Raw genomic sequence first — 66,196 nt, forward strand, 5'->3', positions numbered from 1 at the left:
TGGGTTAGTTGAGCACTGTCTAACATTCCTAGTAGACTTCTTGACAAAGCGCCAAAAAGCATGGCAGTGCCAAGAGTCACCGAAAAAATGAAAAGCGGCTAGTTATATCTCAAACTGGTGCATGGGATCACCAGTGAAGTCAAAATATGCGACATATATATATTTATTCATATACATATACATGAAAATATATATACATATGAATTACAAATTGTTAGAGATATTATCTCAATTTGTTGAAAATATGTATAAAAAAAATTTTTTTAAATATTAATTTATTTGTATGTATGTCTCTTCATGAAATTCATTTAATTTTAAAATAATTTATGGATTTCATAGACATGAACGCATACAAACGTGCGGCAAAGGTTTTCCACATAGAACACAATGAATAGGAAACGGAATGGCAAATTACAGCAAATTGGTTTCTGTTTCTGTGTGTGTGTGTGTGTGTGTTTGTGTTTGGAGCAGCAAATAAAATTGTAGCAGGGAAAAAAAAAAAGCGTAGTACGTTGGCGGTTATATTTTCCCTTACCTTTTTACCTAATGCAATCAAGTTAAATGCCATTAAATTTGATGGCTCTGTGCGCAAAGGGGTGCAGAGTACGCAGAATGTATAAAATGTAGCTGAATGGTACAATTGCCCTACGGCTGTTTTTTTTTTCTTTTTTCTCTTTTTTTTTTTTTAATAGCCGGACAATCGTAAAAATGCTGTTAAAATATAAAATTTGCATTAGCATTTTTATGGTTTTATCTGTTGTGCGTAGAAATTAATTTTCGAATATTACGCATGCGGAAATTCAATTGCATGCGAGCAGTGACAACTGCCATACGAACTTCCATGGAATTGTTGCAAAAATAACAATAGCCAATTATATTTGGGAGAAGTTTCTGCCGACATGCCAGTTGAAGGAGTTGAAGCAGCAGTTTTTTGCTGAAGGAACTTTGCAGTTAAGGTAAGCCACATATCGTAAGAGAGGCACAGGAAATTAAAGTAAAAACTGCCAATAGAGTTCCAGGGCAAACATGGCAAACTTTTAATTGCGCAGAACGAAAAAGAGTGGAAGAACAACAGAGACAGAGAGAGAGAGAGAGAGAGAGAGAGAGAGAGAGAGAGAGAGGCGATAAAAGGCTCAGTCAGATTATGTGACAAAGACCGGTCAAAATTTTGGCCAAACAAAACTTAATTGCAATATGCAAAGCACCAGTGCCGCAGTGAATCCCTCCTGGCACCTGGACGGCGGGCTCAGGCTCTGGCTCAGGCTGCGGCTGTGGCCTCCTCGTGCACTTTGGATAAATGACAATGTTTGACAAGGCAAACAATATACGCATTCCCACTCATGACTGCTGGCCATGCGAATGACACTGACACAGTTCGGGCATGAGATGCGGCAAGCCGGATGTGGCGGGCGTGGTGGGGCGTGGCTGATGTCAAGCGACTCATTGCACATGCAACACCCACAATATTGTCCTCTTTACTATTTTGTAGGTTGTAGCAGCTCCTGATCCCTCTCCCCGCCGGTTGCTGTGTGTGTGTGTGTCTGCTTGTTTGCTCCCGCACTGAACCTGATCTCATTTAACGCTGTCGTTGTGTTTGCCCAACTTGCAACAGCAGCCGAGCCAACGTTTTTTGTTATGAAATGCGAAAAGTACGAAAACTCCGAGACGAAGCGTTGCATATTGATTGCCCCAAGCCAGCACCCATCCGCCCCGCTTAACCATGTGGCACACAATTTGCCACCGCTTGAACGTGGCCTAATTTCAGTTGTTCTTGATGTCCTCCTGCACTGATTGTAGTCCTGGCAAGGATCCGCTTATAGCTAGCTGACTTTGACAGGTTGACAAGTTTTTTTTTTCGTTTTGCCATGCAACTTTCAGTCCATATGTATGGCAGAGGGTGAGTATTTGTTAAGTTATGAAGTGATGTCAGAACTTCCTTAGAGCTCATATTTCTCTGCAGTGTACTCAGTGCTCATACAGTAGCTGACAGATCTCCGAGTAAAATATTGCCAGTAAATGTGTTTTAATTATTTATTTTAAAGCAGCTTTTAGTTTACGCTTATCCATATGGATCTAGTTTAGCACAAATGCTACACTGTGCTAGCTGTTTGTTGGTGTTTAATTAGATATACCGAAAGATTTCACGCTGTATTAATTTGATCTTAGTTGGAAAACAGCAACATTATTGCCATAACAACGCAGGCAGCACCAACCCAAGGCGATTCGCGTTCTCCGATCCGCGCCAACTTCCACAATGTAAGCCGTAACCCGGACTTATTCCGATCCAATATCCTGGGACAGAGTGGTCGCACATAAGCGCAGGTGCAGATCAACAATAGGATTACCGAAAGTAAACTTTGAAAGTTGAATAATGCACTCATTCTTGCGAATTAGTATTTATTCTTTTTTGAGAGAACTTGTACTCGGCAGAAGCAGCAAATAGATTAAACTATGGCAAATATGTTCAATGTTAAAAAATATGTTTTTTATGAGAAACAGTTGATAGCCTACTACTCAATTTAATGTCAATTAGCAATACTATGTTATGCCACTCGACAAGCTTTTTAGCTGTGGTAAGGTTCAAACCTTGATTGCATGATGAAATAATAAATATTTATATGTATTTGCTCGCTTCGAAAGAGAAAATTTTGCTTAGCGTACGACGGACAGACACTTGTATTGTATTATTTTGTATTTTTGTTTTTTTAAGGGACTTGAATGCATTTTTTACTTAAATTTAATTCATTCAACATTTCCTGTGAAAGGCAAGAGAAAAAGTAACCAGAATCAGCTCAATAAAAAATCCTCTTTGATGCGTCTCAAAGCGAAAAACTTTTTCAATTAAACATTTTCTTCTTAAAAACACAGACACGCATCGAGCAAATGCCCTTAGCAAAAAAAATAACGTCGAAGTCAGAACCAAATGGTTGAAAAAATCGAACAAAATATTAAAACATAAATTTTTTTCGTTTCTGAATCGAACTTTTGCGGTGAAGTGCACCAGATTTATGCAGCCCCCCAAAAAATGGATTCGTGGATGTCTGCCCAATGGAAAACGCAAAAAAAAATAAATGTGTATTGTTGTTATTTTTTTCATATTCTTGTTTATATTTTTTTGTAATTTTCTTTGCAGCTGAAAAGGCAGCAACTGCAAAATTAAAACGCGAAGCTAAAGAGTCGCCGAGCTGGCTGGCCAATTGTTTATGGCTTATTGTTGCTTGTTCCTGCGGAACTTTCTGTGGTGCTCGGTTGCCAAAGCGGCAAGTGCCAGACGACCCAAGTTGTCGAGTACCAGTCGAATTCGCAAACATTTGAATATTTTATGCAAACTTTATTAGCAATAAAATCAAGTTAGCTGCCAAACACTTGTAATGAGCTGGCAGAAGGGCAATGGACATGCGGAAAGTCTGCATTTCCAATGGGAAATGCCAACGACAACAAACTTTCCCATAAGCAAAATGCAGCAAAATGAACTTTCAAAATCCTCTACAAATAAACATCACATGTTCTCTATCGTGTCTTACGTATATGTATCACAGTATCAATCGCATCCATTCACAGACATTGACTCTGTCAAGTTGGCGCAGTTCTTATTTACGTTAAAGAGTATGGAGATGCCAGTGTCCGTCAGTCAGTCACTTAATCCATCTTTCTTTAACATTAAATAAATAGTAAAATGGGTAGCAATCAAAACTCTTTTGAAAGCAGTAGATATTAGCAAAAGCTAACCAGTCTAATGTTTATCATACTTATATGTAAACTAATCATTGTGCATTGTTGTTGCAATATCATAGATATCAGAAGAAAAAATACAAAATATTTAATATTAATAAAAAATTAATAAAATCTACAATGTAAGGATACTCTTCGGCACTGCCTGCAACAGAAAGTCGGACCTTTGCAAAGTCTTAAGACAATAGGCCTTTACCTGAGAGATTTGTTCGCATACAAATAGACAGATTCCTTCTGTCAATCGACAAACATATATATATATATATATATACTTTATGTGTTCGTAGATATCACTTTAAATGCGCTCTATATTTCATGACAAAATTATAATACCCTCTACAAGGGATTAAAATGGAAAACAAGTTTAAATGTGAATTAGTAAAACTGTCTTAAATGCTTTTAATTATATTTTATAGCAAGCCATACGAACGATATTGTAACATAAAATACTCATAAACTGTTAATAACGATAATAAACTTCAAACTTCAAAAGAGCACGTTGAAAGACAACTACTGATTTAGTATTTAATATTTTGAAGAATATTCCCTGAAGCTATTGTTTGCTCAAATATTATGCTATACTACTGAGGCTAGGTAGTATTATGCGCACACATAAACTTTGAATGTGCCGTGATATGGAAATGAAACATTTTCCGCTTTTCTCACGCACCTCTTCCCTTTGTCGAGCGCATTTCACATCTGACGCCGCTTATTAAAATTTTGCACACAAAGCCAAACGAGCTACCAGCTCAGTAGTAAAGTGAAATTAATAAACAAACAAAATACAAAAAAAAAAAAAACTGAAGGGAAAAAAGATTTTCAAGTATACGCACTGTATGACGCACCCCCCGACGCTGACTCTTATCAGCCATTTGACATTTTCAAATGTTATGCATTTTTTCGCACATTTACTTAACAAACGCGCTGAGCACGAGGACCATAAAATGCAATGAGAAATTGTGCGGCAAGAGAAGAGAGAGGGAAAGCAAGAGAAGGATGAGAACTTTGGGGATGTGCTGTTTCGACTAGGGCTGTCAAGCCGTTGTGTGGCACAAACTATAAAGACGGCAACTTCAGCTACTTGTCACCGCGACGCAACGCCCCAAACGTTGCCACGCCCCAGCCCTATAAAGTTTTCTGCTGCGAATTATTGCCCGTGTTGTGTTCGTGTTTGTGTGTTTATCTTATAACACGTAGCCCCGAAAGCCAGGTCGGTGCCTCATTTGCCTCCAGTTGTTAATTAAGTTGACGTCGCAGGAGGCTACGTGCCAGACGCTGAATTCTATTGGGGCTCAGCGGCCCAATGGCTCCACAACTCCACAGCTGGCTATCGGAAGCTGTCACTTTTATATTAAATTTCTAGGCAACACATTTCGCTTTTATTTTGACATTAATATTAATATTCAATTAGCCAGGCCCACACACAGCCTTGGGCCGTCCAATTAATGTTAATTATGCTAAGTAGAAGAGGCCACTTGGAAGTTTTTCTTATTTTATGCCCAAATTGCTGTCAAATTTTTATTATATTTTTTGTAATATTAAATTTCTTGCCAGTCTCATAAATCGCGACACTTGACCTCACTGTCCCCGAAAGTATAAATTTGATTTGTCTGCTTTTCGTTCGTATTTCTCTTGCTCCATTATATAATTGTTCTACAGTAATACCAATGGCATGTTAATTGCTTTTAAATTGCAAAATTCGTAAGCGTTAAAACTCAAATTAACAAAGCTATTGAACAATTTCTTCGATCTGCTCGCCCGCCAGTTTTGTTTATTATGCTAATTGAGTCTCTATTTCGGGGTGCTTGGTTTTTCGCCAGGCTGGGGCTTTACGGCAATTAACTGTGTATCCGTTGGGGTCGATTTAGCGTGGGAGCTGACTAACTTTTACATATTTCCATAAAAACATCAGATTAGTGATAAGGTAGGGAGAAAATCCTCAAGCATCCCTAAGCTATATCAAAGTACTGTGCATTATTTAAATTATAATGAGTCCAAGATTAATCTGCTTTAATATAAATTCTAGCTTTGAATCATTTTTGAATAAATGGGGTATTATAATGAAGCACGCTCAACACCGAGGTATATATTCTTGATTAGCATCTGTCTTTCAATTGCAATACATATAACGGAACCGGCCTGATCGGTTGAAAAGTAGGTTCTTGTATAAACGACATTTGAAGACAATGAAGACAAAACTTGGCATTTGTTTAGTTCACTCCATTTAAATAAATTTATGTGATGAATGAATGCGCGAGTGAAATTCAGAGCTCTAGTTGTTACCGCACTTCACATATCTGAATGGGTTTCTATTCTGCTTACGCCTCTTAATGGCGTCCTCTTAATGTTGTGAAAAGGTTTTATTAGTTTTATGACAGGGCTGAGTATTCTTGAACAAAGTGAGTGGGTTTTCGACATGGCTTCTCCCTGCCACAAAAGCTGTTGGCCACCGCTCGGCATTCGTTTAACCATCATAAATGATATTGCTTTTAGCCAGCTCAGCGCACATTAGCGCCAGTGCCGCTCGCATGCGCCGCCCATTTATAAGTCATGCCCGAAAACTCTAAACGAGGCAACCTAAGGGGCAACGCCCCGGTGGGGCTGGCGCTGCAGCACCTGCGTCCGGGTGCCACGCATATTTAAACATGCCAAAACTTTTGCGCCTCTCGACCTTTGGACAAACATTCCGGACGAAACATAGCGCAGCTGACCCGTCGGCTGCTGCTGATTTCAAATTGAGTTCCCTTTCGGTTCCGGTCAATGCATAAAACTGGGCCCGGCGGCAATCGCAACGCGCAAAATCACAGGCGGCTAACCATGCAAACTGTTAAATGTTTGCATATCAATCTTTTCTTCCGAGTGCTCTGTCGGGGCTGTTTCTCTTTCTGTTCAGTAGCTGATTCAGATTCTGGTGCTGGCAAACCGGACCAACTGTTTGGGGGCTTTCAGCTTTCAGCCTAAACCAAGTGGGAGCCATACATTTTGCAATGTTCCAGTGGCTGGCGCTGGCGCTGTTGTTGCTTGCTGCTGCTGTTGCTATTGCCAAATAACTTCCATTTCGTTGTGCTCCGCTTTCTGTTCCCCAGAGAAAGCAAACCCCAAACAATGAAAGGCATTGCCAACACATTTTCACCGGGGCTAAGAAACAAAAACCTTTACAAAAAGTTTGCATATGCCAAAAGTCAATTGAAGGTAAGGCCAGCATCAGCACCAGCTCTTGATGCATTTCCCACTGACTGTGTCTTGTATCCTGTATCCAGCATCCTGTGCCCTGAACGCGCTTAGCCTGGTCCTTATGAATAACGTTTGCAATTGAGTTTGACATACATGAGGAATTGTATGGCAAGGTAGATCTCCGGTAAGGTTGGGACGGGGGCCTGCTTGCCAGTTGCCGACTTGATTGATTGATGAAATATTTGGGAAAATGGGGCTGCGAATAGCAGCCAGGTTAAAGGGTAATCCATTACGATAGTTACCACATTACACAACAAGCTCATGTTCAGTTTTCAACTTCGTTTTTTGCTTGTGTGGGCATGTGGATTATTCAAATTTTAAGGATTGGTTAGTTTTTTATGTAGAAACTGACCTAAAGCCAAACGATAAAATATGAAGTTTCGTTAATTTGCTGCTTAAGACGCTTTGCTGAACTCTGTAAAACAGCTCGAAAGGGTTTTTTTGCAGTCTACGATTGCAGTGATAGAAATTATAGGAATTATCTATTGAATAACTAATTGTTTCTTAACCGGGATAATCTATATTCATAATTTAAAAAATAAAGAAATGCCTTTAAAAGTTTTTAGTTCGAACCAGTTCTTCTCCCGTTTCCCAAGTTAGAGGGAAATACTCAGAAATTGTTCGAATATCAATATTTATATAGGAGGATCGGGGTTCGATTCGCAGGCGATAGTTTTGATTGTATATATTTTGGCTTCTATATGTTCAACTCACCTATAATCAGCACTGGCATAGCAGTCGCCGAGGAAACGACACTGTAGTGTATTGCACTGAGTGGTCTTCACCTCGTGCTGCACCTCGTAGGTAATATTGAAGCCATAGACGTCTAGCAGGCGGTCCAGAGCGCGCAGATGTGTACCATCCAGCGTGGCCATGGTGAATCGTATTTCCAGGTACTGGCTGTTGAACTGCATCCATGTGACCTGGGTCACATCCTCCTCGGTTAAGGCGAAGACACGGTGGGCGGGCACCTGAAGTCGTCCGAGTAGTACATATACTCGGTGAATTTGAGGCCGCCCAGCACGTAGAGCTGCGTTAGATAAACCACGATGGACACATTGCCCTGAGCGGTGGCTGGCAACTCGGACGCATCAATTATCCAAACGCATTCGATGGCGTGGTAAAACGATGTGGGAAATTTGGCGTTTGAATGAGGCCATAGCGTGACTTGAGTAGGCCCCCACATCCCGGCGAGGACGAAGAGGAGCTGGAACTATAGCCAAGGCCGGAGCCGGAGCCGGAGCCAGTGCCGCCTGCTGCCTGCTCCCCAATGGCAAATGCATTCAGTGCAAAGTTATGCTTGGCCGCCGGGAAAGGTGGCGGAGGTGGCAGAGGCACCGCGGGCAGCGAAAACTTCTGATCCGGGTTGTTTTGACGTTTGTGGCGCACATGTTGCAGCTGCTGTTGTTGTTGCTGTTGTTGTTGTTGATTTGTTAGCAATGTTGCCGCTGGAAGCAGCATAAACAGCAGCAATGTCGTTGATAACCTGACGGTTGTCAGCAGCGACATTGACTTGGCTTTTATTATCTATTCGCTTATTCTGTTACTCTATTTCAACTGGATCTCCTTCAGCTGGGCGTCTCCTGTTGCTGTCGTCTTATCATTTGCCCAACGATATGCATGAAACACGGTCAGTTGTCGCAGTTGTTGCTCCAACCCAGCCACTCATTGCCTGCTGGCCCACTGCAAGTGAGAAAAAGAGAGAAGTGTGTGAAATTTTTAGCAGAAACCATTTTGACAGCTGTCGTTTGCATTTGAATAACTGCCGCCGTCGCTTTATCCAATCCCACGCGTTCCGACTGACCCCTGCACGCCCACATGTCGGCTTGCACGAGAACTAGAAAATCGTAAAACTGTCAGCGTGAAAAAGCAATTTCGAAATCCACTAAAAACGGAGCGCAACGCCACGCATCAATCATGGCCGCCGTGAAGCGGGCCTGCTCATAAAACAAAGGCCCCAAATACTCGGCACTCGAGCGCTTTTCTTTGTCAACTTTCAAATTGTTTTCCCATATTTTGTTGGCACTTGTTTTCATTTCGGTAGCCGCTCCGATGCTCAAGGCTCACTCGTCGCACATTTGTTGACGCTCCTGCATCTGTCTGCGGGGCATTCCCAGCGCCAAATTGCGAAAGCTCTTCAACTGGTTGACTTTGGTAGTTTTCGTGGGTATTAGTGGCAGATTTGCCTTTGAAAAACGCAAGCTCCCACTGCATGAGCGAAGGCCCAAAAGCCAAAATCATATGCATAGATATGGGAGAATTGCGTTGGAATATGTATTGAGAGAACTCTCAAGTTTTAACACTCAAATTTAATTCAAAACTTAAAGAATATCAGACTCAGAACAAGCTTACCAATAAGCAATTCATTGACAATATTCAAAATGATTAATTAAAGCAATTTTAAAGTTGGCTTCAAATAACCAATTGCTCGGTTGTCAAAAAATAATCTCGTTTATACTATCTAATAGCTTATATTATTTATTTTTATTAGGTAATGACTATAATGAATCAAACTATTAAGGTAAACGAAATGTTAATTGCCAACAACATTGCAAAGATTTCACAGTCATTAAACACACACACACACACACACACACACACACACACATGTATGCTCTACAAAAAGACCATCTAAAAGACATTAAACACATCAAATGTAATTAGCATAATAATTAAAAGCAATGCTAGCTGGCATCAGCAAGCAGGACTAATCACATTCAAAATAGATTTGCTGATGTTATGAATAACTGCATTATAGCCTATTTACAGCAAATAGTAAACAAATACATATACTAGCTACAACAACAAAATGCACACAAATTGGTAAAGCCAAAACAAATTATAAATTACCAAAATGCCAGCCGCAAATACCATGTGGCTCAAATGTCATACAAAAGCAATGTGAGCGTTTGATCCATAAATTATTGACAGTCTCGAGCCATGCCGTTTGCCACGCAAACACTGAGAGTTGGGCGATAAATGGGATTGTGGGCGGCTCTGAACATACATTCGAACATGTTTGCTTACACACACAAACACAATGCGTCGCTCGCTGCAGGACTATTTTTTCGGCTTTGCATCAATTCTTGACACATATCTTTGAATCAATATTAATTTCTGTTCGTCTTTTTTTTTCACTTCAAGTATTTGTTTATTATTTTAAGACCAGAACTTAAGCTGTTTTTGCAAAGCTGTTTAATTTAATTCCAGTTTTTGTAAATTAGTTAATGGAGGAGATAACTACTTCTTAATATATTGTAGTAGCATAAATGCATGCAAAGTCATTTGGTCAGCAGTTCCACTTTATTGCAACATTGCTCAATTATATTCCTAAATTTCTCTTTTACTTAAATTCTTTTAAGAAGAGCCCGACAAATCCGATTACTTCCTGTCTCGCCCACTTATGCACAAACACCTTTCACATTTCCTTTAGTCTGTAAGCATAAAATGAACGCGGACTCAGGTGCGATCGAACATCAGAACAAAAAACCCGCAACAAAACTATTTTGTGTTTAAATTTGCATGTGAGATTTGTCTTCTACAATATAATAAACCCTTAAAAGAGAGTTTCAAAAGAAAAACAACTATGCCGTTAGGTTGATCAACAACAATATTTTCGTAGATGCAATTTTCATTAACGCTGCCTTTTGGATTGAAAAGGAACAACAAAACGGAATTCTGTTAAATTCAACCTCAGTTGGCAAAAACCAACAAAGTGAAGTCATGAACATGCCTGACCAATCATTGCCCGTATCTGAGCGTCTTACTGTCAAGCGAGAGGTCACCGGCTCAACTTTAGTTGGTATTTGTTCGCTTATTTCAACTACATATTTTAGATATACAATTATTTAAAAGTCCTCAATTAGCCACAACTCTAAATGTGCGAAAGGGTTATTCGTGGTGAATATTTAAATGACATTCCATGTAATCGCATACAAATAAAGTTAGTATCTGATTGCCTGTTGCAAACGTAAAATATTTGTTTTGCGGAGAGGTAAAAAAACATAAGCTGTATAATGCGCATGATATGGACATAGTTCTTTATTTTGCTTTTCTGTCTGTCAAACTGTCCGTCGTTCCGTCTGTTTTATAGAAACGTAGAAACGCAATTTCCTTCGGATTGTTATATATATATAATTAAGTTTTACACGTTAGGTTACTATAAAAAAATATATTTCAATTTATTATTTTCACTTAACGGCTACTTTTGTTGAGTACATTCAGATTTGCTTCCCGAATATGAACTGATTTATCTAACTGTTGCGGTCGCTTAGCAAAACTTCGCTTTGAGAGAGTTTGAGTCAAAATTGAGTGAAGTTTGAGCTGCGTCAGCAATTATGCGTGGGATAGTACTCTGATGGGAACATTGACAGTGGCGTGATATTTAGGGTGAATTGTTTATGTCTACCAAAGGGGGACAGTTTGATCTTGACCAATGTCGATGTTATCACCAGGCTCTTTGTTTACAATATTAGAAATGTTTATAATTGTGCTTATGCTTATGCGCCAAGTTATGTTAAAGGGTGGGTGCGACTATGGATATGTCCACTCCCCCAACCATTAGAAAAGTGCCTGTCCTCAGGTGTTTAAGTTTGGATATAGTGTAACATTTTCTTCTTTTACAATTGGTATATCTCCTATTATTGTAGGTGTTTCTTCTACTTTGGGTTTTTTATATTTTATAATTAATTTCTTAGGTATGCTTTTGAACTTATATGTCAAATACAGTGTTAAACTTATTAATATGATTACAAATATGGTTATTGTAATTATCTGGAATACATTGTTAAATTTTGTATGTGCATTTATAATTTGTTTCGTTTTTTGTTGAGATTATTTATTAGTTTTTCTTTATTAGCTTGAGTGTCATACTCTGGTGTACCTGCATATATGAATATGTCCGCTGGTGTTCTGTTAGTCGTTTTGTGCTTTGTTTTATGATTGTACGTGTAGAGTATAGTTTCAAATTTTGTAAGTTTATTTTCGACGTCTGAGTCGCTGTTAATGATTCTTAGTTTTTCGTTAACTGTCTTATGAAATCGTTCTACGTCGGATATACCATTTTTACTAGTGGTTATATTAATATTTACTGCTTCTGATTTTAGCCATAATTGTAAAGCTGTGCACATAAAAGCTGAGTCTTTGTCTGCCTTTATTTCGATGGGTTTACCCATTTGGTTGAACACTTGTAATATAGCTCGTTTGGTTTCTAGCCAGTCTCTACTTTTTATTTCTATTAATGATGCAAATTTTGAATAGATATCAATGCAAGATAAAAATTGTTTATCTCCTACTATGTAAAAATCCATTACATATTTTTCTCGGATATTAGCGATTTCCGGAGTTATTTCGAAAGTTAATTTTGTATCTCTGTGTTCTGTTTTTGCGATGTTGCAAATCTCACATTCATTTATTAGATTTTGAATTAAATTTTGATAATCTGGGAAATAGTGGGTTTCTTTGAACCAATTGATAGTTTTTTCAATTCCTGGATGTAATAATTCTTTGTGCTTTTTTAATATTAATTCTTTGAATTCTGCATATGTTTGAAGGTCTATTAATTTTGTACTAGTTTTCATTGCCTTTGTTGAATTATTCGGACTTATTATTTCTAAGTAGGCTTCTTGAAAAATTGGAAAATCTGCTTCGTTGTGGAAGTATAGCACACTTTTCTTTGTGCATAAGTATTCTTTTATTAATTCTTTGGCATGCGTATTAGTCATGTCTTTGTACGTAATTTTTATGTTGGTTTTGTGAAAGTAATTCGTAACTTTTGTTTCGTTCTCGGTTCCTTTTTCAAATTCTATTTGTCGATTATAATAATTAAGTGGTCTTTCTGTGATTTGTAAATGGTTACTGTTGTCTTCTTGAGCACTATGTATTGTTGCTCTTGTGCTAATTGTATCTTCGCCTAAGAAGTTTTCGTTTAATTGAATTCTGGACAGAGCATCTGCCACATAATTTTCTTTTCCTGGGACGTATTTAATTTGGAAATCAAACTCATTTAGCTTGATCTTCCACCTTTGTAATTTCATGTTAGGTTCTTTCATATTATTTAACCAGACGAGTGGTCTGTGATCACTAAGGATTTGAAATTGTCGACCAAAGAGATAGGACCTAAAGTATTTAGTGGCCCAAACGATTGCTAATAATTCTTTTTCAATCGTTGAATAATTTAACTCATGCTCGTTGAGAGTTCTACTTGCATAGCATATAGGCTTATGCTCTTGCGAAAGGACGGCCCCTATTGCCATATTACTCGCGTCTGTAGTTAATGAAAATGGTTTTTCGAAGTTAGGGTATATTAAAATTGGGTCGGATGTTATGAGTACTTTTAGCTTTTCAAACGCTAGTTCGTAGTCTCTGTCTTTTATATTGATTTTTGCTCCCTTTTTTAATTTAAGTGTTAATGGTTTTACTATATTAGCGAAATTTGGTATAAATTTCCTATAGAAACCACATAATCCTAGAAATGATTTAATTTCTTTTGGGGTTTTTGGAATTGGGAATTTGACAATTGCTTGTATCTTGTTGGGATTTGGTTTTATACCCTCAGTTGTGATGATGTGACCGAGAAATTCAGTTTCTTTTCTCATAAACTCGCATTTATCCAACTGTAGTTTTAAGTTAGCTTCTCTAAGCTTCTTAAATACCTTTTGTAGCGACAAAATGTGTTCCTCCAATGAAGTGGAAAAAATAATAATGTCGTCTAAGTAGACCAGACAATCCTTAAAAATTAAATCTTCTAAGAGATTGTTCATACAACGTTGGAACGTTGCAGGTGCATTCTTAAGACCAAATGGCATGCGAGTGTACTCGTAATGGCCATGTTTAGTCGAAAATGCGGTCTTGGGTATTGAACCAGGATCCATTTGGATTTGGTGGAAGCCTTTGGCTAGATCAATGGTTGTGAAATATTGACATTTTCCAAGTTTGTCTAATATTTCATCCATGATCGGGATAGGGTATTTATCATTAATAGTTAGTTCATTGAGATTGCGGTAATCTATGACTAACCGGAACTTTTGCTTTCCAGATGCATCGTTTTTCTTTGGAACGATTATTACTGGTGAGCAGTAAGGGGATTTGGATTTACGTATGATATTTTGTTTTATCATATCGCTTATTTGTTTATTTACTTCCTCATCGTATATTTGAGGATATTTGTATGGACGCTTGTAAATTGGGTCCTCATGTTTTGTTAGAATTTTGTGTTTAATTGTACTAGTGAAAGTCAAATTGTCACCTTCATGGTACTGGATATCACGAAATTCATGTAAAACTTTTTTTATTTTTTCTTTTTCTTCTGAGTTTAGGTGCTCTAGCCTAAACTCATTGTTTTCTATTAATTCATTATTAATAGCGAAGTTAAATGGTCTGTCCTCTGTTGAGGGTGGATCAAGGCACTCTTGTGCGGTCATGTCCTCTTCGACCTCTTCGTCGTTATATCTAAAACAAAAGTTAAATTCTCCTAAGGTTACGGATCCTTGTGCATAGTCTATTTTTGCTTGACATGCCTCAAGGTATTCTCTCCCAATCAGAACATCATAATGCTCTGAGAAGTCGTGAATATAGAATTTTTGTTTGCTCGGACAAATTTTGCTTGCTCCTAATCGTATACTTTGTTTTAATTCAATAACACCATTTATGGTGTGAACCTTTAATGTTTCGTTGTAAACTGGAAAATTTAAGCGGTTTGTTTTCATTAGATTTATGGTTGAACCTGTGTCGATGACACATTTTAGAACTTCGTCATTCATAATCAATTTTATGAATGGATTTCTTCTGTTTGTTCCGAGGCTTGCTGATGAAAATTTTCGGATGTATCCATTTTCATCTGCCCACTGTTACTATCTCTTTGACGTTTAGTCGGAGGGTTTGGTGCATTCAAGCGTGAATGGGACTGATTTTGGTAGTTTAAGGGATTTTGGTATCTACCTTGACTTAATTTCTGTTGGAACTCGTGGTGAGCTTTCTGATTGTCTTCGGACTTATTATGCTGTTTATTTTGTGCGTGATAACTCTGATTCGTGTTGGAATAGCCACTTGAAATGGTGGTTGGGTTAGCATTTTGCTGATAATTTCCCATGTTCCTACGATTGTTATTTGGATTTCCCTGAACATTATTATTTTTAGGTTTTTCAGTAACGCTATTTTCATATAATCCCTCTCTTTGAGCTACTTGCTTTAGTTTTTGTGTCGACGTAATGTCGTGTCTGGCTAACATCATGAAAAGCCTATCTGGTAATTTTTTTGTAATAACATCTTTGATTGTGTTATTCATAGCATTTGTATAAAGGGTTGTATTGCTAGGTATATTTTCTAGTGCTAACTTATTTAATATAACAAAAGATTTATTCTCGAGCTCCTCGATGAACTTACGGACGTTTCCTTGGTAATTCGTGTTGTATAAGCGTCGAAGGAGTTCTTCAAATGGTGTCTGCACTTTGTATTCTTCAATTAATGCGTTTCTCAGCTCCTGCCAAGTGTTGGCTGCTGTCCTTTGTGATATTCTCTGAGCATCTCCTGTGACTTGCAATTCGATGGCTCCGTATAAGATGCTATGTTGTCTAACATCTCGGGTTGGATACAGGTGTAGGATGTAATCTATCCTTTTAATGAAGGCGTTTAGTTGATCCGTTGATCCGTCAAAGCTTGGCACCTGTCTAAGTTGTGAAAGGGCCTGGTTGAGGTGTTGTTCTGATAATTCCATTGTCATCTTGGTGTAATACACTTTTTTTTTGAATAGTTTTGAGTTTGTAGGTTTGAACTTTATTGTTCTTTGATTTTGCACTTTTATTTTAGGTTAAAGTTTGTGATGGATTATTGGTTAAATGTTTCTTTTTTTTTTTTTTTGTGTGTGTGTCTTAAAAAGACTCAGTAATAACGTATTGCAGGGATCAAACGATATGCAAATCCAGTCGTTATTAACTGTAGTAGCTTTATTGCCCAAAGGGTCAATATTATTAAGCTACTAGTGACCCGAAGGTTCTTGTGCGGATACGTATTCGAGAAAATTTTTATTACACTCCGACAACACTTTCGGTCGCGATTGTGCGTTAGATCTGGGAATTAATTATCCTTTAGCGATCTTAACTTTTTCCCGACGTATCCTACCGGCTGCGCCAATTAAGTTTTACACGTTAGGTTACTATAAAAAAATATATTTCAATTTATTATTTTCACTTAACGGCTACTTTTGTTGAGTACATTCAGATTTGCTTCCCGAATATGAACTGATTTATCTAACTGTTGCGGTCGCTTAGCAAACTTCGCTTTGAGAGAGTTTGAGTCAAAATTGAGTGAAGTTTGAGCTGCGTCAGCAATTATGCGTGGGATAGTACTCTGATGGGAACATTGACAGTGGCGTGATATTTAGGGTGAATTGTTTATGTCTACCAAAGGGGGACAGTTTGATCTTGACCAATGTCGATGTTATCACCAGGCTCTTTGTTTACAATATTAGAAATGTTTATAATTGTGCTTATGCTTATGCGCCAAGTTATGTTAAAGGGTGGGTGCGACTATGGATATGTCACTATATATATGCTTAGCTCTCACTTTCCTTCTAGTCTCACTAGTGAAAACTGGCTCTGAAGTGGGTGAAGCAAATAAAAACACCTGCACGAAATATCTTCTTTTTTTTTTTGGGAACTTGTGTCTAAATCTTACATGTCTCTTTAAGTCAGGCCTGAACTTATTTCGCACGCATCACATTTAACTTAAAGGCTACGGCAAAGGTGTCTAAACTTTGTTGCCGCTGATGGTGCTGCTGATGGTGATGCTGCTGCTGATGCTGCTGCTGCTGATGCTCTGCGTGCGCTAACAAGTTTAATCAAATGACAATGTCGTAACACGTGCATACATTTGGGCGCCCTAAAGGCATAGCTGCCGTTGCTTGACTAAGACAAGTCTTAGCTGACAGCCCTGACACATGTGAGCACGCAAAGTCATAGGCCTTTAAGCGCCAGCCTCTGCCCACGCCTCGTGCTTTTGCATAGCTCCCCTCCAGCTCTGCTCTCTGCGTGCGTGAGAGTGCGCGACTTTTACTTTCAAATTACATTAGTTACGCATTTTAAGCATAATGAATAATTTTTTGGAGCTTGGCATGCGAATATCGTGCCTGTAAAAAGTTCATTTACTTGCCCCGTCATATATTAGATCTCAAGAGGGCTTTATAGAGTTATTGCCCTAGATGATGGCACTCTTATTAGAGCTCTGTATAAACTACACCATTGTGAAATATTTGATGAAGGTATCAAAAAAATGTGTATATATGACTTATGTATGTATCTCGAATTCAGAATTAGTTTTCTGATTTGAATGACTTTCTTTCAGAAAAGCATGCAACTAAAAAAAGCCATCTGATGCTCTGTAGTAAGAACGAACTGCTAAGGACTTGCATACTTTTAGGCCGTCCCATGCAAACCTATCGATAACTAAGATATTTTATACCTTTGCAGAGGGGATTACGTGCTTACGACCTTTTAAGTGCACTACGATATAATAAATCTTTTAAGTTCTGCTCAAGGATATGCCCGACCAAAATTAAGATTTTAGTTATAGTCTTCTTATCCTGCAGTTACGGCTCAAGAAACTATTGCAAGAATCTTGAAAAATAAGCAAAAAGCCTTTTGGATAATCAAGAAAAAGGCATTCATCATCATTAAGCATCTGCCTGCTGGATTTCCCAAGGAAAAGATAAATGCCACATTAGCTAAAAATATGGGCTCCCTAACACTTTCGGTCTACAAAATACGTTGTTCACCATTAAATCAGTTGGGGCCAAACAGTTTAATATAGATCGAGTTATGTATGCATCTATATGCATTCTCTCTGAAGAGCTATTGTATTGGGCGTGCTAATCTCTCTGCAATCTCAATTTTCCAGTAAATAGAATTATTAATATAAGTGAGGAAAAAAAGTAAAAGAAAAATATGAAATTCACGTCAAAACAATGACGCGCTGCCCTGCACCTGTCCGTTGATAACGGGGCGGGCGTTCAGCGTTTTGCTCGACGGGCACTTCAACCTCAACTCAGATACCGATAAAGAGCCCCAGGGCCCAGCCAGTTGTTGCTGGTGCCGCTGCCGTCGACGCGTCGAGCAAATTGCCAATTTAAATTGGCCGCGTTAAATTAGTCGAGTTATCAGCCTCCACGGCGGCAGGTGTACGGGTAGTGAGTGCTGCGGATCGAGCTTTAGTTGTTATTGTATTATTGTTGATATTTATGCAATATATAATAGTTGTGACTTTTTTAAGAAATGAAGCGGAAATTGTAACGTGCCCAATTGAGCTATTTCAATAATATACCTAAATTCTAAAATCTTAACGGAAATGTTTGCACCGGGGGCTGCGGCTTGTGGTTAGAGCATGAGCGGCTGGCGTGTCCGTTTCGAGTGGTTTGTTGAAAAGTGAATGAAACAAATTCGACAAGAAACAAATAAAAAAAACGAGTGTGAATGTGAATGTGAACAACGAGTACCCAAACGCACACTTATCGGTGTCCATGAAATTATAGAGCAAATTCGATAAGAAGTTGTTTCTTATGCCCACGGCGCACACAGTCACTGCTAGAACTCTGATCTGTGCTGTCAAATGTTTTGTTTTATTCCATTTACCTAACAAATAGAACAGCCTACGAATCAATCACATTGTGCCTGATATGGATATCTAATCAAAAGAAATAAGTTTCAGTTGCTTCTATTTTTTTTTTGTTTTTGCTTTCATAATTTCCTCACTTAATCTGTTTAAAACATCGAAATATTTCAATTTAACTAATAAGAGTCTTGTATTATGAGACATTCGGATGTTTTGTAAAAAAAGCGCTGTAAAACTTAAAGAAACCCGACAATAGAGAGCAGCAGAAAAAAAAATAAATACAAAAAAATATTCCGCTGATAACTGCAAAACGAAATATCAATAAAACAATATAAATGACGGACTCGTGACTCTTGTGAATCGCTTGTCGATGTTGTTATTGGTGGCAAGAAAAGTGAAATACAAATGATTGTTAAGAGACAACAAAAAAAAAAAAAAAAAATTATAAGTTATGCTATTCTTTTGCCGTTTTCGATTTGCAATATACAATTGTTGTGTTCTCCCGCTGTTATCTATACAGATGTCGTGTAATACCAAACTGATATCATCTATAAGTAGCAAGATGTATGCAGAACGGTATTGTTGGTTAGATAATTGGAGCTGTCCGCGTCAGCAATTTTGGTCAAGTCGGCCGCCAGTTTCGATTGTGCCTTTGATTTGAAACCTTTTGCTGTGCTGATAAGATACAAGGAATAGCCCAGTTTAATTCACGGCTAAAAACTAAAGGGCCAAGCGGCCTTTTCATCTACCCCAAAGCTATTGGCCAAACAATGAAATCCCCCGCATAAATAGAAAACAATTAGCCGTTTCAAACGATAAGAGATGTACGATGAAAATAAAAAACAAAAATCCAATTCTTCAGTGACTCATAACCGCCTGGAGCGGAATTGGCGAGTCGAAACATGGCAAAGCGTGGCAATGGGCTCCGGGCTCTGACTAATTAGCTCATTCATTTGGCGATGCGTGAAATTTATGAACTTTACAACATTTGCTAAAAGTGGAAATATATCTGATGTAAAGCGAATTTTCGTTTTAGTTTTGTGCAAGCGCTCAAAAAACCTAATCAGCTGCTTTGGCCGATATATTGAAGGGTTTTTTTAGTAAACTATTTGCTATTTAAATATATTTTTTGATAAAACAGTTTAATTACTTATTGAATTTGACAATTATATTAATAATAAATACAAAACGTTCGATTTTTGAGTCTTTTTTAACTGAACTTACGTTCCAACAGCGGCAAGGCATAAAAGCAAAGACTGTCAGTCATGTTTCAATAATCATCAGATTCTATATTGTTGTTGTCTTGTCACTCGTTCAAAGAACTTATGGAGAAACCAGGCATAACCAAGCCTTTTCCACAAATCCTTGAACAGGAAAACAAAGAACCCGTAACCAATGGACTGGATTGCAATGCCATAGAAGGAATGTATTTCTTAACTTAAATCAGCCTTTCCACGCCTTCAGAATGAAATTAAAACCTTGAAAATAAGCACATAAATACAAAAAATTGAAAGTTATTTAATGAATAGAAAAAAAAACAACATAAAATTTTATAGCGATTGCAGTTCGCACAGCCAAGAGTTGAATTTAATTAATATGTGCCACAAAAAGTAATACGATTAAAGAAAATATAATAAAAAAAAAAAAAAAAACAAATCAAAGCGCAGAAAGAGAAACAATATTTATTTACATGTTTCAGCCGTAAAAGCGCAACAAATCAAATAGACCGCCATAAATCTAATCAATTTAAAAAGAAATATATCTCTTTTTGGGGCTGGCGCTGCTGTTGATAACGCGTCAAGTGCTCGACGGCAGTGCAGTGCGCGAAAATCCGAGTACATATTCAAATCGAGTCACTGATTCGAATTGAGGTCTAAAAAATAATCGAAATATCGCGAATTACAACAATTGCAGCCGAGCGCAACAAATTTACAGCGGCAATTAAGTGCGCGGCCATAAATCAAAAATCCGGCAACAGTTATCAAAAGAGGGTTAAAGCACCGTTAACCACTCGGCTCAGTTTTATTTGCAGGCACCAATCACAATAACAATAAATACAAAAATACCAATAATAACAATAGCAATAGCAACAAAAGATGTTCGATAAATATGCTAAAATAGTAGCTGACAACTAACCAACCACAGCAAGCGGCAAACGGTAAACGGCAAACGGCAAACAGCAGCAGGCAGCAGGCAGCAAATAAACAATAACAATCCCCTTTACCCCCACCATTCACTATTTAACAACCCGGCGTGTGAGGCTCCCCACCCAGGTGACCCCTGCCATACAAGAGCAGCAGCAGCACCCGCTCTCCCCCGCAAACATGGCCTGCTTTCCGCGTCTCTTCCATCATCGCAGTAAAAACAAATTTACGCCCGCTCAAGATGAGAACACCGACACGATACTCAACACACAAGATAGCCCCGTGGTGAGTTTCTGCAACTGAGAGAGCAGTGTACACACGCATACACATACGCATGAGTACATGTGCTGGCCGATAAGCGGCACTGATAAGTTGATTAAGTGTTTAATTAAGTTATGGGGCGGGGGTAACTGGCCAACGCTATAACTAAGCGTTACAGTTAACCAAATACTAAAGCTGACTAAAAATAAAAAAAAACAAAAAAAAACACGTGTGTAGCCAAAAACTTGTTATCCTTATCAACGACTTTGGGGAATGTGACGTTCACTTTTCACATGCCTTATCATAATAACAAAATAGAAAGAGCTTTCGTACAAGCACCGAAGTTCTTATACACTCACTGAACTGATTTAGCACAAAAAAATGTTATATTTTATCATCTTTATTATTTACAAATTTAAAAGTTTATCTTTTACAAAATTGATTAGAAAGTCTTTGTTAAGTTATATGCATCTTTTATAAGCAAACTATGTTATAGCCATTTTCAAGCTTTAACTGTCGAGTTTATCAAATGAAATAATTAAGCATAACTATCTAAACGGGGCAATACGTAAAATCATAGCACATTATGTTCCCTTATCTATTTGTCATTGAAATCCCAATAGTTAGTAGCAATATTTATCAATTGCCAACGCTAAACTCGTATCTATCACACTCATAAGCATATAAGTACATATTAATGATATATATTATGTTACTAAAGTTGATGGCTTAGTTTTGGCTTCTGATAATAGTAGGTCTTATGTGGCCATATGCTCGGAGTTAAAAGGCAGTGCCTGAGATAGTGTTTAATTGTAAAGGACCTAAGCTCTCATAAATATTTGATCGCCAAGTATTTGACGTATCAGGTTGTGATTTTCATTCACTTTGAACTGGATTTCCCATTCGAAATTGGTTTAACCAAATTACCCAGGCCCATAACAATATCTTTGTGCAAACCGGAACGGCGCCTCCACCTCGCTGTCAGCCGGTACCCAGCAATGCTCGACTTGGCAACCGCAACAGCACGGCACTGTCAGCACAACGACAGCAACAACCACCACAACCACAGCGTCATCCAGCAGCGGCTGCAGGACATCTGCCTCAACAGGCACAAGCCGCGCCGCTTTAGAGCCCATCGGGACCCGCCCCAAAGCCGCCAATCCGACCTTGCAGTCCACCCCTTATGGCACCCAGGCAGCTGGTTCTTGTGTCACAAACCCCCCTCTGCCTCCCATAAAGAACGCAGGTGCTACGCTAGCCTTCGAAGAGCCACTGGTAGATTGGCAAACGGTTTCCGCAAAAAAACGGCGTGGGACTACATTATTATCCGAAGGCGTAAAAAAAGGGAAGCAACTAAATAACCGCAACACCAGCCGCGCTGGAGCTAAGCCCGCAACTCCCAGTACCGCTTCGGCAATTAGCAACAGATATGCCTCCCTTGAGCCTCAGGAAGACGCCTCTGTAATCGATGACGGCGAGATGGACACTGCCGACGAAGCGCCTCCAGTCACAGACCAACAACAATCAGCGAAAAAGATCTCCAAACCCAGGCCGATAACAGTCCCTGGAGTCAGCGATATTGTCGCAATGGAGCGAACCATAGATCAGGCAGTGGGCGCAGACGCCTATGAATTCAAGGTCTCTCCCTCTGGCTATCTAAGAATTTACGCCAAAGATGCCGACACCCACAGAGCAATTGTCCGCAAGCTCACTGAAGTGAGAGTGCAATTTACCCACTTCTGCCTAAAGGAAGACAGACCATACCGCGTTGTGGTTAAAAATCTGGCCGCTTCCACTCCCAGAAGCCAGATTGAAGCTGCCTTTACATCGCACGGCCATATTGTGACGAACCTTTACAACCCGGGCGCCAGACAGCCAACAAGTGATGCAGACTCCACCAACGACTTTCCAAGTCGCAACTTCTGGTTTGTCGATCTCAAGCAGTCTCTTAACAACAGGGAAGCGCTGCGGCTCAACAAGGTTGGCCGCCAACGGGTCACTATTGAGCTTCCGAGGAAGAACAATAGTATAAGGCAGTGTTTCCGCTGCTTCGAGTTCGACCACACCAAAAACTACTGTCTCAAACAGCCCAAGTGTGGTAGGTGCGGTCAGTCCCATTGGACAAACTCCGAGCAGTGCCAGGCCAAAACAGTGGCAGACCTGCGATGCTCCAACTGCGAGGGAAACCATGCTGCTTCCTATAAAGGATGCAAAAGCTATCAGGTGAGACTAAATGCCAGGCAGCCGGCCATCAATGTCTCCCCTCCTACACGATATAGCCATCCTCAAAATACACGAAGAACCACTCAGCAGTTCGTACCTTCCCGAATTGTGCAACAGGGCCTGTCGTATGCTGATGCGCTACGGCCAGGCCATCATGTACAAGTCCGCCAACCCCCAGCGCGCACTCTTCAGCCCACCGTCAATCCAATGCAGCTCCAACAACCACTGCAAGGACCTCAGGAGCAAGACGCTTCCCTTGGAGGCATCCTTCAAAACCTCCAGCAGTCCATTGCAGCACTGAATGCCGCAGTTGCAACCATTCTGGTTAGCATTAAAGAGCTAAAGGATGCGCAAGGTTCCCCGCAGCTTAGATTCCCAAAAAGCCGCAAATAATGGCTACCCAGTTACGTCTCGGATCGTGGAACGCTCGTGGCATCCTCCAAAATGCTAACGAGCTCAAGCTTTTTCTGAAAAAGCATGATGTAGACATCATGCTCATCTCAGAAACACATCTGCACACAAACTTGTACCTAACAATGGAGGGGTACGTCTGCTACCGTGCGGATCACCCTACAGGACGAGCCAGAGGTGGTGCTGTAGTGCTGGCAAAGCAGGATTTAGCACACTACCATCTACACACAGTGACCTCCAGCGACACACAGCTGGCTGCTATCATGGTGGAGACTCCCTTGGGCGAAATCCTCGTTGCGGCAGCATACCTACCACCAAACATCCCCTGGAACCGAGCGGAATTTGATTCCCTGTTTGGCCAGCTTGGCCCCAAATTCATCGTTGGAGGCGACTTCAACGCTAAGCACAGACTGTGGGGAAACTACAGAGCTGACAGCAGAGGCACTGCGCTCCATGAGGCGCTCACTCCCTGCTCAGCCCAGGTACTGGCCACCGGTAGACCTACCCACTTTCCGTACAACCGGCAAAGTACGCCTTCCTGTATCGACTTTTTTATATTCAAGGGCATCCCCAACAGCGTACTATCGGTTCGCGAAGAGTATGATCTATCTTCCGACCATCTGCCACTCCTCACAACGATCAACACGGCTGCACAAAGGATCCCAAAAAAGCGCAGGCTTGTCCTCCCTGGGTCGAACATCCAACGATTTAAGGCCGAACTAAATAGCTTGATCAACCTAAACACGCAGATTCTGTCAGTTGAGGACGTCGACGCTGCAGTACAAACCCTGTTGGACCAAGTACATGCCGCAGCCGCCAACGCTGCGCCCGCACATATCTACTCAGCCCCTACAAGCCAGCGGCCAAGGACGTTTTCCCCCATATTGGAAGGTCTTCTCGCCCTAAAAAAGCGACTGAGGAGGGAGTATGTCCGTACCCAGGACCCCACGATTGACAGGATCTATCGTCGTATTGCTAACAGGGTCAGGAAGGAGCTGATTATCTCGAAAAGAAATGCCACAGACACCATGCTGGAGGAAGCAACGGCAGACGAGAGCTCCAAATTCGCGCTGTGGAAACTTAGCAGTCGATACAAGCGGCAAGCTGCGCCAAAGTTCCCCGTTCGACTTCCCGATGACACCTGGGCCAGATCACCAATGGACAGAGCCGAAGCCTTTGCCTGCAACTTGGAGGAGCGCTTCAAGCCGTTTGAGACCGCATCGCATGGAAGGATACAGCGAGTCGCGCAAATCCTGGAGGCGCCACTCCAAATGTCACTCCCTGTATCGCCAATCACCTTCCAAGAAGTAGAGCAGGAGATGAAGAGATTAAAAAGCAGCAAAGCCCCTGGGGAAGATCGGTTGGACAACCAGACAATCAAGCTACTGCCATACAAGGCGGTGCTTTTTCTCGTCGCCATTTTTAATGCAGCTCTTCGGCTAGGTTACTTTCCAGTGGCTTGGAAGAAGGCACATATAATCATGTTGCACAAGAGCGGAAAGCCCCCTAATCAACTGGGATCCTATCGCCCCATCAGCCTCCTGCCTGCCTTTGGTAAGATTCTGGAAAGGTGCATCCTCAGAAGGGTCCTGGATACCCCGGAAATAAAACGCTTGATCCCGAAGTTCCAGTTTGGGTTTCGACTCAAACACGGTACCCCTGAGCAACTACATCGGGTCACAAATTATATTTTGGACGGCTTTCACAGGAAAGAGTATGTGGTGGCAGCATACCTCGACATCCAAGAAGCCTTCGACCGGGTGTGGCACGCAGGACTCCTCTCCAAGATAAAGGACAAATTGAATCCGCAGCTATTTAGCACCATTGCGAGCTTCCTAACTGAGAGAACCTTTCAAGTGGTGCAGGATGGAGTAGCCTCTCAAACCAAACGCATAAAAGCGGGCGTTCCACAAGGCAGCGTCTTGGGTCCCACGCTATATAGCCTGTTTACACATGACATGCCCACAGCAAATGCAAGCAGACGGAATGATCGGCAGGACCTTCTGGTGGCCACGTTTGCTGACGACACGGCAATCCTTGCAAAAAACAAATGTGTGTACGTGGCAACTGACCTCTTGCAGGAATACCTCAAGCGATTTGAAAACTGGGCTTGTAGATGGAACATCGCAGTGAACCCTGGAAAGTGCGCCACGGTTACCCACACTCTACGCAAGGACTCATGCCCCGGACTTTTTCTTCATGGTGAGCTTCTAGAGCAATATCGTCAACACAAGTACCTAGGTGTCACTCTCGACAGACGACTTACATTTAGTAAGCACGTCTCTGCAGTAACGAGCAACATCAAATCTAAGATAAGGCGAATGAGCTGGCTCCTCAACTCCAAAAACAAACTCTCGCTCCGAAACAAGGTCCTAATCTACAAGGTAATCCTTGCCCCAGTGTGGCGTTACGGGCTTCAAGTTTACGGTATAGCTGCAAAAACACACCTGAACAAAATTCGCATCATTCAGGCCAAAACCCTGCGCAAAATAACTGGAGCCGAATGGTATATTCGCACACGCGACATCGCCAAGGACCTCAAGGTTCCAATGGTGGGCGACGTAGTCAACAGGCAAGCAGCGAGCTACTCAACAAAGCTCCACAACCATCCAAACATCCTGGCGAGGAGCCTGCTAAGGAGGCGAAGAAGAAGGCGACTGAAGAGGACCTACCCAACCGACCTAATCGATCGTTATGTATAGGTGACAAGCTTCGTTAATTACACCAAAATATGTTTCTGTAATCTGTTAACCTAATTGTATAACTAATTGTAAAACCACAATCATCGCTAAGCTAAGTTATTATGTCACTCTGATAAAAGTTGCTAACATAGAGTAACAGGATACCAGATTTCTTAATAAACAAAATATAAAAAAAAAAAAAAAAAAAAAAAAAAAAAAAAAAATTGAAATTGCAATCGCAGCACTTGGTTTGGTTGAAACAAAAGCACACATTTAATATGCAAAAATATGATAAGCATGCACATGAATTATGTGTGGGAACGAAACTCATGCATAAATCGAACCCAAACATATAACAACCGGCAAATGGAACATAAATATGCACAGTTCGTAGGTGCGTAGCTATCGATGGAAGAAACATTGAGTGCCGTAGTGTACTGTACTAGATGCCTGCGGTTGCTGACGGGATGTGAACGTGCTAAGGATTGTCAGGATTGCACGCACATGCCAATATAAGCGTGGAGTTCAAAGTCAAAGTCGTCAAATAAACAACGCCCCAGAGGGAAATAAATGCATTGGATTTGACATCTTGAAGTGTTGCCAGCTAGCGCTGCGATAAATACAAAATAAAAAGAAAAAAAATGAAAATTATGCACCGTGTTTTTTGACAAATTTATGACTTCGTAACACTCTTTACTTTAATACAGGTGAGCAATACTTTGTAGGCAACGATTAGCAACAACAATCGGTATCGCATCAAAACATCCATCAGAATAATCGCTCCGGGCGGCTGCCCCCCCCTCAACATAGCGAGAGCATTTGCCAGCGATTCTTTTCTGGCGGTTTCCGTGGGAAAACGGAAAACCTGTCAAAATGTCGTCGTTTAAGGCTGATTAGCATATCAAAGTAGAGACAACCACGCGACCTGCATATTGACATGTGTTTATTTATGCGGCTTGTGGGCTGCCAAACGACAACAACAGCAACGATGCCACATTGTGGCCTCCCCAAAAGGTTTGAATATTTTATTGCCCGCATGCCTGGCTGCCAATTGAGCGATAAGACGCTCTGCTATTTTGCGGGTGACACCACAAGACCAGAGTTGGGAGTTCAAAAAATGCCTTTAAAGTCGAACGAGGCCGACATAAAAGTCACTAATCGCTGGCGCTACTTTGGCTCATTTAAAGTGCGATATCCTGTCCGCAGGGATTATAACAAAGAAATTTATATAACTACGATTATTGGCTAGTTCTGATATTAATTTACACCCACCAGATAGTGCTCACAATTATTAGTGCAACCAAATGGAATCAGAATTATTTTTACTAATTTCTCAATTTGCCTTTTGTAACATTTTTGTACATTAAATATTTTTCTTATATTTTATCAATAGTAAGCTTTGTATTTGTTTTAATTTATTTATTTTTTAGCTTGTCAGCGTTTCATTCTATCTTTACCAACAATATCTCCACAACAGAAAATTCATTGAGATTTTCATTGGAATTTCGCACTAACATAAGCTTGTTTCTATTTTAAACTTTTTTGTTTACAGTCATAAAACAAAGCTTTAATATACTCTTTGCTACTTCACATAAAAGCGTTTCTATCTTTATCAAGTGCACATATAAATATAAGCAAATAAAAATACTCAAATAATGTGAGCACGACATTTAAATAAAAGTCAACCCAACGAACTTTAAATACTCTTACCGAAAAACAACAATATAATCCAGCCGATCGCTATAAATATTCAAGTTATTAGCTCTGAAAATTGAAGAAAGCAACAAAGACTTTGAACTTGAAGACCTAAGCTATAGACTGCAGCTGTGTGAGTGTAACTTATTAAATGAGTGTATTCAAGAGATACTCGCATATTTAGATACCCCATCTATAGGTACACATGAGAAGAACATTTATTATTTATTTTAAACAATGTGCCCGTAAATAAAAGCGGACAAACAAAGGAATCGGCACAGATAAGGTTGTGGGCCGGGTTGGAGGCTATCAACATGGCAGTGGAAAAAAGTCAATATTAATGAGAATTGGATACTCTTTTATGGCACTCGTGACTAATTCGAAGACAAATGCGAATAGCTCGATTAGTTTTGGGTTGGCAAATTTAAAAGGAATTGCAAATTTAAATTTATGCCAAAAGCACTTTTAGTTTCATAAAACTGCAAGCCAAAATACACGCACACACACACACACACACAATCGCACACTCAATTAAAGTACATCAACCCGATAAACCTTTTCGAAATTCCTGAGCTGTCACATAATCAAAAGTGGGGAAAAGCCCCTCTGACTTTCGTGTCGTCAGCTGGCGGCGAGTTGGATTTAAACAAATGACAGTTTTTTATGCAATATAAAGAGCAAAGCTCGAAAGTATGAAAAATATTTGCCACAAGTATAATGCGTACACACAATGCAAATACAAATACGAATACAAACGCGACAATGTAGAAACATATTTATAAGGCGCAAATGCTACAAACGCCAACACAATGGCTGTTTGTTGTTGTTTATTGAGGCTCAATGGCGGGATAAACTGGCAACTGTTGCAGACATTTTAACTGCACGGCTCTTCGCATTTATCAGCCGTGTCAGCTACAGATTGATTTCAAAGCAAGGGACAGATACACCAGCACATCAACACACACACACACCCGCAGAGAGTCAAGCAAGCAGCCGGCATTATTTGCTTACTTTCACAGATTGTTTGGGAATTTCCTTTTTTAAATGATTTTTTTTTTTTGTTGTTGCCGATTTGTTGGCATTTTCTGAGTAGCAGTAGCAATTGTTGTTCCTTTCGCAGTTATATACATATTTTGTATTCTCTTTGTTAGCCGAGACCTGTTGACATTTGATGCGATTTGAGGTCCCGCAGTGAATAAAGCTAAATTATGTTGGACATAAATTTCAACAGCTGTCGAGCTTAAGTCCAGCTGCCAGCTAATGCTAAGAAACCTTTTTATCCTTACATTAAGTTTTAGCGTTTACTCTAAATGGTAGTTGAAATAATTTCAAAAATGCTGTGACACGAAATAATAGAACTATAACACTGGATAATAGAGGGAAAGGGTTTTTTTTTATTTTAAAAACTTTATTTATTCTTTCCATCTTATTATCAATACTCTTTGAGTATATAACTTAGTCTATTATCCATATATTTTAAAAACAAGCATTATTATGTTCGATGCTAATTGCAGTTATGAATCAGGTGTTAATATGACCACAATTCTCTTATCAACAATATTTGTAAAAGGAAATTTAATTGCTATATAAACTTATTTTAAGATTTGCGCAAACTATAGTCACATATACGAACATAAAAAATTATAAATTGTATTTTAACTCGTTCTAATGGCTTACATTTTCGTATTCATTTTCAGCAAATTGGTCTCTACATACGACGCGAGGAGAAACCACTTTACTCGCCCATAATTACGCCTAGTGCCAGTGAGGTGAGTGTCTTTTTTTAGCAGGTAAATCTGTTGCATAGCACTGCTCTCAGCACAAACTCACGGGTCCGGCGGCCATCCATCCAACCAATTCAAGCTATCCGACCGTTTTCTGCTTGTCTTTGGCAAACTCAATTAATATTTGCACACATGTTTCTTATACTTTCAAACGAAATGATGCTAACGACAACGACAACAACAACACAAAACACTTGTAAATATGTACACAACACAACAACAACACAAACAATACCCACGGACCCATTTGCACCCCGCACTTTTGTTTGTCTTTGTAAATGTTTGAACGTACGTCCACACCTGGTTTCCCACCGGGTCCTATTAGGCGCAACTGCAGCGCCTAAAACAACAGCCCTCCAGTTCCTCCGTCCAGCCGCTCCAGGCTGTAGCCGAAAATGTGGTCAGCCCTAGCATTACTGGCAACACTGCTGACAACAATGCCGACGACAGCATAGGAAGCCAGCACCAGGAGCAGCAGCAACAGCAGCATCCAAAGAAGTTTCGCTCGCACAAAAGCAGGCTTCAGGCAGAGGATAGAGAAAAGGAGAAGGAGAAGTTCTCGACAGTCAATGGAAGTGCAATTAATGTCACACGTACCAATTCAAAATTAAAACCCGTCAAAGAACGACGCCCCACCGCACTGCCTACCGAGGCGCCCAACGTGAATGGCGCCCAACGTGTGGCTGATGTGGATGCCGATAAGGAACTGGCAACGGGGGAGCTGGAGCAGGTTGCTGATGTTGTGGACGGAGAGTCAAAGCTCAAAGGGAATGCGAATGGCATAATTGATGAGAATGGTGACAATGAGGCTGTCAAAACTCCATCGACAGGAACGCCCTCGATATTCACACCAATACCAACACCGCCAGCAAAGGCAAATGTTAAATTTTTCATTGGTCATACACAGGAACTAAATGCCGAGCAGCCCTCAGATGACATTTTGTCCTGGCATAGTAATGATGCTAACAACAACAACAACAGCAACAGCAACAAGCTGACAAATGGAACATTACCAGGACATGCACATGGACAGCGGCTGGCCGAGTCAATGACGACGACAACGGCGACGTCGCCAAAGGTGCCCGCAAAGAGCTGCAGCAATGTGTCACTCAATTATCTTAGAAGGTCCAAAAGCACGATAGCCAGCACTGAGCCAGTGACCACCAGCCAGCGGAGGCGTGTGTCGACCATGCCCGACATTAACATACCAACACCACCACCCATGCCTCTAGAGCTCCTAAAGCCGGTAACACCGCTGCATTTGCGCAAGAAGCGAAGTGCAGAGCGTCAAGCTTCTCAGGACTCACTTCCAGTAGCCGCCCCCGATGCTTCAGCCAGCCAAGTATGTAACAAACCAGTTTAGCCCGGCGAAAAGGTCATCTGAATTTTGTGGCCAGTTGCCAACAGTTTGTGTAATTTTTCGAGCAGTCTGTTAGCTTAAAGCTTAGGATATACCCAGGTCTCTGATGGATAGGAAATATATTGGAGCACAGAACTAGAATTTAGTAGGTGGATATATTGTGAAGCTCTCGCTATCGAATAATATATTTCACACAGTTTCAGTCATAGTTTGAAAGTCAATTTCGTTAAATTACAGTTTGCGAGTAATATGGTATTTACTGTAGGTAAACTTATAAACATGAATAGATAATATATATGCTAAATGCATTTATTAGATGCACCTAATAGATTCATGTTATAAATATTATTTGAATTTCAAAAACTTCGCCCAATTGAAACCCTTGTTCGTGCTCCCCTTGAACGAAATGTGCAATTATTTTACCAGACCAATACAACATTGTTTAACCTGGGCGTGGCAGTAGTTAAGTACTCATTATAAATTAAATAACCCTTTCTACTTCAATATGCAGCTAAAATAACAAAAGGGTACACAAAATGGCCAACAGCTGTGGAAAAGTCGGTATATTATTGTACAAACTAGCAGTGGGAGTCGAGGCAGGATGTTGACTCCTCGGCATGCTACTAATTACAAGCGAAATGTTAATTGTTTGGCAACAGACATGAACTCTAACTTTTGGCCAACAAAAACAGGACAAACAGATAAAACTGTTGCCTACCCTATCACGCAGGACTTTCCCCTTTCTCTCTCGCTCTCCCTCTGCTTTTATGCAGTTGATGCTCTTTTACTGTCTGGTTACATTTCTTAAAGCGCCCGATACTTACCTGTATCTAAATGCTCTCCTTGCCAAATGTCGCTGAGGCAGCGAATTTGCCAACCCACAACTGAAATTTGGCTGATGTTGCGCCTTGTAAGACGCCATCCCTATATTACGCGACTTCACTTTATCCTCCGAGCCTGCCTACGTGCAGCGACTGTGACTGCGATAGTTTGGCCTCACAGATCTGGCCCCAACCGGAAACGCTTATAATGGTTGCGATTCCACTGTGTAAATGGAGGTAAATATTTAATGGGAAGCGTCCGTTAGGGCCCACGGTTAGACAACCCAACACACTTTAGAAGCTTGTAAAATCTTTAATTCACTAAAATAAAACTGAGTAAGCTTGAGTGGGTCTGTGTTCTCAGGCAGTGATAAACTGTCGACTCAATTGAAATGTCCCAAGTTCCATTTGATGTCATAGAAGAGGTGCCTTAACAATCAAAACATGTTGGGTCAACCCTGAGCTAATCTCAAAGCTCAACTTAAACTGTCAACAAATAACCACAAAACTCAGTTGACCATTAAAAGATTGGAAAAAAACAAACAAACAAACAAACAGCTAAATAACCCAATATTTGGTTTGATTTGGTTTACTTTTGGGCTATTGTTCGAAATCAACCGCATCAATTAGGATGAAACGTCCAAGCTAGAGGACAGCGAGAGAGCCAGCAGAAGCAGCAATGGGTCTGCAACGAAAATACATCGCGTGGAGGGAGGTCTCATCTATGTGCGACCGAATTTGCCCGTGCAGCAGAATATTGAAATCGAATTTAATGCAAAGGACGAAGCGTAAGTTGAGTAAACATCTATTGTTGATTGCCCAAGGTAAGCCATATCTATGTGGGTCCGCCTCACTGCCTTCCTCGCTCTAGTACACGCAATCTCATACTCAATGCCATCGAACGAAACGATTTCCTCAATAATCTAATGGACAAGGAGCGCAAGGACATGGTCATCAATGCAATGGCACCGGCCAGCTACAAGAAGAACAGTTACATCATCAATGAGCACGACGAGGGCTCCGAGATCTTTGTCTCCGCCGAAGGTTACTACGATGTCATACAAGCGGGTCAGAATGTGGGCAACTTCGGGCCAGCCACCGTCTTTGGTGAACTAGCAATACTCTACAATGCGCCACGCAAAGCCACTATAAAGGGTAAGTAGCTTCATCTCCAGAAGTGTAACACTGCAAGTGAACTCTGCCTTGCAGCTGCCACCGATGCGCGAGTTTGGAAGATTACGCGTGAAACGTTTCGTGCCATTATGCAAATCTCGGGCTCTAGGGAGCGCGAGGAGAACTTGCAGTTCCTACGCTCGGCTCCATTTCTGCAGGAGCTGGAGAAGAGTCTACTCACCAAAGTTGTCGATCTGTTACAGCGGGTAGGAGCTCTTACGTTTCTTTACAAGTCGCAATAAACATTTTGGAAATGTTCGTAGAAATTTTACGAGACAGGCAGCTGCATTGTACGCGAGGGCGAGGTGGGCAACGAGTTCTTCATCATACGCGGCGGCACGGTGACCATCAAGAAGAAGAACCAAGCTGGGCAGGAACAAATTGTGGCCAAGCGTAAGCGTGGCGACTACTTTGGGGAGCAGGCACTCATGAATGCGGACGTCCGGCAGGCGAGCGTCTATGCGGATGCGCCAGGCACTGAGGTGCTCAAACTGGAGCGAGAGTAAGAATTAAACGCCCAATAAGTCTACTCGTAGTATATCCTGCCCTCTTCTGCCCTCTTCACAGGGCCTTCATCAGCTACCTGGGCACCATAAGGCAGCTGAGCGAGAAGCCGCAAGCGCAGACCAACAACGAGAATGGGCGTTCAAATAGCAAAGGCGCCGAATTCGATAATGAGCATGCACACATCGCAATCTCGGATCTGAAGAAAGTAGCTACTCTGGGTGCTGGCGCTTTTGGTCGTGTGGATCTGGTCACGCACAACAGTAAGGCATTTGCGCTGAAGATCATTAAGAAGATCGAGGTGATTAAGCAGGATCAAATCGAGCACGTCTACAATGAGAAGAATGTGATGATCAAGTGCCGCGATTCACCCTTTATAGTGCAGTGAGTAGATTCAATCTGAAATCTAATGACATTTCAACTTTCGGAAACCCTTTAACCTAGACTCTATCGCACCTATCGTAATGAGAAGTATGTGTACTTTCTGATGGAGGCCTGCATGGGCGGCGATGTCTGGACGGTCATGTCAAAGCGTCAGTATTTCGATGATAAGACTGCCAAGTTTATAGCGGGCTGCGTCGTAGAAGCCTTTGACTTTCTGCACGCGCATAACTTTATCTACAGGGACCTCAAGCCGGAGAACCTGATGCTCAGCAGCGATGGCTACTGCAAGCTGGTAAGTTGTTATGAAACTTTGAATGCCACATATTTTGAATGGGCATTTTAAATATTTATCAGGTCGACTTTGGCTTCGCCAAGTACGTGCGTCCCAACGAGAAGACCAACACGTTTGCCGGCACGCCTGAGTATGTGGCGCCCGAGATTATTTTGGATCGCGGTCATGATCGCGCCGTGGACTACTGGGCACTGGGCATACTTGTGTATGAGCTGCTGGTTGGCAAAACGCCCTTTCGCGGGGTCAATCAAATCAAGATCTATCAAAACATCCTGAGTGGCATCGATGTCATACACATGCCCTCCCGCATACCCAAGTCTGCGCAGCATCTAATACGGCATCTGTGCAAGCAGCTGCCCGCCGAGCGGCTGGGCTATCAGCGCAAGGGCATTGCGGACATTAAGCGGCATAGCTGGTTCGAGAGCCTGGACTGGACGCGACTTAGACAAAAACAGCTTCCCTCGCCCATTAAGCGCAACCTGAGGAGTTTGACAGACCTGCAATACTTTATTCACGCTCAGGAGCCAGACTACGAGCCGCCCGAAGAGCTAAGTGGCTGGGATAAGGACTTCTAAAAAAGTATATATAACCAAAGACATTGTTCATAAGTAAATAGATTTTAATCGGTTAGACCGTAGATACGAGGCGAATACGTGTCATAAGCTGTAAATAAATTTGATATTATGATTGTTTAAAGTTGATGACTTTCAGAAGTTGATCTGGAACCCGACAGTGCACTCCCGATGTTGTGCAATTTAACTTTGGTTAGCTTCTGTACCGCCTGCGGTTGATGCCGCCCAATCAGCCACTTCAATTAGAAGCGCAAACTTGTTTTGTTGTTATCGAGATGTCACACGCACACACACACACACACACACACACACAACAGAGTTAGCCAAGCAACTAGAATAAATAAACATTTTTAATTAAGCGCTTTCAGCGAGTTTTCACTTGGCTCGCGACACATTGTTTTCAAAGTTTCTATGTTACAAAACGCTGTCCAGTCTTAAAGACACATATATGCGCTGCAGACAGCTTTAAACATCATTAGGTGGCACTTTATAATTGTGTCTTAAAGCAACTTTGTCGTCCTATTGTCTGGCTTGTAGGGCTGAGCTTGTGCTGTCGTCATCAAGAGCTGACGGTAGTCATTATTGCCCGCATGCCGTTGACATTCATTTGTATCTTATAGATACTTCTAAAAGCACATCCAACATAATTGCATTGTGTGCATGTGGCTTTTCATGCCACGTTGCGAATGCTGCACATGACACAAACTTTATTGTTTTTGAATATAATAATAAAGTGGAGCTTGCCTTACGGCAGCTAACGAACGAGCAAGGTTTCCCATCTAGGTAGCTCCAACAAGTGCGAGCAAAGCTGCCCAGAAACCTCAAGTGTGTGTGTGTGTGTGTGTGTTTCTGTGTGCGTGTGTGTGTGCGTCAGCTTGGTCGTTATGCAAATATGAAACGGAGTCGAGTGCAATTACGTGAACTTGAGGTCTTTATATCAAGTCTCTGTGGACCACCTCAAGCCAATGTTCTACGAGTCCAACTGAAACTTCAGCCCTTTGTTTAATTTCGGACTGACGAATTCAAATATGAAAATATAAATTAATTTTATTTTTATGATAGAAATAAAAACTTTCTTATCAATATATGTTTCTATTTTATGTTCATAATTATAGTGGACAATCAAATCAGTTCGAGTTTTGTTTTTGTTTCCGTATAGTCACAAGCATCGGTGGTTCAGTGGTAGAATGCTCGCCTGCCACGCGGGCGGCCCGGGTTCGATTCCCGGCCGATGCAAAAACACTTTTTTTGCATATAAAATATTTTATTTGATATAATTGTATACAACATAAACACCTATTGCCACAGTCACAGAGCTTAGTATTGAGAGGAAATAAAAAGCTCATTCAATCATAGAAAATAAAATTGCTGCTTTGTGGTTGCTGTTGTCGCCCACTTGGCCTTGCTGTAAACACAAACTGACGATGCAGGAAAAAGCCACAAAAATAATAAATGATAATTGATAATAACGTTTTGCTACCTTCCTTCCGTTGGCAGTCACAGTAAACGAATAAGCCAAATAAAAGAGAGTATGTAAAGGAAATCAATAAAAATGATGGCGACAACATTTGGTCACAATTTCAATTTTGTGGCAGCCAAGCAAAACGAGCAAAACGCCGCAGCATTTCAACAATTTCCGACCGCCGTCTGTGACGGCAGCAAGTGAAAATTTTCATTTTCGCAACTGTCGCAAATGTTTGCTATATATTTTCTTAGACACCTCAGACAACGCCTTCCAGCATTTCTATGCGACTGCACACCGCAGCGACAAAGTTGGACGAAATGTCATCATTTCCGTTGGGAAGACTGTGCGCGCTCAAGCGACAACGACGAGGACGAGGACGAGGACGAGGACGTCTACTAGAAAACGAGCATGTCGACGGGTTATCAGTAAAACAGAGCGCGCACACCGGGCGAAAAGGGTTAACTAAGGCAAACCATGCAAATCCCATTTTATTTGCCCGAAAACTTTTGATGCAAAAAGCCTCAAAAATATATATTTGAACGAATCCGAAACGCAGGACGAAAGCAGCGAGTCGGTTCGTGCCCCAGGGCCACTCAATGCTGCCGCGCACGGTTCTTAAACGAAGCGTGAAATTGTTAAATGAGTGCGAATGTCTACGAAGTAGCAGGATATCCGAAGGGTCCGCCTAGTAGATGGGGCTGCCTTTCTTGCATTTGTGTGAAATTATTGATTAAGAAAGTTGCTCGACATGCACGTTTGGTCAACTTCTACTCGCCAGATATACCCCTGCTCCATTCAATCCAATTGAATCGAATTGAGTTTGTGTCCCGCCTGGGCTCTCATCGAATTGAATGCCAATTGAGTCCAGTCTTTGAATTATAATTAAATAATGACATTTGCAACTAGCATTTATGTTACAGAAATTTAGTTGGATCAAAATCGAATTTGTGTGAAATAAAAATTAGTTACTCTTTTGCAAAACTAAGTTAAGGTGCTTCATTTACATTACGTATACGCAACGTTGTGGCTACATTCAGTTTTGTCCCAGCACACATCATTTAGATCCCAGAATATTTACATGTGCCATCATCGAGTACAAGTCGAGCTCTCTCTCTCTCTCTCTGATAAACCTAAACAATATTTGAATATTTAAAACATGTCCCCTGCAGGCTACAAATGCTCCATACATTCGTACATAAGCACGTCTGTGAGTCTTTGAAATCTTTTGAAACAAAACTGTCAAAACAGGCCTAACAAGCAATTTATAACTTGTGGATGGCAACGAACACAAAATGAAAGCATAAGAAAATGTTTTTCATAGTTTGAACTGTTGGTCAAACTATGTAGTTACTCGAAATAGGCCTAATATATGCAGCCTTGGCAAACTTAAAGCCCCTTTAAAACTTGGACTTTACCCATTCAAATATACGAATGCAAATTTTGTGCCAAACCTAAAGGACTTGGCAGCACGGCTGCTGCTTGCATAACTTGTCCACAATCTGATTGGGGCTACAAACAGCATTTTGACCCTAATCAATGTGAGTATTGTTTACCTACACTTTTCTAACATCTGATGCCCGACAGCCTACAAAACTGTGCTCAAATATGTTTCATATTTCGATTGAAGCCAGTTATGTCCATTGATTTAATCTATACATGTACACATTTCTCATAATAGACTGTTCAAACTGTTGCGACAACACTTCTGAAGCTTAGAAATTGCCGAGCTGAGTCTTAGGCCATACTTTTTCATAGCAGAGCAACCAATATTAAAAGTATGTGCCAATCATTAAGTGGAGAATAAATGTATAAAACTTGTGCATTTTGATTCTACGATGCAGATTTAATTATGCTTGAGCTGCATTTTCCCTGGAGTGTGAAAGTAAAATGATTCACAAAAAAAAATATGGAAACTGACTTAAAGCATCGACATGAATCATTCGGTCTGAATGAATGACTAAATGTTGCTCGACACATTTTCAAGCTGCAAAGCACAAATTTTTACTGAAGCCCTATTTTAGATCGCACTAAGTTAAGTTGCAAGGCGGGGTTTCGCAAGTGTGAAACTTTTGGCTTACAAATGATTTTCACAGATCTATTTGATAGGTGCTTGACACTGTTCAGAAATTGCAACCCTTCCTGGTGAAAAGGATCACTTAAAGGAACTTCATAAAAATTCATTGGATATGTGTTGCTAAAGCCATCCTTACCGGGTTGAAATGCGGTGGGAATATAAGCGTTGGGCTAAAATGTGGCAGGTCAGGCAGGTTTTTTTTTTCAACTACAATGTATTTTCAACTGTATGTATTTCAAGTACTTTTCGTAATTATCATTTCGTAACTAAGCTTAAGCAATCAATTTGTTGGGATCAGTTTCATTAATTCAGCACAAATAGTGGTATTATAAAGTGGATATCGATCAGTGGACAGCACCAAAGATAACTCCCCAATTGGCACTTACATGCACGCAAGTGCTGAACATCAACTAAAATCCGTTTTTGCTGCATTCAAATCACAAAACAAATCATCACAGGCCTCGGCCAGGCTCACACGCACACACAACAACAAATGTCGCTGTGTTGACCATTTACAGGCAAAACACACAAACGGCTGCCCTGGGTGCAATTTGAAATTTGGGCATTCAATAACGATTTACACAATATACATACATAGGGACACTGGCACAAGCACGCACACACACACACACACGCACACACGCACACACAGACGCACATGAATATCGTACGTGCGGTCCGAGCAAATAAGCTTTAAAATTTTACCATTAACAGCCGCCCAATGTTTACAAATGGCAGCTGAGAAGCAAAAGCAATGCAAAGTTGTCCTGTTTTCAAATGTGCGTTTAGCTAGTATGGATTTGTTGTGCTGGCAGCAGCAGGGACAACAAATGATTGTCCTTCGCCAATGTGATTCCATTGAGAGCTGGGCGTGGTCAGCTGATTGGGGCGGCCGCACGATTGCGATCTAATCAGCTTCGTTCTAAAAGAAGCTGTTAACAATATTGTCAATTTGGTGTCCACTCGCTGGCTGAACAATCGACGGCACGACGGCGGGGCAGCGGGGCGGCAGCTAGTTTATTTTTATGTTGAGAAAAACTTAAATTTGCATATTTTTTTTCACGATTTTTTTGGTTTTTCTTTTTGTGCCAGGTTGTTGGGACCCTTTTGTGTCCTTGCTGCTGCTGCTGTTCATTTTGTGTGCGTCGGCTGAGCAGCGTTTGCCACATAAACACTTTGGTGCTGAACACTATGAATAATTAATGAGTTTTGTGTTGTTGTTGCCGTTGCCGTTGCCGGTCAAGTTGTTGTTGTTGCTGAGAACTTTTAAACAGGCAACCAACATTTGCTGTTTGTTTGCCTTTGTGTGGCATGCTTTTGGGCGCTGCTTGGCGAGTAGGCTCATGCAATATTCGTGTGGCATTTAGGGTACTCAAGCAGTTGCTTGAAATGTGTTTCAAATTCAGAACTGAAACTTTGTCAAATAATAACACTATTTAATTTCACTTGGATGGGAAATTTAATAAAATTGTACCTCAATCTATTATTTTACTGAAAGTTGAATGTTGAATAAAAAAACTATACTTCTGCTCCACATTTTTGAGAATCTAAATGATTTGAGCTTTTTTTGAAGTCAAACGATTTGACAGACTGCAGCACATACTTAGCCATATGTGTACAAATCACATTATTCACACACTCTCGACCTCTCATCGCAATCAAATTATGTTATTTTCATGAGTGCCCCAAAAGTATGCAAATATTTGTTATGTGCAAATATATATTTCGCCCGCTTAGAATAAACATCTGCAGCCACAATAACAACAACAGCAACAACAACAAAGGGGCAAACATGCAAAAAGGTCGTTAGATTGTTAACAAGTTCATAAAAAGACGCTGGTACATAAGCATTCACACACACACGCACATATGCACGGCACAATTATAGAAGCAGCAACCGGATCCGGTGGCTGGGACTAAAGCTGAGACTGGCATTTGCACCACCTAAATACTACACGACGCGACTGGTTGCGTATTTGCAAAGCACTTTTTTCATTCAGCGTCTGCTGCTCCTCCTTTTTCTTCTTCTTCTTCTTCTACTGCTGCTCTGACGATGAGCAACAGAATGCAAACAGCACAAAAGTATGCTACAAAATAAAGGCCAGAGCCAGGCCAGAAGGCAGGAACGGCTGCTGCTGCTGTTTGCATGTGGCAATTGATGTTTGTATGGTGTGTGAGTGTGTGGGCGTGCGTGCGTGTGTGTGTGTATGTAAGGGTCTGCTGTATGCATTTGTATGCGTAGATTGAAGTTGCCGGCTCCAAACCTTTCGGATCGCATAGTCAATGGTAAATTAAAGCATAAACAAATGCAATCAGCAAGGGAATAAAACCAAAATAAATCCGCTTAAATGCAATACAATTTTTTGTTTGCTCTAGCCTTATTTAATGCTTAGTTGGGCAACAACAACAGTTGCTGCGGCAACAATTAAAAGCGATTTGCGACCGCAGTTAAAATATCTTTAATTCTATTGCCACCCCAAGTTCAAATGTGTGCGTGTGTGTGTGTGTGTGGCTGTGTGTTTGTACATGTGTATCTGGTAATAATAAAATTTTAAACAAAACCACGTATTTGAAATATGTTTGGCCAAATTAATTAAATTCCAATAAAGCATTAATAATAATTAAACTCATTTTTTTCTTGCTTAATGTTGCATATTGATCATATTTGCATATTTTATTAATTTAATTTTATTTTTTTTTTAATACTTAAAAAGAGCATGATTTATTTACATTGTATGAAGCATTTTCAATTAAAAAGCCATTGTTCTTGTTTAACCAAAACTCTCAAGTTAAATATTGAATCAATGTTTTCAATTTCAAAAGTTTAGTTCCGTTTTGATATAAAATCAATTTTAAATCGTATGGCAAAATTCGTCAAACAGAAAATAAATATCATAAATATGTGAATTTATAATTGACTTTGTGGGCTTAAACATTTCAAATGTGCATAACTTTTTAATACTATTTTGGACATCAATTGTACGGTTAAGTAATGTCTACTGATTTAAGCTTTGTATTTTTATTATCCCCTCCTTTTATTTTTTAAGACCTCGTACAATTCTAGCATTAACAAGAAGCTTCAAATTTAATACAATTTGGCTTTATTGAAACTCACACACACGCACACATACTCACTAATTAAAAATATTTTATAAAGTTAGAAGACCCGTATTTGAACCGAAACTCACCGTCAATCATTTTAGCACTCAAGACTGTGAAGGTGTGTGGGACTTCCTTTTGGCAGCTGTAATCAGAAAATGGAAAGTTTTAATTAAATAGAAAATATTTATGCAGTATTTATGCAAATAAAAAGAAACAACATTTAAGAAACGCACAACTTGCGACCGAGCGAAAATTACTGTAAAATATTAAACAATTAAGTAGAAAGAAATGTTGCCGCACAGCACAAGTGTTAATAATTGAAATACACATAGCTGCAAAAATGTTGGCCACGAACAACTTGCTAAACAAATAGGCGAAGCGAAATTTTAGCCTGCGGCCAATTAATAATAAATCGTGAGGGGGAAAAAGTCTGAGATGGAGGCAGAGGCGGCTGCCAACTAATGATGCGCTCCATTTGGGCCGAACCACGTGCAACAACAAATTAGCGCCACAAAACGGGGCAGAAAACTTGGGTCAGATGGCCCAAAAGTCAAAAGGTGGCCGAGACAAGAAAAAGATAAAGGTGCAAAGGAGAATGTGGCCAAAAACTTTACCAAAGGGTCGTTCAATTGGTCTTAGCAACTGTTGCGGGCTTAGCGCCTGATTGAGCGCGTCCAAATTTAAGGAGCATTTCCTCGTTTCCCCGTTTTCCCGTTTTCTCGCCCAACTTTCAGCGCCTGGCTCTTGGCTCTTCCACGCTTTTGTTCGCGTCACGGACTGATTGATAAGGTAAATTCGACCCGGGCGTGGGCAAGGTCAGCACAAAAGTGATTCAAACAATTTGTTGAAGAATTTTTGGTGGTTGCAATTTATGAATGGGCAACGGTATTTACCTTTGCTCTGCATGTATTTGCTTATTTTAAAATTAAATCAAGTTGCCTTATTGCTTTGTGGCCAATGAATTAGGGCAACTTGAGCCTAATTGCATTACTTAATTATCCTGGCAGGTGCTTATGGGACTGTGCTGAGTTGGACTCAAAGGCAAGTCAAGTTTTAGAAATTAATGGCACCTAATATTGAGATAAATGAAGACTTTAATCTAAATAAAAGCACAAAGGAAAAATGAAATATGATGTAGAATTGAAATTAAAACTAAATAAAAGAGAAACTGCGCCGTAAAAATGCCTCCTCAATCATATTATTTCAATTGGGAAACCTTTGTGAGCTCAATTCCGAATTCCCATAACTTCGCCAGCATTTTCTAATCTATTTCGAAATCAATTTTCAACTGCCTTGGGTGCCTTAATAAGCCCGAATCGAAAATAACAAAAGCTAATCAATCAAAATGCGCAGCCTGTTTGGCTTATGTATTGCCAATACCGCCCAGTCGTTTCGGCCTTTGTCGAATCAGGCAAACAATTTACGCACTGCCAAAATACAAAATACATAAATAAATAAGCATAAAACTGCGAATTTGTATCAAGAAGCAGCCCAAGTTGTGTTTGGGGCCAAGGTCGAATTGCCGAAATTGCGTTCCACTCGAGATTAGCCATGCCTTAAACTTCTGACTCGCCTTTCAATTTCAAATATCAAAACTCATTTTGACACGCATCAAAAGTGAAAACTGACAGCGTAAAGAATGGTTCAGGAGAATTGAATTCATACCTGGAGGCGTAGGGGTAGGTTTGATTGATTCTCATATTGTTCAGATGCCTTTGTTTATAGATGATGATGATGATCATGATGCCGATGATGAAGATGGTGTGAGGAGCTGCTTAGATGTGTTGGATATTTATCCCGACAACAACCACAAGTTCAATTAAATTTGCTTAATCAATTGTGAATGTTGAACAGAATTAGGGTATATCTGTTTTGCGGCGTAATTAAATTTTCTAATTGAGTTGGCATCGACTTGAAATGTGCCGCAATATCGCTGACGTGCCACAAAATTGACTTTGGCTAATTTATAAGCGGCATACTTTTTGGCATTTAGGCCATGTGCCTAGTATTCTGGCCTTGTTTTGGTCTAGGGCCGGGCTATACAAGTTCGCTGGTGTTGCCAATAAATTATTTATGCTGGTAAAAAACTTGCGCCACATAAAAATACTCTTAACAGGCCTAAAGGCAGGCAATACTTTATGTTGTTTATGTGCAAATTGTTTTCTCTTTGTTTTTTTTTTTTATTCTTTTCTTTTCTAAGTGTTTTGATTTATGTACACAAAGCTGCCACGCCTCAGTCGTAATTTATGCCTGTATACACAGTCCCGCAAAAGCCACATAAAAAACGAAATGTTCTCAAACTTGAAAAAACATTTGGAATACATTTGTTTAATTAGTGGTTGCACACGCAGAATGATATGACTTATTACACGATCTTAGTTATGAACTTGAGAACCCAATATAAAAGGCAATTAAATGCAATGCAGACTTTTATGAAGAGCTAGTCAAAGATTTTTTTAGATTTCTTAGCAATGTACTATGCCTCAGCGCACATAGTTCCCAAGCCCACAAATATTGGCAGTTATATTTGGTATAGGATACATTCACGGCTTACAGAGACCAGATCTTTCTTTATCAAGTATCCCAGACAATTCGTCAACTGAATCCTAAAATCGATTACAAATTCCTGCACAGCAATTATATTCTATCTAAATAGTTCCAAGACATAAGGCTGCATAACTTTATGACAGCTCATTTTATTTACCCATTTTGATGAGTTCAGGAGAGAGAGAGAGTGAAGAAAAAAATGTGCCGCCTAGGTCTATACAACAAATTTGAAAATAAATCACAGCCGGCAGCAAGGATACAGTTTTCCTGTTTCGAAAGAAGATGGCATGCATAATTAGAGCAACCTGTCTGCTAAAATGAATAAATTTGCGCCCTGAATGCGACTCGCATGTGTACACTTGAACATGAATGCAAACTCTCCTGTGAAAATGTGTATGAATGCATTCACGTATATACATATATGTGTGCGCAACTGTATGCGAGCGGACATTTGCAAGTGGCAAAACTGCAGAGATAAATGTAAAGAAATACATTTTGCGCCAGCTGCCAGCACTTTGCGGCAACATCTGACCACAATATGAAAATTGAACGACCGCATACTCCTTAAAGTTGAATAAGCTGAACCCAACTGAATCCCACCAGATACTAATTGCCCATACGAATATACTTTAAGCATTCGATAATGTCCACAACATCCAAATAGTTCAGATGATTGCAAATGTCTTGATCTCTTTGTTGCTTAATTTCAACTAATTTGAGAAAAGCAAATTTGTGTCTATGTGTCTATTTTTTATTTGTAAGTATATGTTTTATCTAGGGTAAATGCATATGCCCAGGAATTTAGACCCAGATCTTACTTCTTTGTACCCATCCGTCTGCAATTTAGCACTGTACCTTAATAAAGCTATCCTTTCATATTTATTATGTTGTATTTCACGCAATATCTAAATAAAATCAAAGTTAAAGGGTTTACTCGACTAATAGCAGATTATTTAGTTAACCCGTTGCGGTTGTATTTTGACTTGACTTGGCCAAAATGTGTTCATAAAATTATTAGAATAAAAAGCCCTTTCGGCGAGCAGCATTCCGTGAGCCACTAAAACTGTTGCACATAATTATATATAATTATTTTTTACAGCACGCCATAAGCCATGAAAATTACGGTCTTTACCCATGAGGCTGAAACCGCAGTTATGGCAATGTTTAGTGCATTTGGCCCACACTCACGGCCAAGCGACAAAAACCAAAAACCCAACAAATTGCGCTCTGTCCCATTCAATAGATAAATATGTCTATGTGTATGTCCAGCTGATGGCTGATTGCATCGGTTTATTATTTTTCACACACTATTACGCGCTCAATTTGCAGTTGCTAATCGACGGCAATGGTGATTAAAACTTCTAATGTGGCACATTGTTGCTAAAGGCAACGTCCTCCCATCCAGAGTCTGGGATTGCTTCGCTCTGGCTCGACCTTTAGTGCAAGACCTGACTTGACTTTATTGAGTGATTATTGATATTTATGGCTAGAAAAACCGGACTTAGTTGGCCACTTAATATGTTTAACAGAGCGTTGAATTTATGGCCTCGACTAATAGCTAACTCTTGCAATGCTGAACACGTCGAGTGCGATAGCATAACTATATATAATGGGAGTAAGTAAACATTAGAAATCAGACGACTTTTTTAATTTATGGTCTGATTCCATGCATCTCTTAACCAATAAATATATCTATCGACATGGCTGACATTTGTGTCTTAGAGAGAACTTTTTGCAATCAACGTGCAGGTTGATTGAAATGCGTTTATCAACATGTGCATTAATATTAATTATGCAGTCTTTTCAACATACATCGAATTGATTATATTATAATTTAATTGAATTTCACACACGTCTGATATATATATAGTATTTGTCTGTCCATTTAAAACACTCTCATTATATACATTTATCCAATAATAAACAGACGCAAGCATTTTAAAATAAGTTTTTGCCTACCTCTCATAACACCGAGAAAGTCTATCTGCGGATCTGTTTGGCTGTTCCGACTGTTGTTGACATTAATTGCCAATTAATTTTGCTGCTGCAACATTAACAGAATTCAATAAATTAATAATATTTCGTGCTCTTTGAAAACAAATATCTGCATAAATGTATTCATATATATATACTATTAACAGTTCGCTATGTTAATTAAGAGAATTGTCAAATACAGAAAGTTCGCCAAAGTGGAGCAATTATCAATAAGCAGCGTTTGTCATTCCAAGCATCGAGGAGTCTTCAGTTTGTCCGTTTGGGTCTCTTTTTAATGGCCTTTTAATCGAGACAGCAACTTTAAAAGCCAAGTCAACAAAAAAATAACCCAAATTCTAAAATTGCCTAATAGAAATTTAACAGGGTGCGCACAAAGGCAGACTAGTTTTTTTGTTTGAAAAACTTTAAACGACGCCTTAAAGCCAAACCCAAACGTGCGTAACAAATGCCAAACATTTAAAAACAACACATTAGAGAGAGAAAGAAAGGGGAAGAGAGAGAGAGAGAGAGAGCGAGCATGATTGGGAGAGAGCTGAGTAAATAAGTGGACAGTGAACAAAACAAAAGTTAGGGGCAAAAATCACTCATACGCACTATCTAACAAGCAAAGAAATAGAGAGAATAGGAGATAGGAGCTCAAAGCTTGGCACACACACGCACACACGCACGAGTTTATTTACGCTTCAATGCAGTTGGTTGGCATCTGGTTTGCGGGACTTGGTAGGTGTTAAACTTTGCTTCATTTTCGAACATTTTTGCTTTGCGCTTTACGTCATGTATTTGCCTTTTCGTCCCTGCGTCGCAAACACAATACGTGAGATCAAAGCCTGCGTAAGAGTAACAAAACATATATATATATACTTAGAAGTACATTCATATAAACTTGTGTAAAAAACGAAAGCATAAAATAAAAGTTTGACGTCGCTTTGTTATTTGTCTGTTCGTTGGACCAAAGTCAATTTATGGTTTGCTACCCGCGTAATTTCATTTTGTTTTGTTTGACTTGATTTTCGTGTAGCAGCTCGCAGATAATGCGACAGCCTATAAAATGTTGCCAAATTTGTGCTTTTATGATTATGGTTTAGTTTGTTTTTTAGCTCATAAAATAAAGAGCATAATTAAAATTATTTCATGGTCCAAATTTAATGCTGGGCCCATAAAGTTTTAAATCAAAATGCAAAATTTTGCAAAATATTATTTAGTATATTCCAAATAATATATTATTTATTTATAAGATATTCAAAGCCATCTCTCTTTCCTTCTACAAGTGTAGCAGGCTGTGAAGGCAACTTTTTAATATTTTCATAAGCCGCTCAAGTGTTGCGCGTCATATGCGGCGTATGCGCAATTATTTTTAAAGCACATTAATTTTTCAGGGCGACAATGCAAGCGTCGCATTTTAATGCTCTTTTAAAAGGCCATAAATAAATTTGCTATTAATTCAATTGTAGCATCAGTGCACACGTGCACAACCGCGCACAGACCAGTTTCTGGACACAATCAGCCATTGGCTTTCGACTGCTCGGCGTCTGCATGTATGCAATTAAAAATTTGCACGTTGTTTTTCGTTCATTAAGTAGCACCGGCGTGTGCTTCCGGCTACGCCAGTGCAGTCCTCCCTCTGTTGCAGTTTTACTTTTTGGGACAGACTTCATCTTGCTGCTGGCATTAATACAAAAATAAATTCATTATTGCCTCCACCAGCCGAAAGGCAGGCTAGTCAATTCTTAAGCGACATTGGCTTTAACGGGCTTAGTTTCGCCAGCGCATATTTCATGTCTTATCTCTACTGACGCTATTAGTTTTGATAAATGGTTTTATCGACAGTTTTCAGGTAAGCACTGTCAGCGCTTTACCTGTTTTATGTTCAACCTTGCCGGCTTAGCACAAAAATGTAACATGAACTTTAAGAATCTAAGCTTATTCTAAGCCATATGGTAGCTAAGCAATTAATATCTAGAAGTGAATATTAGTAAGCCAAGCTAAGATTTGCAGACCGAAACTTAGAAATTTGAATACACGTTATAGAAAACAACTAGAATATTTGTAAATGCAGCATTCGGGGTACCTCCTAGTCTGTCAACTACCAGACAGTCGGTCCAATCAGTCCATCAGTCAATCGGTATGGACAAACATTTAGTTATGAATTTATATATATTTAAAGTGCACTTTGTAACAGTTTTATGTAATAAATGTAATAAAGAATGTTGTTTATGACTTGGTCATTTCATCATTTGTAGGTTATTCAGTTAACCCTTGAGGTCCCATTTGCTGCTTCCTTTGCGGTGTCTCTTGATGATCTTCTTGCCAGGATGCCTCACCACCTTCCACTTGTGCTTCCTCCTCTTCTTCTTGCACCGCATGTTGAGGATGCGGCTGTGGTGGTATCGGTGGATGCGGCCGCTGTGGTGGTATCGGTTGATGCGGCTGCTGTGGTAGTGTCAGTGGATGCAGCCGCCGTCGTTGTGTCGGTGGATGCAGCTGCTGTGGATGAGTCCTGTCCATTGCTCAACGGCAAGTAGCAAAGGCATATTACCAAGACGGCACAGTTAAGTGCAATTATTCTGAACTTCATCTTGCACAAATCAGTTAGTGAATGATACTTTAACTCTAAATTCAATTGCTTTTATAGTAAATCGTGATTATCGCATAGTGTACACATATGGTTCTGCAATTGTTTCGTTCTGTAAACATCAAACATAAAACAGACTGTCATATTTTTAGTTTTTGGATTTTCTGCTTGTCCTAAACTGTTGACGGAACATAAATATTTACTCAGTTGGAACCATTAGAGTAAAATAATATTTCTTTTAATAATATGGAACAAAATATGTGTCCCATTTCTCTCATAATTATTAGTTCAAGTTATTAAGCTATCATTATCAAAAATTAAATATTTGTGTTATGAATTATATTTTCATACTGCGCCTGAGCCTCACACACAGCAAAAAACACTTTCAGTCAAATTTTGTTAGATCTTTCCTTTCATTTTCCGATTATCGTTTCTACAGAGACCTGATTTTAGCCGAACATCTTAGATTTCTCAATATTATCTTCCAAATACACCACTTATAGATGTGATCGAGCCACCCGTATCGGAGGGGAAGTACCCGTTGCTGGTGAGTCTGCTTGTTCGTCGGATCGCCTTGAACACCCCATCTCGGAGATCGAGTTGTTGGCTGTAGGAGTTGTAGTTTGGAAGTTTCTGTGTCTTTACTGCATATTCCTACATTCCTTCACTATGTTTGTCTTGGGTGCTATAATCTCCCAGATGTAGATTAGTCAGATTGGAATTCAACTTCTATTGCCCTCTTCGTCAAATGAATTAATTCAAAAACTGAACTTCGTGTTGGATTCGTTCGACTGTGTTGTGCACAGGATTGACTAGCTTTCACTTTCTGATGGCCCTTTTCATCCAATTCTGGATATGGTAATTGATCTATTCGCCCAAGTGTCTGTCAGGCAATCGGAATTAGTAGATCATATTCGCTGTTTCCGTATGTTTTATTTTCCATAGCCTAAATGATCTTATTCTTCAAGTCAATTGGTCCCAAATATTTTATTAAACTATTTGAAATTATTAAACTTTTTCATTATATCGTTTATATGCTCTTTGATATCGGCGTCAGAGACCTTAACACAATCAAGCGGGCTTAGTCACCCGGGGCCTGGGGGTGTTCCCGCCTTTGAGCTCAGGAATTTTCAAAGAGCCTGCCTATATTTTCTGAACATTTGAAAGAATCAGACATGATCCCTCTCCATAAGATAAGGAGAAAGTCCAATGTCCGTTACACGTTAAGTTTTTGAGAGAATCATAAAATCTCAAATGCAACATTTATATAAATCTATTAGATAGAACAACAGCCTCTAATATTCATTAGATAACTTAGCTAGAAATTAACGTTAAAAGAAAAAAAAGCAGCCTGACTTCATCTATACTGATTTCAGTAGGGCTTTTGACTCCGCTAATCACTCCTAACTGCTTTATAAATTATGCCTTCTCGGCTTCCCAGTCCACACTGTTAAGTGTGCTTAGGCCGGGCTTAAATATTTACTCTTCAGCAGGTGTAGACAACACCTAAAGCTGTTGGCAAAGTTGTGGGAGACATCACTTGAAACAAACGATGTGAAAACGATTATTGAAAAGCCATTTTCAAGGTTAGAAAATGAGTAGAAAGCACCCGTTACAAAATATTTGTAATGCAAAAATATATATGTATATAAATATATAAATAACCTGCAACCTGCATTTTAGGTAACGGTCCAGCCATGAGTGAGGTCAAACTTACTCATTTAGGGCAGAACGGGCTCAGTATATCTAAATTTAGGGATTTTAAAGTTTCACATAATGAAAGAGGATTCATATTTGTTTGGCAAAGTCTGGATTAGATCTTAATAACGCACTTAAAATTGCCAATACACCAAGCTACTTCGTTTGGATCCGCAAATTGCCTTAACCACTTTATATAGAACTAGATAAAGCTTAAGTATGTTTGAACAAAATAATTAATATTATTTATTTCAAGTGCACTGGAATAACAAATCTTAAATCTATAGGTAAATTAAAATTGTCAATTTTCAGGTCTTTTTCAGGCTCAGTTATCGAATGTTCATTTATCCAGATCTTCTTCTCGATTTCTTTGAACCTTTGCGTCCACTGCTTCTACTGCGTCCACTCTTTCCTCTGTGTCCACTACTGTGTCCACTGCTACTACTACTCTTTCCAAAAATTGATTTTTTGCCGCCTTGCGATGCCTCTTGATGATCTTCTTGCCGGGATGGCCTCACCACCTTCCACTTGCGCTTCCTCCTCTTCTCTTGCCACCGCATGTTGAGGATGCGGCTGTGGTGGTATCGGTGGATGCGGCCGCTGTGGTGGTATCGGTTGATGCGCTGCTGCTGTGGTAGTGTCAGTGGATGCAGCCGCCGTCGTTGTGTCAGTGGATGCAGCTGCTGTGGATGAGTCCCTGTCCATTGCTTCAACGGCAAGTAGCAAAGGCAGAGAACCAAGAGGGCACAGTTAAGTGCAACTATTTTAAACTTCATCTTGATCAGATCAGTTAGTGAATGATAGTTTTGTTTCAAATTTAGGATGCTTTTAAGTTTCTCTACATGACTGTCATGCATAATACAGCTGGAGCCAAATTTGAATTGAAATAAGGTATCTATGTCAAGTCAATAAACATAGTAAAAATTGGAACACATTCATCATATTTGACGGTGGCTTCCTACTCTTGGGCTATTGCAAAAAATGTGTCATTTTGGTAAACAACAACTTATTTGCTAAAATTCTAAAATGTGTCTAAATATTTATGTGAATAAAGAGTGTATTTTGATATAAATAAAATTATTACTACCTGTCTGATTGATAATTTCTGCCCAGAATAAACTCTAAGGGCTAGGAATCTGAAGTGTTAAGATAAGCTTCTTTACGTCGAAGTACTTTGTAAGTACCACTGCCAGTCATGAAAAAATAATACACACAAGTACAAGTAGATCTGTAAGTCAGCACAGACAAAAGACAGCATCAGTAAATCTTTGTTATCACGTTTTGAAAATAGATAGAATATTTAAAGTAGAATTTTCTAATGAAATTGTTTTTTTTTCACAGCTTACAGAATTTTATAGTGTTTGAATGGCATAAATATTTATGGGTTTCTAAGGTACACAGTATCCGTATGAATCTTATTCTCTATATATACCAAATATTTGATCATCTTGTATTACCTTAGCACGTAAGCCACGCAGGCATCTCGATCTCAAAGGAGCTATGCTTGCACAAATTGCAGCTAACATTTTGCAGAGACATCTTGGTACATACTCGCGACGTAAATAAGTTTATCTCAACATTGAGATTCCTTACCCTTACTGTTTAGTCTGGGCAGAAATTACCAAACAGACAGTTAATAATTTTATTATATCAAAAGACATCTTTAAACACATAAATATTTAGACAACATTTTAGAATTTGAGCAAATAGTTTGTTATTTACCAAAATGACACATTTTTGCAATAGCCCAAGAGTAGGAAGCCACCGTCAAATATGACGAGTCTGTTCCAATTTTTACTATGTTTATTGACTTGACATAGATACCTTATTTCAATTCAAATTTGGCTCCAGCTGTATTATGGCATGACAGTCATGTTGAGGAACTATAAAAACATCCTAAATTTGAAACGAAACTATCATTCACTAACTGATCTGATCAAGATGAAGTTTAAAATAATTGCAGCTTAACTGTGCCGTCTTGGTAATATGCCTTTGCTACTTGCCGTTGAGCAATGGACAGGACTCATCCACGGCAGCTGCATCCACTGACACAACGACGGCGGCTGCATCCACTGACACTACCACAGCAGCCGCATCAACCGATACCACCACAGCGGCCGCATCCACCGATACCACCACAGCCGCAATCCTCAACATGCGGTGGCAAGAAGAAGAGGAGGAAGCGCAAGTGGAAGGTGGTGAGGCATCCCGGCAAGAAGATCATCAAGAGGCATCGCAAGGGCGGCAAAAAATCAATTTTGGAAAGAGTAGTAGTAGCAGTGGACACAGTAGTGGACACAGAGGAAAGAGTGGACGCAGTAGAAGCAGTGGACGCAAAGGTTCAAAGAATCGAGAAGAAGATCTGGATAAATGACATTCGATAACTGAGCCTGAAAAAGACCTGGAAAATTGACATTTTAATTTACCTATAGATTTAAGATTTGTTATTCAGTGCACTTGAAATAAAATATATTTAATTATTTTGTTCAAACATACTTTAAGCTTTATCTAGTTCTATATAAAGTGTTAAGGCAATTTGCGATCCAAACGAAAGTAAGCTTGGTGTATTGGCAATTTTAAGTGCGTTATTAAGATCTAATCCAGACTTTGCCAAACAAATATGAATCCTCTTTCATTATGTGAAACTTTAAAATCCCTAAATTTAGATATACTGAGCCGTTCTGCCTAAATGAGTAAGTTTGACCTCACTCATTGCTGGACCGTTACCTAAAATGTAGGTTGCAGGTTATTTATATATTTATATACATATAATTTTTTCATTACAAAATGTATGTAACGGCAGTTTTCTACTCATTTTCCAACCTTGAAAATGGATTTTCAATAATCCTTTTTCTGAAGTGAAGCGCTGTGAAACACAGAAACTATGAAGTCTTCCACAACTTTGGAAACAGCTTTAGGTTTAGGCCACACCTGCTGGAGAGTTATTATTTAATGCGCGTCATTAGCACACTTAAGTTTCGCAAACTCGAAGGGGTAAAGGAAAATTCAAATGCAGCTTCCCAAGACAGTCTGTAGGATCAGTTAAGTTGCTCAATAAGCATGTTTTAAAAGGCTAATCCTCTTTGAAATTGTTCCAAGCGAATCATGTCTGTTATTCAAAAGAATGCTGCTGCTTTTAAGATTGGCACTACCAAGGATAAACATGAAATTAGAATAATTTCAATTATAAATCTGAATTATATGTACAATTCTCTTGCTCGAGCAAATTGTTTATTTTTTTAAGGACCATTACGGACGAAGAGGCAAATTGATCGGGATACGGATACGGCTAAATTGGCTTTTCATACCTTGGAGGAACATATTTGATTAATTGGGCCGAATATATTTGTTTCTGCCGGCTAAATACAATTATAATAATTGTGGGCTATCCTGTTAGTCCTTTTCAGTGAGTTCAGGGTACATAAACTTGAGTTTCGCATAAAAACACAATTTTATGTAGTTAATTGGGGACTGCGCTGATTCTTTCATTAGCCTCAAACTATGGATAATATTTCGTTATTTGCTTCAGTGCTTTGTTATTCCATTTTATATTCCATGAGGAAGAAAGAGTTTTTCATGATTTGTAACAATTTCGTAATGGTTTCAATTTTTGATGCGTTTCACATACAAACGGATAGACTGACAAATGGGACAAATTTGCTGATCTAGATAGTCTTATATCTATTAAATAGTGTTATATTAATATTAAAAATGTGAAACTCCAAGTGAACCAACTGAGTAATCATACAAGTTCCCAAACTATCCAAATATACAACGAACTCTCCTAAAAAGTTTTGCTATGTCTACAAGTCCACATTCATCAGCATTAAAATCGCACATTTGAGAACAGCTGTGTAAATATGCGAATAATCACACGATTTACTATAAAAGCAATTGAATTTAGAGTTAAAGTATCATTCACTAACTGATCTGTGCAAGATGAAGTTCAGAATAATTGCACTTAACTGTGCTGTCTTGGTCATATGCCTTTGCTACTTGCCGTTGAGCAATGGACAGGACTCATCCACGGCAGCTGCATCCACCGACACAACGACGGCGGCTGCATCCACTGACACTACCACAGCAGCCGCATCAACCGATACCACCACAGCGGCCGCATCCACCGATACCACCACAGCCGCATCCTCAACATGCGGTGGCAAGAAGAAGAGGAGGAAGCACAAGTGGGAAGGTGGTGAGGCATCCTGGCAAGAAGATCATCAAGAGACACCGCAAAGGAAGCAGCAAATGGGACCTCAAGGGTTAATTGAATAATCTACAACCGATCATATGACAAACTTATAAACGGAACTTGTTTTAAAATTAAGCTATAAGAAATTGTTACAATCTGCACTTTAAATATATATCTATTCTGTTTAACTCGCCGGTTCACTTATAATTGATTGAAGTACCGATTGATTGGCAATCAACGCTCAGAGCAAGTGGCAAGTGCCTGAATAGGAGATACTATGAATATATATTGTTACGCTGTAGCTACGCTTGATCACTTTGCTCCATTCTATGGGAAGTGCATATTGAATACTCTCAGATGAGGATTTTTTAATTCTGTGGAAAAGCTGGGAACGTATCATAAATGTGAAATAGTCTTTGGATGTCCACCATCAAAATATGCTGTATCTAGCTCTTTTAATCTTCTAGTTATGCTTCGAAAATGTATTTATCAACTTGATGAAAATGCAAGGAAATTTGAAAAAAAAAATCCAAGTACCTTTTGCATCTTCCGAGATGATCAGATGAGCAAACAATAACAAATATATAAGTATATACTTTATGGAGTAAGCATTTCAGTTTCTTCTTTCTGTTACAAGCATGTGCACAAAGTCAAGACCAACGAGTCTGTCACATTTCCATAGCACTAGCATCAAAAGCGCCAAGTAAATTGGAATCAGATGGAAAGAATGTGACAAACCAGACGGACATTGCCGATAACCAATATATTTGTATTGTGTGGATGGCACAAAAACCAAATACACACTTCGGTTTCTTCCCATCTTTGGCTGTGTCTGTGCCAATTTATATACTAGCTGGTATTTACGGTTTTACAAGCTTCGTGTTTCAAATATTAGATTTTCACCCATTTGCTGCTTGTGGAAAAATTTAATCTTTCCGTACTATGCTTAACTCAATTTATGTGAGACATAGATATTTAATAAAAGGCTATTTAAAGTTAGAAAAGACGCTTACAGCTTAAGTAATTTTCATGTTGGGAAATTTGGAGCCGGGAAATAAACAGGAAGTTTCATATATATTAACAAAGTTAGAGACTTTAAATCTTTAAGCCGTCATCCACCAAATAATTGTTTTCCGTTTCCAATAAAGAAAGATTGATTATCTTAAAAATATAAAAACATATCTAACATTAATTTGTGCAGAAATAGATAATTGAAAATGCGCCTGGAGACGATCGGAAGGAAATTAAAATAGTTTTATACCACGGGGTTGCGCAATTTTTCCAAATTTACGGACACCGAATCCTTACCGATTATAATAATACTCGTTTGGAAGAAAACAAACTAAGGGTCCTACAAATAACACCCAAAAACTTTGAACTACTGACAGATCAACACATGATTCATTACTTGCGTCGAACCAGGTATAGCTTGTAACAATATATAGGTCCACGACTTAGATATAGATTTTCAAGCTAACTATTTAAAAGTTAACGAATAGAAATTATGACAACTGCCACAATATCAAAGTGCCTTGTCAATATTTTACTGACACCAATATTCATTCGTCCAAACAATCATAAAATGATGGTCTGTTCCAATTTTCGATGTTTGTTAAGAAAACCCCACCAATGAGCATTCAAATCGCAGATTGGGATCCAGCTGTGTAAACATGCGAATAATCACGAAATACTATAAAAGCAATTAAATTTTGAATAAAAGTATCATTCACTAACTGATCTAAACAAGATGAAGCTCAGAATAATTACACTAAGCTGTGCCGTCTTGGTCATATGCCTTTGCTACTTGCCGTTGAGCAATGGACAGGACTCATCCACAGCAGCTGCATCCACTGACACAACGACGGCGGCTGCATCCACTGACACTACCACAGCAGCCGCATCAACCGATACCACCACAGCGGCCGCATCCACCGATACCACCACAGCCGCATCCTCAACATGCGGTGGCAAGAAGAAGAGGAGGAAGCACAAGTGGAAGGTGGTGAGGCATCCTGGCAAGAAGATCATCAAGAGACACCGCAAAGGAAGCAGCAAATGGGACCTTAAAGGTTAATTGAATAATCTACAACCGATCATATGACAAACTTACAAACGGAACTTGTTTTAAAATTAAGCTATAAGAAATTGTTACAATCTGCACTTTAAATAAATATCTTTGTACTTATACACATATAATTTGACTTTTTTCGAGAGATTGACTAATTGAAAGATGATCAATGCTTAGTTCATTCCATGAAGCATAGCTTAAACAGCGATAAAACAGAAAATATAAAAATGATGAAAAACCTAACGAAATTCAGCATCAATCTAATTTTTATAACCTGTATCGCATTCATCTAATCAGTCCACTTATTTAGATAGTAGATAAATGATACTGAGTAATATATAACCGTGACATATGGAGTCTCCCAATTGTCCAAAATATTTATAAATACTTTTTCAGTATATAACCATAGTCCTTTAAACTGTTTAAGAGTATGTACAATACAAAGATTTTCCTGACAAGTTCAGCCTCAATCGGACGTACCCTACGAATCTTAACACTACATTAATCAGGTTTAACCGACTTTTTGACGAAATGAATGAATTACTCGTAAGAGCTACAAATGTGAAATTTTTTAGATGATTCATTTCCAATCGTAAGTAAGCACTGATATAAAATTGGTCTCTGCATTCATGACATCATGATCCTGTATACATTAGGCGTCTAGACGTTTCATTCAGAAGGGAACAGACGCCGGCTTAATTTTAGCAATGTTTGTCCATTTAAATTTTTTTTATTTGATCCGCTATTAATCCCAAAGAAAAAAGCCAAAATCATAAATCAACAAGTAGAAGAGCTCTTGTCCGATAGATAGCCTGCACTTATCCACGCACAACCTGTAGGAACATTGTAGCTTCCCTCTACATGCCATTTTAAGGGCGTGGGTAAAGCAATTAAATATTCTGCATATTTTCACAGAATTTGGGACTTATGCTAAAAGTCAATAATTTCTAACCTGTGTCTACTTTACCTCAAACCGTAACCGTAAATTAGATTCTAATAGCTATAATATAAACAATTAATTTTAATATTAATTATAATAAAAATTTTAACTAAATGGGGCAAGTTTATCGACACAATTAATCTGTGCGTGCAATCGGAGAATCTAAGTATAAATTGCTATTTTCTAGCTCTTTTATAGTCAATCAGATCGACGCGTACACTCATACTGACAAAGGCCTGCCAATCTGACTCAGCCTTCGATGATGACCAATATTAAAATACCTGGATCAATGTTTTCTGCTAAAGGACAAATGCATGATCCACAAAATTTATTGTCATGTAAAAATGTTAGATTACTATTAAAAACATCAAACTCTTTGTGTTCCAATTGAGTAAACATTAAAGTTTCCAAACAATTCAAATATATAAAACAAAGTCTGCTAAAAACTTCCATGTATTTGTCAACAAGCATGAGCATTAAATTCGCACATTTTAAGCCAGCTGTGTAAATATGCGAAATCACAAATTACTATAAAAGCAATTGAATTTAGAATTAAAGTATCATTCAGTAACTGATCTGAACAAGATGAAGCTCAGAATAATTACACTAAGCTGTGCCGTCTTGGTCATATGCCTTTGCTACTTGCCGTTGAGCAATGGACAGGACTCATCCACAGCAGCTGCATCCACTGACACAACGACGGCGGCTGCATCCACTGACACTACCACAGCAGCCGCATCAACCGATACCACCACAGCGGCCGCATCCACCGATACCACCACAGCCGCATCCTCAACATGCGGTGGCAAGAAGAAGAGGAGGAAGCACAAGTGGAAGGTGGTGAGGCATCCTGGCAAGAAGATCATCAAGAGACACCGCAAAGGAAGCAGCAAATGGGACCTCAAGGGTTAATTGAATAACCTACAACCGATCATATGACAAACTTGTGAATGTGAACTGAACTTTTTATTAGCTATTAGAAATTGTTACAAGATGCACTTTAATAAACCAATTATCAGACTATTTATAACGAGATTATATACATTTTTTGTAGCCAGATTGGTTGTGTTCGCAGACAACAACCTAAATTTTAAAAGCAGCCTCAGGCTCTCAATATAATAAATTGTAGGCCTCGATGATGGGTAACTAAAACCGGATCTAAATAATTGTTGGCAAAATGATGGTACCAATCTTTTTTGTTAACCATTCGATCAGTCTCAACACACACAGATAATTCAGTTAATTCGAATATATTTGAACTACTCGGCATAAATGGAGAGGCTAAGTAGGTGAAGTTTCATTGCGATCAAACTTTTATCCAATGCGTTTTATTCATTTGAGGCGTAGCTCACACTTTTCGCTGAATTTAAGCTTCCTGGGTGGGAAATGCGAGTCAAAGATTTTTTGAGCGAAGTAATAAGTTGCGTTCAATCGGCTTCAAATTAATTTTTTTGTACTTTATTCATGACTTTATTGAATTGTGTTTCAGCGATTTTAGAAATATCATCTTCATTTGTAGTAAATTGGCAGAAACCGGTTGTATAAAAGTTTGTATTTTAACAGCCGTTCGATTTCAAATTAATTTTCAGAGATATATTTTATAATTAATTTAATACGCTTTCCGAAAAATGAATTAAAAATTAATACCCGCTATGCATAAATACATATACTTATATGAATACATATTATTGTAATTGCAACCTACGAAAATAAGTTTGGGATACCTGACATGGGAATTCAGCTTCATGGTATAAAACTAAGCGTTGATAGCCAATCAATTTATCAATTATACATATAATCAGTCGGGACAAATAGTTTATATGTATAGATAATATTTAAAGTGCACTTTGTTACAGTTAACAGTTACTTATATCTAGATCTAATAGAATTCAGTTCACATCCATGTAAAAGTTTGTCATATGATCATTTGTAGATTCAATTAACCCTTGAGGTCCCATTTGCTGCTTCCTTTGCGGTGTCTCTTGATGATCTTCTTGCCAGGGTGTCTCACCACCTTCCACTTGTGCTTCCTCCTCTTCTTCTTGCCACCGCATGTTGAGGATGCGGCGGCTGTGGTGGTATCGGTGGATGCGGCCGCTGTGGTGGTATCGGTTGATGCGGCTGCTGTGGTAGTGTCAGTGGATGCAGCCGCCGTCGTTGTGTCGGTGGATGCAGCTGCCGTGGATGAGTCCTGTCCATTGCTCAACGGCAAGTAGCAAAGGCATATGACCAAGACGGCACAGCTTAGTGTAATTATTCTGAGCTTCATCTTGTTCAGATCAGTTAGTGAATGATACCTTAACTCTAAATTCAATTGCTTTTATAGTAATTCGTGATTATTCGCATATTTACACAGCTGTGAATTGGATTGGATTCTAAACAAAATTTGAAAATTGGAACAGACTATCACTTTATGATTGTTTGGACGCCTCAACTCGAGACAAGGCAAACAAACGTTAGAAAGAAATTTGGTGGTGTTAAATATTGACATATTGTCACAGTTGGAATCATTAGACTTACTTTGCTTTTTTAAAATGGCACAAATAAACTTGTGTCCCAATTCACGCATCCACTGTTAATTAAAATTGTTGCTAATTAGATTGTTCTATTTAAAATATAAACTTAAAATAAATAACATTTGTTTTTCGATGTAACGTGAATCAGTTTTCGATTTGGAATTATTAAGAAATATACATACACCCAAGGCAAAACATATTAAGCAAACATAGTTTTGCCGTCCAAATTTGACTGTGTATTCTTGACGAGTACCAAGTTTACTCATTTCAATGTTTTTGTTAAAAACAAATAGTAAATAGAACCCAATCGCTTAACTACAGCAAACATTTCGCACGACAATAATTATTTCATGTTAAGCACACATAGGTATATGCTAAACAAGTAAGTCGGGAGCTCCCGACTAGGAAATACTCTCAGCCCTCTTCTTCCAACAACAAATGCCAAGTTTGGTGACTCTAGCTCTTATGATCTACCAAAATTGCCCAAAAACAGAATATTGATATCGATTTTTATTGATTGCTTGGAAACGGAGTAAGTTATCGATTATCGGAAATAAACTCGATCTGCGCGGGAACTAGGAGCACCTACATCTAAAATCAAGACTCTAGCTCTTATAGGTTCTGAGATCCTTGCGTTCATACATATGGACAGACGGATAGACAGACAGACGGACATGGCTAGATCGACTCGGCTATTGATGCTGATCAAGAATATATACTTTATGGGGTCGAAGATGCTTCCTTCTGCCTGTTACATACATTTGGACGGTATTTGTGCACTAAATACAATATATCCTTTTCACCCGTTTTTAATGGGTTCAGGGTATAAAAATAGTTCAATTTAAGCCTACTGATGCCAATGTGTGATTGAGCTTAGACTCAGTTCACATGGCTGATAAGAATCCGTTTTAGACCTGCGACAAACATATCTGTGCGCTGTATTTCACCAAGTATTCCACTTTAAAGAGACATGCATACGCGGGATTACTGCATATATTGGGCACAGATTCAGATCGTCAACGTGCGTGCGTGCCAATTGCAAAAAGTTGGACAGAAGTTAGCGCCAAAGGCAACTATGACAAATTGCAAAACAAACAGCAGCAATAAAACGAAAGCAACCAGGGTCAGGTCGGTGTCAAAAGTGTAAACAGACTGCCAGAGCAATTGAACAAAATAGCGTTGGCAAGAAAACGGCCGCAGCATCAACAGCAGGAACAAATGAGAAGCGCGCCACGTTGAGGCCAAATAAAATTAAAACAGTTGCAAAGTATCACAAAGAGTTGCAATGCGGAATGCAATGTGAAATGCCAGCAAATAGAAAATAGCACGTACCACAACAGTCTAGTGATACATAAACCCAACCGTGTGGCCATTTGAAATTAATAATAAAAAAAAAGAAAGCCCGACGTGGACTGCGAAACGAGTCCACATTCACGCATCGGTGTGAATTTGCTGAACAAAACAGGACATTTACATGCAGACATGCAGACACGTGAACAGTTTTGAATAGTTAAAACAAGCTGGAAAGCTCTAGTACATTACTGTGGTAACTGCGAGGATGCTAATGTCTTTTAGATAATCGCTGGCATGCGGTGCCCTTAGCCGCCAGCCGGCATATTAAACAAAATGGCGTCGACGCATATACACACACACACTCAAGGGCAACGTGAGCAGCTTAGTCGAGTCGAACCCCTAAAGCTATGCTAACATTTTCATGCCATTTGATTTTACTTTGCTTCATTATCTCTTGCGCCTCTAACCACCCTCCCCTTGATAGCACATACAATGCCGTCGGGGGCCTGGCGACACATGTCCTTGCTGGCGGGAAGAAAGCAGGACAGCATGAGACCAGGAACGCAGGCAGCGCCCTAGCTATTAGGCTTATCGTTTTCATATTTACTAAAAATAACAAGCAACAGGGATTTGTCTGCGTGTATTTGTTTTTGTAACACTGCCAATGGCAACTAATGCTCAGATTATGGCCAAATGACCGGCAAGTCGAAGGTAGCAATAAGGTCATGCCGGTCACACAAGTTACAATGCCACAAATACCAAAAGCAATACATGCGGATAATGTATGTCACATTGCATATTGTGTTTACGCATTCAATTGATAATTGATTTCCCTAAAAGTTGCTACCCATTAAGTCAATGTAATCTGAGGCGAGTCGTTTGAGTGGCCCGCAAATTTGGTGAACGGATGTAGGTGTATTGCCTTAGCATTCAAGTTAGGTTTATTGCTTATGCCCTTCTATACTGAATCATAACAACAATAATAACAAAACCATCTTATTCGGACGTTATCTTAAGCTTGAGCAAAAAAGCAATTCACAATATTCGCCAAACTATAAAACCCTAAAGCGAAGGCCATGCAAAATTCTATTATATTTGTCCTTTTTTCAGGCCGTTTTCAAAGGGGAAGTACAAATAAAACGAGTGGGCACAAATAGGGCTGCGTTCTCTTCAAATTCAATGTTACGCTTTTAGGGCAACACAATACAAAAAGGTCAAGTGGGATTAATTAGCTTTGCTGGCTTCCCATAGACATTGTTTCAGTGGCACATTTAAGACAGATTTCATTGTTGCCAAATGTTTTTTTTCTCGTCCGATGAATGCACGAAAAATACAACATTCTTCGTGAATCACATTCACCAGCAAACGTATCTGAAAGGGTAAAAGGGCCTTTGACATTTGACAATTTGACCGTTCGTCGGTTGTAACGTGAACTAGTGTCAAGATTCTTGAGCTTTTCAAAGGCAGTACATATGCATTCAGAGCTAACTTAACCAATTGTCTACATCCTATAAGTACTATAGAAACATCTTTCCACAGTCTCCCTTTTATATAAATTAATATCTAGTTAACATTGGACTAGTACTACTTCATATATCTCCCGATTGGGAGCAACGATGTCATAACAATAAGAAATAAATTTGAAATCCGATATTTGTCTACAGGGGTATTTAAGCCATGTGTCGTTATTGTTAAATATGTTTGCTATCTTGCAAAGAAATAAAATGAAAAAATTACACTATAAAATATGGAAAATTAATGGATGGATAGTATTAAAATTCATTTTAACATATATTCAAAAACATATTTATTCATTGTTAAAACTAATAAGCAAAGTTTTACCTAGAAATATAAATGATAGTTGGACATATTGGAGTACTACTCAGATTTTATTACTAAATATTACAATAATCAAGTGCAGCAATCAGAGCACTCAGAGCTGAAGCTGAGAGAGTGCCGGGTGTGACTATGGGCCAAATAAAATATACATGATAGAGAATCCAGTAAAATCCTGAACAAAAGCTGACATGTAATATGTATTGTACGAGTATGTAGGTGTAAGCTGTATATTTTTGAGTGTGTGTAACATGAAAAAAACACACACTCGCAGTGAGTGCGAATACACACAATCACAACTACGCACACACATTGAGGAGTACACGCAGTACGCATACAATGCAGCCTGATCAAATATTATAAAGATAAAAATACATGCGAAAGGCGCATAAAATTACTTAAGTGTGAATTGAGCTGAATGAAAATGCAATGTGGAGCGACCATTTAACAGGTAGCTAATTTCGCAACGGCCCCAGCAAACGGGCCAGCTGTGATTTATTGTAAGCTCCTGTGCTCTCTGCCCGGTTGCGCGCGCCTGTGCAACTGGACTCCGACGGGCGCACAATCCAAATTGTTGAAATGAGTTATGGCCTGGGCGATCGCTGGCTGCTCTTTAGTTGGCCAGCTGAAAAGGAGCTTAAGTCTGGGTGCTCTGCATGCCGGTTTCATCTGGCAACTTAATGTCAACCATATACGCCTGGGTATTATGCAAAATTTGTGTTTGCGTGTGAGTGTGTGTGTGTGTGTTTGGGCCATTTTTTACTGTCCCGCTTTCAGCTGGCGTCACTTCGTTTCATTCGTACTGCATGTGTTTGTTTTTGCCGTTAGGTTATTTTTATTTTTTAATACTTCCCCTTTGCAACGCTTGACAGTTATGAAGTGGTCTTAATGCCAATAAGTCCTGCTGAACTATGGGAAAATTGGTTTTCCACACATTCCAGTATTAAAAGCATTTTTGATTATCATGTGATTGTTTTAAGCCAGGCAATCCATATTTTTAAGCTTTTGCAAGCCAATTACATGCATTCTCAGCTCTTTTAAATTTAAACTTCAAGTTAAATTGCATTATTGAGCACTTACTTATTGCCAGCTTAGCTTTGTAAATGAACTAAAAACCGCATTCTATTACCGATTTGAATTAAATTTGATTTCCACTTGGCCGTACAGCAATTCCATGCCCGGTCTATGGCAGCAGCACACAACAAACCCTTGACCACATTTGCATAACCGCACAAAAACCATATCATGCTCTATTTACAAACCAAACTGTGCTTTGCACTCCATTGAAACTTTTGCCGAGCAGCAGCAGCAGCAGCAGCAAGTATCAAGTATCCGTCATGTATACGAAAAACTAAAAAAAAATAGAATGGCCACAAAAAATGCAATGGAAAAACTAAAATGTTGCTAACGGCCATTAAGTGCAAATAGTTGAGAGCCATCATTGAGCACAGTTTCGAAAGTTGTTGCAAAATGCTTGAACATTTTCCAAGGGGGGTGGGGTTTGCCCAAAATTCAAGTTGAGGGCTCGTATCGAATAGCAATTACAAGACAGCGAGCTGACCAACAAAAGTTGTTGCACTTGCCAAACTTTACCAAAGAGATAGAAAATATGTGCACAGAAATTAGTATAAATGGGCGAAGCATACTGCCAGCATGATTCCCCTCCATTTCACACTAGAGACTGACCTCATGCCTATATATCTTCCACCCAAGCCACAGCAATACGAATTAGAAAAATGGTATGAATCTTTTGGCAGCTGTACCAATTATTTGTTTATGTACCTCTTTTTTTATGCACATGATGGATAACTAATAGATTTTAAGGAAAAACCGAATCAACTGGCAAAATATGGAAACAACAAAGATTAGTGAGCAGCATGAAAGCAACTTTTCAACAATTTGTCACATCAACTCGAAGAACGTTATCAAAATGCAAAGTTGCCAAAAAATATTCACGAGTTTTTAAAATTTAGTACTTCCATTCTGACAAACAAATTTAGTGATGGGAATATTTTTGTTTATTAAAAATGTATGAAAAAAAAAAAAATTAAACAAAAACCAGATTGCAATCAATAACCAAATACTTACGTACAGTAATCGCTATGAATTTGGGTTCTCTTAGTTCCGGCAACAATAAATATTAAAATATAAATAAATAGACTATTTCAAACTGCGATCAAGTAACAGAACATTTAAAATCATAAACAATGCATATTTTCTATGATTTAATTCTCAGTAAATAAATTCTGCATCATGTATCAATTTCTGTAGCGGTAACAACTTTTTTTTCGAAATTCGAACAGTCACATTTTACTTGTATCTAAAAAAACTGAAAATTAAATTATTTTCTGTGCCAGCTTTATTTATCACGTTCCCATCTCTAGCTGTGCTCTGCTCTTGCTCATAATGCCGTAACGAAGCATAACGAATTAAGGCTATGTCTAATATGTTGGGGTGCGTTGTGTCAGTATTTGTGGGTGTGCGTGTGTCGTGGTGCGTGTGGTGGGTAAATATCGAAAATCCTTACCGAAAAATTGTTGTAGTGTTGTCTGTATCTTGGATGAATTGTCGACTATTGCAGAGGCTGAATAAACTTGAATGGCAAAATATTCGGTATTATCACTTTAGCAAATTCGTGCATATTTCTGGCATTTATGCGTACTTTAATTAAATTGCGCATACGCCATGTGTGCCACAAATTAAATTTCCCAACAAGAGCAGCCGCTGCAATTCAGCTCCCATAACATCAGGCAAAAATAAAAATTTACTTGCGACAATTTTTATAAGGCGGCAGCAGTTGCGGTTGCCTGGCTCAGTGCTTCATACAAATTAATGTCTTTCGGTCTCTTTCATGGTTTGTCTCGCTCTTTCTTTCTGGCGCGTTGGCACGCATGTCCTTAGGGCTATTTGCTATGCCTTGTGCATTAATTTCATGCTTTAATGCCCCTACACACATTAACACACAAAAACGCACAAACACACACACGCGCACACATCTACAGCAACACAAACACATTCAAAACATG

At 39.4% G+C, this 66,196-nt stretch overlaps 6 protein-coding genes and 1 non-coding gene across 8 annotated transcripts; 4 read left to right on the forward strand and 3 right to left on the reverse strand.

The window, feature by feature from the left end:
* Positions 1-2,017: 2,017 nt before the first annotated feature.
* LOC116651580 (protein kish-like) lies at positions 2,018-2,381 on the reverse strand. The gene has a single exon (XM_032438232.1). It carries the CDS (start codon positions 2,379-2,381, stop codon positions 2,163-2,165), a length of 219 nt encoding a protein of 72 aa, XP_032294123.1. The 3' UTR covers positions 2,018-2,162.
* A 5,680-nt stretch (positions 2,382-8,061) lies between these two features.
* On the reverse strand, positions 8,062-46,102 carry LOC116651589 (uncharacterized). Its single transcript, XM_032438307.2, has 3 exons — positions 46,020-46,102; positions 41,600-41,655; positions 8,062-8,649 (listed from the first exon to the last, which is right to left on the reverse strand). The coding sequence occupies exon 3, from the start codon at positions 8,473-8,475 to the stop codon at positions 8,062-8,064; it is 414 nt and encodes a 137-aa protein (XP_032294198.1). The 5' UTR covers positions 8,476-8,649; positions 41,600-41,655; positions 46,020-46,102.
* On the forward strand, positions 18,997-34,996 carry LOC116651565 (cGMP-dependent protein kinase 1-like). 2 transcript variants are annotated; one of them, XM_032438195.2, is made up of 10 exons: positions 18,997-20,996; positions 29,680-29,751; positions 30,092-31,108; positions 32,578-32,735; positions 32,819-33,102; positions 33,157-33,326; positions 33,384-33,622; positions 33,688-34,008; positions 34,069-34,300; positions 34,363-34,996. In XM_032438195.2, exons 1-10 carry the CDS (start codon positions 20,892-20,894, stop codon positions 34,873-34,875), a joined length of 3,111 nt encoding a protein of 1,036 aa, XP_032294086.1. In that variant the 5' UTR covers positions 18,997-20,891; the 3' UTR covers positions 34,876-34,996. The 2 variants fall into 2 exon arrangements, with proteins under 2 accessions (XP_032294086.1, XP_032294094.1); XM_032438203.2 differs by having other exon boundaries at positions 19,007-20,996; positions 30,674-31,108.
* On the forward strand, positions 36,038-36,108 carry TRNAG-GCC (transfer RNA glycine (anticodon GCC)). The gene has a single exon. It is a non-coding gene; the product is annotated as a tRNA-Gly (tRNA).
* Positions 46,103-56,264: 10,162 nt separating the features above from the next.
* On the forward strand, positions 56,265-56,591 carry LOC138911469 (uncharacterized). Its single transcript, XM_070210762.1, has one exon. It carries the CDS (start codon positions 56,265-56,267, stop codon positions 56,589-56,591), a length of 327 nt encoding a protein of 108 aa, XP_070066863.1.
* A 1,519-nt stretch (positions 56,592-58,110) lies between these two features.
* LOC138911470 (uncharacterized) lies at positions 58,111-58,437 on the forward strand. The gene has a single exon (XM_070210763.1). The coding sequence runs from the start codon at positions 58,111-58,113 to the stop codon at positions 58,435-58,437; it is 327 nt and encodes a 108-aa protein (XP_070066864.1).
* A 1,027-nt stretch (positions 58,438-59,464) lies between these two features.
* On the reverse strand, positions 59,465-59,794 carry LOC138911471 (uncharacterized). Its single transcript, XM_070210764.1, has one exon. The coding sequence runs from the start codon at positions 59,792-59,794 to the stop codon at positions 59,465-59,467; it is 330 nt and encodes a 109-aa protein (XP_070066865.1).
* Positions 59,795-66,196: the final 6,402 nt, after the last annotated feature.

This window comes from Drosophila virilis, unplaced genomic scaffold, assembly GCF_030788295.1.
Source record: "Drosophila virilis strain 15010-1051.87 unplaced genomic scaffold, Dvir_AGI_RSII-ME tig00000038, whole genome shotgun sequence".
NCBI lineage: Eukaryota > Metazoa > Arthropoda > Insecta > Diptera > Drosophilidae > Drosophila > Drosophila virilis.

Bases quoted from the DNA above. Each gene is read 5' to 3' on its own strand.
- LOC116651580 (XM_032438232.1), bottom strand. From the start codon at position 2,381: ATGAGTGCATTATTCAACTTTCAAAGTTTACTTTCGGTAATCCTATTG.
- LOC116651589 (XM_032438307.2), bottom strand. From the start codon at position 8,475: ATGTCGCTGCTGACAACCGTCAGGTTATCAACGACATTGCTGCTGTTT.
- LOC116651565 (XM_032438195.2), top strand. From the start codon at position 20,892: ATGGCCTGCTTTCCGCGTCTCTTCCATCATCGCAGTAAAAACAAATTT. The intron at 33,623-33,687 runs GTAAGAATTAAA...CCCTCTTCACAG, and splicing joins GTGCTCAAACTGGAGCGAGA to GGCCTTCATCAGCTACCTGG. The intron at 34,009-34,068 runs GTGAGTAGATTC...CCTTTAACCTAG, and splicing joins GATTCACCCTTTATAGTGCA to ACTCTATCGCACCTATCGTA.
- LOC138911469 (XM_070210762.1), top strand. From the start codon at position 56,265: ATGAAGCTCAGAATAATTACACTAAGCTGTGCCGTCTTGGTCATATGC.
- LOC138911470 (XM_070210763.1), top strand. From the start codon at position 58,111: ATGAAGCTCAGAATAATTACACTAAGCTGTGCCGTCTTGGTCATATGC.
- LOC138911471 (XM_070210764.1), bottom strand. From the start codon at position 59,794: ATGAAGCTCAGAATAATTACACTAAGCTGTGCCGTCTTGGTCATATGC.